This window comes from Chlorocebus sabaeus, chromosome 12 (assembly GCF_047675955.1).
Source record: "Chlorocebus sabaeus isolate Y175 chromosome 12, mChlSab1.0.hap1, whole genome shotgun sequence".
Lineage (NCBI taxonomy): Eukaryota > Metazoa > Chordata > Mammalia > Primates > Cercopithecidae > Chlorocebus > Chlorocebus sabaeus.
The window spans coordinates 72912959-72985047 of NC_132915.1; the positions used below are offsets into that span (position 1 = coordinate 72912959).

Below are 72089 nucleotides of genomic sequence, written 5' to 3' on the forward strand. Positions count from 1 at the left end.
CTGTGCACCTGTTTACTTCTCTACGATCATCTAAGCTTCTTCTCTTTGCATATAAACATTCTTCTAAATTTACTTCTATCAAAATCCCAACATCATCTTCCAACACTTTCCTTTCTTTCAGCTGTTTCACATCAAACTACTTTTGTTTCTTCTTTACCCCTTATACATCCATTGCTTTATAGATGCCAACTACTGTTTCTCATATAGTTCTCATCACTTGAGAAACACATTAAATATTATTTTGTATAAAACAGTATTCTGACTTATCTGTGCAAATGGCAAATTTGATTCTCTGTAATCACATAGACTCTCAAATTTGCTTCTGCAAATTGAAAAATTACAAAGTACTTGTGCAGTGGTTAAGATGACTGATTCTGAATTCAAATCCCTGGGAGGGACTCCTGAATCTGCAATTTAAACTAAGGTTGTCCTGTGTTTCTCTCTGTGTGTGTATATATTTTATATTTATATTATATATTATACATTAATATTATATTAATGTATATTATATATTATGTATTATACATTAATATTATATATTATACACACACACAGAAAGAGAGAGAAACATGGAAGCATGTAATTCCAATCCAATTTAAGGATAATATAATACAAATAAAAATAAAAGTCATCAAATATTTATCTTGAATGTTCTCTATTAATTTACAACATGAAATAGTTCTCACTTTTTTTGCTATTACTGTGCTGATTTCTGAAGGACAACCTTAATTTAAATTTCAGATTATGCTATACATTTATATATCTGTGTGTATATATAAATTTATAGCATAATTATAATGTTTGCAAATCACAAATGGGCCAAGAGACTTTTTAAAAGAAAACATTTGTTATAGATGTGAACAAATGAACTGGGCATCTTTAATGTTCCAACGAATCATCTAGTCCAAAGTGGTTTCTGCAGAAACCCATATTCAGAAATAAAATGATTTGACATTCATAGTGCAAAAGACACTCAGATTTAACAGATATTTGCACTCAAAGAATAAATAAAACAAATAAAACAGATGTATATTAATACCAGAATTGAAAGAAATAGTTGGAAGAGAATTTCAGATACTAGCTAAAATCAATTATCCTTGAAGCAATGTATTTTGTTCTATCATTGCCATTTATATCACAGCTTTCCTGTGCTTGGCATGGCGGAATTTGCACATACGCTATGTTCTTTTATATATTCTAACAGTTCTTTTCACTGAGAGTTTAATTACTATCACTTAAGCAGAAAAACTTTGTAGAGAAAGAGAGTGAAGCTAATTAAATTTGCAGCTAAGCACAAAGGAAGGAAAGCAACCTTCTAGCTATGCAGTTTCAATTATTTTTGTGACCAAAATCATGTAATAAATTATATTATTTATAGATACATGTCATCAAGGGTGAAATGTTTATCCAACCACCTTTACATTCTTTGGATTTTAACAGATATATAAAATGTAGCATTAAATGTATCCAGGATGTAATAGCAACTCCCTATATTTTATTTTCCTAGATTTCACCTTATAAAATAGTACTTCAACACTATGAGTGAATTTTCAATGTGGACGTTTTTTCTGATGCAGAATACGAAAAACACATTATCAGTTTTTTTAGAACAAAAAGTATGATTTTTCATTACTGATAAATGTTTGTATCTAGTGATCATGATTCCTCTACTTTGGCAATCTCTTACAGCATTAAATCATCATTTTTAAATGATTATCGACTTATAACAATATGATTAAAGCTGTAGTTTTCAAAGTGTGATCCCTTCACTGAGCGCATCAGTGGCATCTAGCAAGTTATTAGAAATAAAAATTCTCAAGACTACCCCAGACTCATTAAATCAGAAACTCTGGAGATGGGTTCTATCCATCAGTATTTAACAAATATTCCAAGTGATCCTGATATGTGATCATGAAATATTCCCAAATTAAAAAGATGCATATTATTGTAACAACAATGCAGAGAGCACAGGGCAGGGCAAAGGCTAGTAGAGCTGTGGGACCAAGGATGCTGCAGTGACCCCAGACCCATAAAGCCTTTGGCAACAAACTCCAGCCTGGGAGAGCTGCAGGCAAGCCACTCCAACCCATGAGGGCTGCCATGTGGGCCGTGACCAGCAAAGCCACGAGAGTAAGTCCACCTGCAGGACTGGGGGCCCAATTCCTATCCCAGTGTGTCCAGAAGGTGGGACTTCTAGTTAAAGAAGAATATTGTGGAACCTTAAGATTTAGTATTTTCTGTGCTGGGTTTTGCATTTGGTTGAGGTCTGTTATCCCTTTATTCTATTTCACTTTTCTCTTTTAGCATGGAAATAGCTATCTTGTGACTGCCTTACCATTGTAATTTGGATGTACACAACTTATTTGATGTCACAGGCTCACAGCTGGAAAGCAATTTGCCTTAGGATGAATCAAATAGCCTTGAGTCTCGCCCAAAACTGATTTAGATGATATTTAGAAGAGACTTTGATGCTGGGTCAAGTTAAGACTTTGGGAGCTATAGAAATGGGATGATTGTATTTTATATATGAGAAATATATAATTTGGGGGGTCAATGATGAATGTTATGTTCTGAATGTTGGTGTTCTTCCAAAATTTCTGTTGCACATGAGTCCCCAATGTGATAATATTGAGAGGTGAGGCCTTTAATAGTTGATTAAGTCATGAGGGTGGCACCTTCATGAATGAGATTATTTCCCCATGAATTGAATTAGTATAAGGTTTAAAGCTGATTAAACCTTATACAAGAGGCTTGAGGAAGTCTTTTTGCCCCTTGCACCAGGTGGGGACCCAGTAATAAGTCACCATTTATGTGGAGTGAGCCTGTAGCACATAGGATATGCTGACACCTTGATCTCGGACTTTCCAGTCTGTAGAACTATGGCAAATAAATGTCTGTTGTTTATAAATTATCCAGTCTAAGATATTTTGCTATAGCAGCTGGAATAGACCAACATATACATTAATTTGAATCAGAGATGTTTATGACTAATCCTTCCACATTAAGAAAACATTAAAGTCCTTTACCAGTATGAATAATAAAAATATCAACTTTTTGTGTCTTTCCAGATTCTCTCTGTTCTATTTCTTAGTTCAATACTCTTTTGAGGCTTTCATGTAAACTCTAGTAAATTATGCCATGTAAGTGCTTTTATCTGTAATTATAAAATTACTTTGTATATTATTTTTCCTTCACTCTGCTATTGTAATGTAATTGATGGGTTTATTCATCAGGCAAACCAAGCCCAAAATTAATAGAAGAAAAGAATCAATAAAGATTAGAGCATAAATAAATAAAATTGAAATGAAGAAAACAATACAAACATCAATGACACAAATTTGTTTTTTTGTAAAGTTAAACAAAATTGTTAAATTGTTAGTGACACTAAGAGAGAAAGAGAGAAGATCCAAATAAATAAAATCAGAGATGAAAAAACACATGTTATGTCTGACACCATAGAAATTCCAAAAAGCATCAGTGGCTACTATGATAAACCGCATACCAACTAATTGCAAAATCTGAAATAAATGGACACATTTCCAGAAATATAACCAACCAAGATTGAACCATGAGGAAATTCAAACCTTGAACACACTTATAGCAAGAAACAAGATAATATTCTATATATGATTTTTATATGCTAGAATATACATATATATTTTATAAATATGTTTTATATAAAATTTGTATAGTTTATATAGTTTATCTATATAAGATCACACCATCTACAGAAAGACACAATTTTTCTATTTCCTTCTGATTTGGATGCCTTTTATTTCTCTTTCTGACCAAAATGTTCTCACTAAAACTTCCAGTATAATGTCAAATAAAAGTGAAGAGAGTGGGTGCCCTATCTTGCTTCTGATTTTAGAAGAAAAGCACTCAGCTTTTTACCATTATGTTAGCTGTGAGCTTGTCATATATGGTCTTTATTATGTTTAGGTATATTTATTCTATACCTAAACTGTTGAGAATTTTTATCATGCTAGTATGTTAAGTTTTATGAAATACTTTTTCTCCATCTTTTGAGATGATAGTATTTTAAAAAATTAATTCATGTGAGTACATGATAGGTAAAAAATTTTAATTTATGTGGGTACATGGTAGGTGTATATATTTATGGAGTACATGAGTTGTTTTGATAAAGGCATGAAATGCCTAATAATCACATCATGGAAAATGGGGTATGCATTCCCCTCAAGCATTTATCCTTTCTTTGTGTTATACATAATTCAATTACACTTTTCTAGTTATTTTAAAATGTACAATAAATTATTGTTGACTGTAGTCACCCTGTTGTAGTATCAAATACTAGACTTATTCATTCTAACTATAATTTTGTACCCATTAAACATCCCTTACCATCCCCATTACTCTTCCCAATCTCTGGTAACTATCCTGCTCTCTATCTACATGAATTCAATTGTTTTAACTTTAAGCTCCCACAAAGGAGTGAGAACATGTAAAGTTTATCTTTCTAGGCCTGGCTAAGTTTACTAAACATAATGACCTCCAGTTCTATTCAGGTTGTTGCAAGTGACAGAATCTCATTTGTATGTCTGTGTGTGTGGCTGGATATACTCAACTGTATATATGCACCATATTTTCTTTATCCATTCATCTGTTGATGGACACTTAGGTTGCTTCCAAATCTTAGCTGTTGTGCATAGTGCTGCAATAAACATGAAAGTGTGGATATATCTTTGGTAAACTCATTTCCCTCCTTTAAGGGATATACCTAGCAGTGCGATTACTGAGTCATATTTTAGCTGTATTTTTAGACTTTTAAGGAACCTTCATACTTTTTACCCATGGTGGTTGTAGTAATATACCTTCCCACCAAGATTGTATGAGAGTTCCCTTTTCTCCACATCCTTGCCTGCATTGCCTATTGCCTGTCTTTTAGATAAAAGCCATTTTAACTTGGATGAGATGGTATCTCATTGTAGTTTTCATTAGCATTGCTCTGCTGATTCATGATGTTGAGTATCTTTTCATATACCTGTTTGTCACTTGTATATCGTCTTTTGAAAAATGTCTACTTATAACTATTGCCCATTTTAAAAATAAGATTATTAGATGTTGTATCTATTGACTTGTTTAAGCTCCTTATATACTCTGGTTATTAATCTCTTCTCATATGAATAGTCAGCTGATAGTCTCCCTCACTCTGTGGCTTGTCTCTTCACTTCGTCGATTTTTTTCCCCTGTGCAGAAGCTTTTTAAGTTGATGTGATCGCATTTGTGCATTTTGCTTTATTTTCCTGTGCGTGTAGGGTATTACTCAAGAAATATTTGCCCAGTTGAAGATATTTCTTAAAGTTCTTGTAATAGTTTCATAGTCTGAGGTCTTAGATTTAAGTATTTAATTCATTCTGAATAGATTTTGGTATGTGGTGAGATACAGGCATCTAATTTCATTATTCTGCATATGGATATCCAGTTTTCCCAACACTATTTATTGAAGAGACTGTCATTTTCCCAATACATGTGCTTACAACCTGTGTCAAAAATGAGTTCACTGTAGATATATAAAATTGCTTCTGGGTTCTCTGATCTGTTTCTTTGGTCTATTTGTTCATTTTTATGCCAGTATTACATTGTTTTGGTTACTAGAGCCCAATGAGTTTTGCCTCATTATAAGAGGTCTCAGGGTTGAAAGAAGTACTTTTTTGCCCTTCCATGTATTCCACCACGTGAAGATGTAGCATTTCTCCTCTCCGGAGTATGCAACAACAAGGCACCATCTTGAAAGCAGAGTGAGCAGCTCTCACATTCACCAAACCTGCTGGCACCCTGAGTTTGGACTTGCCAGCCTCCAGAACTGTGAACCAATACATTTCTGTTCTTTATAAATAACCCAGTCCCAAATATTTTGTTATATCAGCATAAATGGTCGAAGAAACGGGTACCAGAGAAGTGAGGTGTTGCTGTAATGAATATGTAAAAATGTGAAAGTGGCTTTGGAACCGGGTAATGGATGGAGGCTGGAACAATATTAAAGTCAATGCCGGAAAATTCTGTATTGCTGTGAACAGAGTGTTAAGGGAGATTCCAATGAAGACTCAGAGAATAAGAGCTGTAGAGAAAGCTTCAGTTTTAGAGGTTATCTAAGTAATTCTGAACAGAATGCTGGTACAGATTATTTAGATGATTGTGAAGAGAATGCTGGTAAAAACATGAACAGAAAAGTATCATACTAACGAGACATTACATGAAATTCAGGAATTTCGTATTGAAAACTGGAGGAAAAGTCATCTCTGTTACAAAGTGGCAATGAATGTAGCCGAATTGTGTTTATGTACTAATGATTTGTTGAAAGTAGAATTAAGGAGTAATGAACTAGGATTCCGGCAGAAGAAATACATGTGTAAGCAAAGCATTTAGAGTGCTGCATGGTTTCTCTTAACTGCTTATAGTAAAGTATGAGGAGAGATAAAGAAACTAAAGATGAAGCTTATAATTAAATAGAAATAGAACTGAAATATTTAAACAATTTTCTGCTTGGTTAAGTTATGAAGAATAAAATGTGATGTTTGGGAGATAGAATCAAGGCTGTGGCCTTTTATTAAAGAGATTAATGACCAGGCATGGCAGCTCTCACCTATAATCCCAGCACTCTGGGAGGCTGAGATGGGTGAATCACGAGGTCAGGAGTTCAAGACCAGCCTGATCAACACAGTGAAACCCCATCTCTAGTGAAAATACAAAAGTTAGCCGGGCGTGGTGGTGCATGCCTGTAATCACGCTACCCAGGAGGATGAGGCAAGAGAATCACTTGAACCCAGGAGGTGGAGGTTAAAGTGAGCTGAGATTGCGCCACTGCTCTCCAGCTTAGGAGACATAGCAAGACTCTCAAAAAAAAAAAAAAAAAAAAAAAAAAAAAGTGATTAATATGGATAGAAAGAGTCTAAGTACCACTACTCAAGAAAATAAAATAACTCTGAAGGCATTTCAGAGATTTTGGAGGCTAACCTTCCTGCTACAGGCCCAGAGTGTCATCACCCTAAGGGCAGAACAATTTCAAGGGAGGAGCCCAGGTGCTAATAGGACCTAAGACCCTGTTGCCAAGGGTTGCCACAGGGATGTGGGCTCAAGTGGGCCAGGTGTGGCTCAGGCTGCTGCTTCTTAAATCTATTTAAAAATTTTTTTTTTCATTATACTTTAAGTTCTAGGGTACATGTGCACAACGTGCAGGTTTGTTACATATGTATACATGTGCCTTGTTGGTGAGCTGCACCCATTAACTCATCATTTACATTAGGTATATCCCCTAATGCTATCCCTCCCACCTTCCCCCACCGCACGACAGGCCCCGGTGTGTGATGTTCCCCTTCCTGTGTCCCAGTGTTCTCATTGCTCAATTCCCATCTATGAGTGAGAACATGCAGTGTCTGGTTTTCTGTTCTTGTGACCGTTTGCTGAGAATGATGGTTTCCAGTTGCATCCATGTCCCTACAAAGGACATGAACTCATCTTTTCTTATGGCTGCATAGTATTCCATGGTGTATACGTGCCACATTTTCTTAGTCCAGTCTGTCATTGATGGACATTTGGGTTGATTCCAAGTCTTTGCCATTGTGAATAGTGCTGCAATAAACATGTGTGTGCATGTGTCTTTGTAGCAGCACGATTTATAATCCTTTGGGTATATACCCAGTAATGAGATGGCTGGGTCAAATGATATTTCTAGTTCTAGATCCTTGAGGAATCGCCACACTGTCTTCCACAATGGTTGAACTAGTTTACAATCCCACTGACAGCGTAAAACTGTTCCTATTTCTCCACATCCTCTCCAGCACCTGTTGTTTCCTGACTTTTTAAATCTTAGCAGCATCTATCTTGTGCTAAGTCTGCTGGCATGCAAAGTGCATGAGCTTTGAAAGCGTGACTACTTCCACCTATATTTCAAAGAATGCCTCAGGGAGCCTTGGAGTCCTGGTAGATAAATGCCATAATGAATGAAAATGTCCAGAGGAACTATAGTATGAGGGATTTAATGTTTGCCTGTTGAGTTTTGTAACTTGTCACTCCTTAATTCCTTCCTGTTGCCTGTCCTACCACTGTATTTTGGAAACACGTTGCTTATTTAATACAGTTTTCTAGCTAAGGGGGAATTTGCCACAGGGGAATCAGACCTTGAGTCTCATCCATATTTGATTTAGATAATATTAGGTGAGACTTTGACTTAGACTTTAAAGTTGATTCTGAAATAAGACATTTTGGGGCTATTCATATGGAGTGAATGTATTTTGTATATGAAAAGAACACAAAGGTTAAGGGGAAAAGGTTGAATGCTATAGTTTGAATGTATGATTCCTCCAAAATTTAGGCTGAAAATTAATCCTCAACGAAATGATGTTAATATTTGAGGCCTATGGAAAATGATTAAGTCATGAAATATTCACCCTCATAAACGGATTAATTATCTTATAAGAGGCTTTAGAGAAAGTTTGCCTGTTCTTTGCTCCTCTGTATGCCACCTTGAAGACCCAGTGCTTGTTTCCACTGGAGGGTGTAGCAACAAGGCCTCATCTTGAAGGCAGAGAGAGCATCTTTCACTGGACCCCAAACTTGTAGGCACCTTGATCTTGGACTTCTCAGCCTTCAGAAATATTATAAATACTTTTCTTTTATTTATACATTAAGCAACCTGTGGAATTTTGTTTTAGAATTATAATAGAACTAAGAGAAAGTAAAAGATATGTACTCTAAAAGTTATGAAACTGTGGTAAATTAAAGATAAGATGAATAAATAAAAATACATAATGTTTTCACAAATTTTAATAATTTATGTTGTTAAAATGGCCATGCCACTCAAAGTGATCCATAATTCTATGCAATCCCTATCAAAATTCTAATGACATTTTTCACATAAATAAAAAAAACATAAATTCAAAATTTACATGGAATCACAAAAGAACCTGAAGAAATCTTGAAAAAAAAAATAATAACAGTGGGACGCATCATACTACCTGATTTCAAAATACACCACCAAGTTATTTTCTGTTCCAAGATGGTAGATTGGTAACAGTGTTAGCATACCTCTCCCACTTGGAAGAACAAAGTACTGTTCAGAGAATCACACTGTGAACTTTTTTTCCAAGAAGCAACAGAGGAACTTAAAAGGAAAACTGAAAGAATCCACAGATCCTTTGAAAGACATGACAGACTACAGCCTACTATGTGAGTCAGGCATGAAACTGTAAGGCCCCGGATTGCAAGAAGGGGAAGAGACTGCCTTCAGGATACACATCCATACCAGGAATCTGAAAAGACAGGTCATGACAGAAGGCCATGGCCCTACACAGAATTGGAACTGATTTAAGGAACAGTGAGAAATAGAAGAGTACAAGCAGCAGCAGGAATTCCTTGCAGGCATTCCCAATCTCCAGCTTGAAACAAGGGAAGTCATTTCTTATTTAGCTCAGAAGGGAGCTCAGAGAAGTCAGCCAACTAGCTTAGACAGGGTTTGAAGGTTGAAAGAAGCACCCAGTTGAATTTCATGTTATAATCTTAACTGGGGATAAACTCCTGTGACCAGAATCTGAAAGGGGAAAAGTGGGAGGGAGCAGGAATTGTGCTGCAGACAAAAGCGCAGAAGTTGAGCACCAAGCACTGCAGTCAGACAAGGAGGTGCATGGCCTGAAAGCCACAGTTGCTATAAGTTTATGGCCTGGGGCAGGTCTCCGTTCTGTGTGCAGGCTGCCTGAATCTTAACCTGGGGCTATTAGTGAAGCACTGCAGGAGTGAGATTTTCTTTGCCAATGCCTGGGAGCTGGGTGAGACTTACTGCTGCCTGCTACCTCTCCACCCCCCTTGCAAACTCTTCTGTGCAGCAGAGAGAGTTATACTCCCCTCTGGAACATTACCTGAGTGGTCTAAGAATGAGACACACACAGGAGCCACAACTTACCTGGCATGTGGAGGGCCAGAGGGCCAGACTGCAGACCTGTCTGACCTAGCAACCACCTGGCCCTACCCTTGCACTGGTAGCTTAAAACAAAGGATATAAAATTGGGGGAGATTTATAGCTCTGCCCATTGCCTGAGGAACCACAATACCCACACTGGGCAAGAAAGGGTATGCTCAAATTCCACTGGTACTACTGCAGCTGGTGCTTTTTGCAGGCATCACCTCCTCTCTGGAAGCCAACCTACACAGTTAATTACAGCATCTCTGGGTAGAATGACACTGTGCCTGAAAGGACAAAAATGAGTGTGCAACTTCAGCTATCACTATTACCTACAACACCCTGGAAAACCAAAGGTTCTGAGTCTGTCTACATAATAAGTTCACTATTATTATAACCAGCATTCAAGAAAGCCAGCACACTAAGCCTTTCTACAACCAAGGAATCTCACGGTGTCTACATCACTCCCCTGTCACCACTATTAGAGTTGGTGTTGCTTCCCACTGCTGAGCATCTTGAGGATAGGTTACACCACCAGATTCCTTGCAGATATTTCCAAGCACCAGCCTAGGATGTGGCAGCCCCACTGGGTGGCTTGACTCAGAATAGTAATAATGATCACTGTAGTCTGGATGTCAGGAACTCCTACTCCCAGGAGAAGGGAGGGTGCACCACATCAAGGGAACTCCCATGGGACCAAAGAATCTGGATGGCAGACCTTGGGTACCAGACCATTTCATTGGTGGGAATTTTCTTTTAGCAGAGACACAGTGGCAGTGCTGGGCTCAGCAAGGGAAGTCTGCGCCTCTACCCCATCAGTCAGGCAGCCTTGGTACCATGAAGGGTCTTAGAGAAGGGTTCTTCTTTCACCCTTTGACCACCACTGCACACACAGGAGAACCCACAGAAGCTCAGTATGGATGCACTTATAGACAGCCTTTCTGGAACACTTCAGAGTGAGTGCTTCTGAGGAGGAGCACTCTCCAGGTTCAGGCTTGTATGACAGGCAGTCACAGTTCCTTTGTTTTTGGAGCATTAACACTTCTATAGATGTAAAGAGGTGCCTATCTGATCTGAATAGCCAGAACACTGCAGCAGAAGTGAGGCCAGGAAGTGAATAGCTTTTCTGCTGGCCTGGCAGAGGAGCTGAAGTAGCTCTCACCTTTCACCCTGATAAGACCTTGGTGTATCTGAGGGCTCTTGCAGCCACCTTCATCAAGGGATCTCTGCCCACCATTGGGTATTGCATCTACCTACCCACTGTAGCTACAATAAACATGAAAAAATGCTCAACATTACTAATCATCAGGGAAATGCAAATGAAAACCATAATGAGATCCCACCTTACCCCTATAAAAATGGTCATAAGTAGAAACTCAAAAAACAATAGATGTTGGTATGGATATGGTGAAAAGGGAATACTGTTACACTGCTGGTAGAAGTTAAAATTAGTATAACCTCTATGAGAAACAGTATTGAGAGTCCTTAAAGAACTAAAAGTAGATCTACCATTTAATCTAGCAAACCCACTAGTAGGTATCTACCCAAAGGAAAAGAAGGCATTATATGAAAAGGACACATACACACACTTGTTTATAGCAGCACAATTCACAATTCACAATTGCAAAGATATGGGACCAACCTAAGTGCCCATCGACCAATGAATGGGTAAAGAAAATGTGATATATATCACATGGTGTGTGTGTGTGTGTGTGTGTGTGTGTGTATACACCCCATGAAATAATACCCAGTCATAAAAATTAATGAATGAAATAATATCTTTATCAACAACTTGGATGGAGCTGGAGGCCATTATTCTAAGTGAAATAATTCAGGAATGGAAAACCAAATATTGCATGTTCTCACTTATAAGTGAGAGCTAAACTATGAAAATACAGAGACATAAAGAGTGATGTAATGAACTTTGGACACTTGGGAGAGAGAGGTTGGGATGGGGTGAGAAATAAAAGCCTACACATTGGGTACAGCATACACTGCTTGACTAGTGGGTGCACTAAAATCTCAGAATTCGCTAATATAGGATCCATTCATGTAACCAAAAACCATTTGTACCCCAAAGGCTATTGAATAAAAAATACGAAATACATTTATGTATACACACACAACCAACTTTTAGTAAATAAAAGCATGGTACTAGCATAAAAAATAGACATATAGACTGATGGGACAGAATAAGGAACACAGAAATAAAGTCACACATATTAATATAAACTCAACCAATCTATGACCTGGGTGCCACAAATATGCAATGGGTAAAACATAGTCTCTTTAATAAATGTTATTTGTTGAACTGAATATGCATAACATTGAAATTGGACATATGTTTCACCCTATATAAAAATATCAGCTTAAAATCAATGAAAGATTGAAATATAATACCGGAAATTGTATATTGACTAGAAGAAAAGTAGAGGAAAAGCTTTTGACATTGTTCTTTATCATTTAATGTGTTTCTCAAGTGATGAGAAACTCATTTAACCTATAAAGACACTCATATATGGAAAGTGAAAGAATGGAAGAAGGTATTCTATGTAAATGAAAATCAAAAGAGTGCAATAGTTGTAATACTACTGCATATCATAATCAGATAAAATAAACTTTAAGTCATAAAATGCTTTAAAAAAGTACAAGTTAAACCATTATATAATGACAAATGGGCCAATACAGCAAGAGGATGTAACACTTCTAAATATATATGTCCCCAACACTGAAGCACGTAAGTATATAAGAAATATTAACAGACTTAAAGGGAGAAATTGACTGCCAAAGATGGCATCAGGGTTAAACTTCACATTAGACCAAATGAACCTAACAGACATTTACAAAACATTCCATCCAATAGCTCCAGAGTACACATTTTTCTCAAAAGCACATGTTACCCAGGACAGATCATGTGTTAGTTCACAAAACAAGTCTTAGCAAATTTAAAAACAGTGAAGTCTTACCAAGTATCTTTTCTGATCACCATGGAGTACTATTAGAAATCAATAAATAAAAGAATTTTGGAAACTACAGAAGTACATGGAAATCAACCAATATGCTTAATGGGTCAACAAGAGTAAAAAAGAAAACAAAGGACTGGGTGCAGTGGCTCATGCCTGTAATCCCAGCACTTTGGGAGGCCAAGGCAGAGGAATCACCTAAGGTCAGGAGTTCAAGACCAGCCTGGACAACGTAGTGAGACCCCGTTTCCACTAAAAATACAAACAAATAGCTGGGCATGGTGTTACGTGCCTGTAATCCCAGCTATGCGGTAGGCTGAGGCAGGAGAATCGCTTGAACCCAGGAGACAGAGGTTGCAGTGAGCTGAGATAGCACCATCGCACTCCAGCTTGGGCAACAAGAGCAAAACTCCATCTCAAAAAAAAAAAAAAAAAAGTGAATCCAATGAAAATGGAAAAACATCATACCAAAATCGATAGGATACTGCAAAAGCAGTTTTATAGTTCTAAGGAAGAAGTTTATAGTAATAAATGACTGCCTCAAAAAAAGTGGAAAGATCTCAAATTAAGAACCTAATATTACACCTCAGGGAACTAAGAAACCCAGAATAACCTAAAAAAAAATAAGTAGAAGAAATAATAAAGACCAGAGCAGACACAAATAAAAGAGACAAAAACAAATCAAAACAAACAAACAAATAAAAAAACCACAAACATCTGCTACAAAAGATCAATAAAAGAAAAAGCTGATATTTCGAGAACATAAACAAAATTGGCAAAGCTTTACATAGATCAACTAAAAAAGAGAGAGAGAGAGAGATGACTCAAGTTAAAACAGATTTTAAAAAGAGACATGATAACTGAAACCACAGAAATAAAAAGGACCATAGCAGACTATTGTAATAAACTATATGCCAAAAATTGGAAAACACAGAAGAAATGAATACATTCCTGAGCACATGCAATTTACCAATATTGAATCATTAAAAATTCCCAAAACCTAAACAGACCAATAATGAGTAACAAGATCAAAACATTAGTAAGGTCTCCCTGCAAAGAAAAGCCCAAGACCTGACAACTTCACTGATGAATTCTGCCAAATATTTAAAGAACTAAAACGAATTCTACTCAAACTATTTCAAAAAATTGATGAGATGAGAATATTTCCAAACTAATTCTACAAGGCCGGCAGGTACACAACACAACAAAATGACTACAGGCCAATATTCATCATAAACATAGATGCAAAAATCTTCAACAAAATACCAGCAAACTAAATTTAATAATACATTAAAAGATCATTTACCATAATCAAGAGGGTTTTATTCCAGGGATATAAGGATGGTTCAACATATTCAAATTAATGTGACACATGACATTAACAGAATCGAGGACAAAACTATGTGATTATTTTAATAGGTGCTGAAAAAGGGTTTGATAAAATTTAACATCCTTTCATGATTAAAAACTCTCAACAAATTAGTTGAGAGTATACCTTAATACAGTAAAACCCATATATGACAAACCCACAGTTCACATCATTCTGAATGGGGAAAACTTAAAAGATTTTTCTCTAAGATCTGAAACAAGATACTGATTTTTACCACTTTTATTTAACATAATACTTGAAGTTCTAGCCAGAGAAATTAGACAAGAGAAAGATATAAAGGTCATTCAAATTAGAAAGGAGAAGTCAAATTTTCCCTCTTTGCAAACAACATGATCATATATACAGAAAACCCTAAAGACTCTATCAAAAACTGTTAGAAGTAACAAATGAAGTTAGTAAAGTGGCAGGATACAAAATCAACAGACAAAAATAAGTATTTGTGTATGCCAATAGTGATCCATCTAAAAAACTAAATCATGAAAGCAATAGCAACAAATAAAATGAAACAAAATACAAAGGGAAAAACTTAAGGAACTGAATGATCTCTACAGTGAAAACAATAAAACATTAATGAAGGAAAATGAAGAAAACACAAATAAATAGAAAGATACCCAGTGTTCATAGATTTAAAGAATTAGTATTCTTAAAATGTTCATATTACCCAAAATAACGTACGTTCAATGTAACATTCATCAAAATACCAACGGCATCTTTCACAGAAATAGAAAAACAATCGTAAGATTTGTATAGAAATACAAAAGACCCTGGATAGCTAAAGAAATCTTGAACAAAAAGAACAAATCTGGAGGCATTATACTATCTGACTTCAAAATACACTACAAAGCTATAGTATCAAAAGTAGTATGCTATTAGCATAAAATAGACACACAGCAATTGAAAAGAAAAAAATGAAATACTGGCATAAAATAGACACATAGCGATTGAAACAAAGAAAAACAAACTTAGAAATAAATGCATATATTTACAGTCAACCTATTTTTGAGAAATGCACTAAGAAAACACATAGGGGAATGGTCAGTCTCTTCAATAAGTGGTGCTGGGAAAACTGGATATTCTACAGGCAGAAGAATGCGACTAGACTCCCTATTTCTCACCATAAAGAAAAATCAACTCTAAATCCATTGAATACTTAAAAAAAGACCCAAAAACTCTGAAACCCAAAACTATGAAACTATTAGAGGAAAACAGAGAAAAAAACGTCACAAACCAGGACTGGGCAATGTTTTTTTTTGTGTAAGACCTCAAAATGACAGCAAGAAAAGCAAAAATAGACAAATGGGATTACATCAAATTAAAAAGTTTCTACAAGATAAATGAAACAATCAATAGAATACAAACAACCTAGAGAAGTTGAAAACTATATATCTTACAAGGGGATAATATCCAAGATATGTAAGAAAGTCAAACAACTTAATAACGTTAAATGAAATAGTTTGATATAAACATGGGCAAAGTACCTAAATAGACCATTTCTCAATACATACAAATGACAAACGGGTATATGAAAAAAATGCTCTTGTACATCAAAGTGACAATGAGCTATCACTTCACCACAGTTATAATGGCTATCATTAAAATGACAAAAACTACCAAATGCTGATGAGGATGTGGATAGAGGGCACATTGTTGGTAGAAACGTAAATAACTACAGCCATTACATACAACAGTATGAAGGTTCCTCAAAAAAGTAAAAATAGAACCATCATACAATATAGAAATTCCATTACTGAGTAAATAGCCAAAGAAAATAAAATAAGTATGTCAAAGACATATCTGCCCTTCCATGTCTATTGCAGTGCTATAATCTTTTTACTGTGTTATCATAGAAAAAGACTCAGTGTACACAAATTATAACCTATAAAACACTTAAATATATTTACATATACTTTTATAAACTAGAATATTTATGCTTGAAGACATAGTTATTAAGCTCAAAACAACCAACCACAAAATACTTCTGTGTTATTACAGTGTTGAAGCTGGATAGACATTGGCAAGATCTTAAGATACAATAAAAATTATATATATGAGGCAGATGTATTTCCATTAATCCTCAAATAGTAATACTATTCGCCATAAAACACAGTGAAATCTCATCTTGTTATAATAACATGGATGAACCTGGATTACATTTTGTTAAGAGAAATAGCCAGGCACGGAAATATAAACTGAATGATGTCACTCATTTGCGGAATCTAACACAAGATGATCTCACAGAGGTGAGGAGTAGAATGGTTACCAGAGGCTGGGGAGAATAGTGAAAGGGAGGTATGGGAGAAGCTGGTCATTAGGTACAAAGTTAGACATGAAAATAAGTTATGGTGTTCTACTACACAGCAGGGTGACTATAGCAAACAATGTATTGTGTATTTCAAGATAGTTAGAAGAAAATATTTGAATGTTGATGTGGTTTGGATCTGTGTCTCCATTAAAGCTCATGTTGAATTATAATCCCCAGTGTTATAGGTGGGGTTTGGTAGGAGGTAACTGGATCACAGGAGTGGATTTCTCATGATCGTTTAGCACCATCCCCTTGGTGCTGGTCTCATGATAGCGAGTGAGTTTTCATGAGATCTGGTTGTTTTAAAGTGTGTAGTGCTCACACCCCCATGACCTGTTGCTCCTGCTCTGGCCATATGACATGACTGCTCCCCCTTTGCCTTCCACCGTGAGTTCAAGTTTTCTGAGGACTACTCGGAATCCAAACAGATTCCAGTATCACGCTTCCAGTACAGCCTGCAGAACTATAAGCCAATTAAACCTCTTTTCTCTATAAATTACCCAGTCTCAGGTATTTCTTTATAGCAATACAAGCATGAACTAATACAAATGTGATCACCACAAATCATAAATGTTAAAAGTGATGAACATGCTAATTACCCCGATTTATTATACAATATATACATGCATTTAAAACCCCCAACGGTACCCCATACATACGTACAATTATTACATGTCAATTATAAATAAAACTTTTGGAAATGATACAAAATATTATACTGTATAAAATGTCTTAGAATGCATTTAACAAGGTGATTTCTACATTTATATACCCTTTTTATTGTCTTAAATATTTTGTGAAACAGAGGGAGATAAATTGATGATACATGAATAGAAAGATAGATGAATAAGTAGATATACAAATCATACATATAGACACATTATATATGCACATGCTACATAAATATGTGAAACATTGAGTCACTGAGATTATTACAAGCTCGAAGAATCTACAATTACATATATTGATTTTAGGGATGAAATTATAAGCCATGTTTCTGAGTTGATAACATACTGCAAACTCTTAGGAAATATATCTTGTTCAAGGGCCACCTCCCCTAACCTTTACATTGTTATTATAGAAAAAATGAGTTAATGCATACAAGTAAGTGTACACTCTATAAAGCACTAAAAATATGTGTATATATACATTTATAAAGTAGAATATTTATGTTTGAAGACACAATTTCTAAGCTTAAAAACCACCACAAAAACATTAATATAGGATTATAGTGCCGATGCTGGATAGACACTAGCAATATCTAAAGATATAATGTGTGTATATATATATATTTATATGGTTGATATATATATAAATATATGATTGATATATTTTGATACATTTCTATTAATCCTCATATTCTAGAATAGACTTTTCGTCTTAACATTGGATATGTTGTATCAAAATTTTAAGAAAGGCTCCCAACAACAATTCCTTCGGAGTGTGAGTAGAATTTGTGAATAACAGGAGATAGCATTCCGCTAATATGCTACATTATGAAGTACAATTGATCGGTAAGATAAAGACAGTATCTAGGTTGCTTGAATCTAACCATTTGAGCCATTTAGGAAACAAAGTTTTTCCTCAACTGATAGTGTGTAGGAAGGCTGAAAAAAGATAAGACTGATTTAACTATAAAGACTCTATGAAATATTTCAGGTTTGAAGATGTAGGCAGCGGTATTTGAGAAGGAATTTAGGCAGTTTCTAAGAGCAGAAAGCAGCTCATAGCTAACAGCAGGAAGAGAACAGAGATATCAGAACTACAGCCACAGAGAATTAAATTCCAGTGGTTGAAATGTGCTTAGACACTGATTCCTTCTTGGAGAATCCAGGTAAGACCCTAAGCAGAGGACCTAGTTAAACCTGTAAGCTTTTGAATTATAAAATTATGAGATTAAAAATGAGTATTGCTTTATTTCACTAAATCTGTAATAATTTGTTATGTAGTAATAGAAGACTGACACATGCTCATTATAAAAATATCATTGGCTCTCTAAGATATTACTAGATCATACACATTTAATTAAGAAAGACAATAAGAGATTAATTAAAGAGATGTTAACGCAGAAGACAAGTATTGCTGGTTGCCCAGTCATGATTTAGATTTTAACGTATGATGATAGAGTAAATGCATTAGATATCAATATTTGTATAAGCCACTACAGACTATAAAATGCTCAACAAAATATTATAGAATTAGAAATTATACTTTGCTTATTAAACCATCACTTTTCAGGAAAACTTCCGTCGATATTCTCCTTAAGTCAGACAGTGAAATAATCAGATCATAGGAATCCAAGTTATGGAAGGCTCCCATCCCAGCTCCAGTGCCTCTATAATTTATCATTGTGTAAGATCGGTTAGAAGCTTTCAGTCAAACTACTAATATTTTTGTAGCTTACCTTTTATAGTAGCTGATATTTAACAAAATTATTTCTTAAGACAAAAAATAGTGAAGACGTTTTAAAAAGAGCTAAACAAGAGCAACATGTTTAAATGCCTCTCTATATAGTACTAGTATTCGTTTACTAATGGGGTAAGATCATGAGTTTAATAAAAATGTACTATCTCAGATATATCAATATGTTTATAAGTTTAAAAAAGCATATAGCTTTGTTTAAAATATTTTGTGTATGAGCAAACAATAAGTTTAAAATGAGAGAAAGACATGTAAAGTTTTGCAAATGATTTAACAAAAGTTACAGGAATGAAACGGAATTCAGGATTGCAGCTGATTCTCACAGATAAATGTTTAGACTTACCTTTTTCCCCTATCAGTCAATAAGTTACAACTACATGAAAAAAAAAACAAATATTTTATTAAAGTGTAAAATCAATTGATTACTTTTAAAACTCCTTGCTAGATTTAGTCAGTAATAATAAGTGAAAGTAAATATTAATCTTAGAATTTTAGAGAACATAAAACACAGGTGTCTCCTTTTGTTTTATCCCTTTAATTCCAAGTGCTCTTGGCTTCTTTATGATGTCACCTTTCAACATCACCAATTTGAACTTACAATACTTAAGTCCTGGCAAGTCATAGGTGGGGAAAATGTCTCTCCCAAGATTGTAAGTCACATTTTCTGTTTTAAAATAACTGAAATACTCGTTAGCTTTACATTTAATTTATTCAGTGTGAAGAGATGTTAATTATATTATTATTGTGCCATTCATAAGCAAAAGATAATGTGTTTAAGCAGACAAAGATTCTCAAGAGACATAATAGATTTTTTTTTTTTATTTAAGATATTGTTAGTGCATGCATTTCAGTAAAATAGATATCTGGCTTTGAATAAGTCTTTTTTGTTTGTTTTTTTACTGTTAGTCTTACTTGATTTTTTTGTCACATTGCATTTTGGGTGATATAAAATAAAATAATTCATGATTTTCAGTCAGGGAACCCCTTGGAAATTTCTGTGAATAATTTTTGTGTATGTAATAGTGACTGAGGAATGTGACTGAATTTTAGAGGAAGCATATATCACAGTATTAACCTTTAGTAAAAATGGGACAGCTCTATCCAAATACGACCAGCTGAATACTAATTGTATCCCTCTTGCAAAATATTGAGTATGTGAAAGTATTCTGTAATGTAAAGTAGATAATCCAGACATGAGAAGTAAGTTATATGACATGAGAAGTAAGTTATATGACAGTAGCTTACTTACGCTTAATTTATTCTGTCAAAATAAAGTAGGTAAAGAACACATTTCAATTCTGTAAACCTTTTTACAGAGGACATGCAACAAAGGTGAAGGAATGGAGTTTTGCAATATAAAGTATGGGTGGGCCTTCATTTAGCAGTATTGTTAAAGGAAAGATAAAACATGAATACTGAAAATAAAATAGGCTTTCCATAGATGCTGGTGCCTAGTTATAAAACAATCATTAAAGTATAATTTTTGGTAAAGGTTTAAATGCATTTGTCATGATTACTTTAGAAGCTGAGTAACTTGATGCCTACTATGCAGTAATCTGTGTTCTGGCACCTAATATGGCAGAATTATACTATATTTTAATTACTTTAAAATATACACTGTATTTTAATTACTTTAAAATATATAAGCACTGTAAAATACCAATGGCATTATTGTTATCATGAGCATCAAATAGTTTTCAGAGAACTTGACCACAATGGTTAAAAACCTCTTTTTGGTCTTATGGTTATTTTTTTTATGGTGTTATTCTAGTGTAATCCCAAAACATTCTTGTTTTTGTAGGAGGAAACTAATAGAATTCATAATCAAATGGCATCACCATTAACCACAAGTACACATAAAAAATCTTAATAACAAATTAGCATGTTTCTTTGGGTTCAAGTGACAGCTCCCAATTCATTTAACACACAAAATTTAAGATGCAGAAAATTAATTTTCAGCTCCATTTGTCTTTTCACTAAATTCTTCTAAGAATGGCAGAGCCTTAGTTTTGGACTTAACATTTCTGTGCCTATGGCTATCAACTTGTATCTGATAAAGAAAATTTTTCTGTTTGAACTCAGTTTTTCCCTTCCCACTTATTCCTTCTCTAATACCTTTGCTCTATCCATACCTGAGCTACACCATTTAATAGTTTCATCTCTTCTAGCCTTGGCCTCAAATTTAGGTTGTGTTAGTCAACTCAGCCCGTTTCTAAAGTTGAATAGAACTAAGATTTCTGAAACAAGTAGGAGAGGATATCACAAATATTTGGTGTGAGATAGGTTATCTACAAATATGAACATTTAAAATTCCAGTATTAGCTTCCTGATCTCATATCTAATGCATATTTTACATTTTTCTCTCTATTGAGTAGCATTACTAAACTCATCTCTTCCTATCCGGGTCTAGAGATTCACCTTGATGTAGAGAAGGGTTTATCAATCTTGGCACTACTCACATTGTAGTATAGAACACTTTTTGTTGGAATAGAGGATTAGAGGGTCCTGGGGGTAGGGGAGATCCAGCATTCTGTCCATAGTAAGATGCATTATAATATGTTTACCAGTATCCTTGATCTCTACCATCTAGATGCCAGTATCATCACACACACATACAGACAACTGTGACAGCCAAAATGTCTTCAGACATTGCAAAATGTTCTCTGGGTGAGGAGTTCAAAACAAACCCATGCTAAGAAACACTGCTTCAGAAAATGCTAGAGAACGATAGAGAATCTTACTACACACAGAGCCATTCCTCAGCAAGACAATAATCCTGGGGCAGTTGACTTTGCCTTTACACAGAGACTCCTCTAGCAAATACAAGAAGAGTGGCTCAGGCTGTAGTCAGTTCCTAGAAAACTTTCTACCATGTCTTTTATGGTCTCATTTTCCCTGCAGCTGATGCAGATTCCAAAAATCTAGTCTACTGGCAAGATATCTGGCAATATGCATACAAACAGGAGGTCTATGAACAACTCACATGTAACTGGGGGAGATATAACATTTAAATACTTTGACTTTGAATCCACTATGCATTTTTAAAACACATCTAAGCAGAGATGCAGTTACAGGCAAGAGTAAAGATGAGTGTATTTTGTATTTAGATTAAAATGTAATTCAGACTAAAAGGAAAAATACTCAGAAAAACAAACTTGGTTAAATGTTTACCCCTTAAAAAAAAACTTTTTTTTATACTGGTAGGATAGAAATAGCTTTTTCTCTTAATAAATAAGGTTCCCCATGTCTCTTGCATCTCTACCTTTTATTTAAGAAAACTTAATCCTAGTTTTCTAAATTGCAAATACATTATATTCGACATGGTTGACAATGGGAAACCTTCTTTACCTCAGAACACGCAGTTACTGAAAATGATTTTGAAGCGATTGAATATATAAGCTTGAAATGAAGGTGGAATTTTAGTTTCTACATTCCATTTAATCTTGGTAAATATGAGGCACTAATTACTATGTTTCCTTGTATACATCCAGACACTTTAATTTAAGCATTAGTCCTATTAAACAACAGCAACAACCATTTGACTTCATAATCACATTTTTCCCTCTTCGTAGGTTAAGTCATTAAATTAGATCTTAGGGATTTAATTTAAAATTGTGAAAATACATTTACATTCATATAAAATATCTCAAAATAAAAAAATAAAATAAGGGATCCACTAACAGTTTATTTTTTAATATGACAGTCTGTTGGGGTTTTTCAATAAGAATGTCAAAAATTGAATGCAAATGCACCCTGACCTACATAATTACTTGACTATACCAGAGACGGAAGGAAAGAGATGCTCTCACCAGCACAGCCAGACTTAAAGAAAGAGTGGGAAAATGCTATCAAATCCAGAAGATCAAATTGCTCTAATTGCTTATCACACACATTTACATAGTGAGTAGGGGCAAGAATATTTGGTTTATTGCTGTTTTGGTTCTTATAAATGAATCTCACTAAAAATGCAAGAGGTTAGAATTTATTGAACTGTCACTAATTCTAAACTCATAAACACTAAGAAATATATAGAAAACGTTGGTCACACAAAAAAGATACATTATGACGGATTCCAGTCAATCCAACTTGCTTTTCTCCAACCAATGGCTGTCCAGTTACCACACAGAGTCTTGCTTATTTTTGAAATGAATAAAATAAAATTGTACTGTGTATGTGCTGGTATTTCTGGACTTTTTCTTTCAATATAATATTTCTTTGTATTCATTAAAGTTTCCATATTGCACATATAAGTAATTGATTCCTTTAGATTGCTGAGAAGTATTCCATTACATTTATATAGCACACTTAGTTTATCCATTCCTTCATTGATGGACACCTTTTAGTTTGAGGGTATTGTGAATAAAATTGCTATGAACATTTTTGTCTGTGTCTTTCTGTGGACTTTTACTTTTGTTTTCCTCCTTTTCTTTATTTCCTAGAGGAAAAGTTTTAGTTCACTTATGCAGCTTTTATATGTATTTTAATAACTTGTTTCTGTATAATTTGCTTTTGTGTTATTTCAAGTTTTAATTAATTTTCCTGAATTTTATCTAATTTTCCTGGTATATAGAAATATACTTCATTTAAACTATTTATCATATAATCATTAAACAAGTATAATTCATTAAACTCTGTATCACATAAACGTATTACATTTGATTGGCAGCTTTAACAATGATTATTATAGATGCCACTGGATATCATATTTACCCAATTGTGTCCCCTACAATTAAAGACAATTTCACTTCTTCCTTTTCAATTTTAGTGCTTTCATTGTTTTATGAAACAAAATACAATCTGGATTTAAATGAATATATATAGTAGCTTTATCTTTGCCTTATTTTTGATTTTTAAGGAAAGACAGTCAATATTCCTCCATTAAGTTTGATTTTAAAAATAGGCATTATCTAGATGTATTCTATCCATCTGTGGACTATGTTCTCTACTGCTAGTTTTCTCAGAATTTTAAATTATGAATGCATATAACTACTTTCTTTCAAAAATTATTCTGCACATACTGAAATGATCAGGTGATTTTTTTTACTTATTTTGTCAATTGGAATGATTGCATTGGTTGATTTTAGGTTAAACCGACCTCATATTCTGGAAAGTAAACCAGATGATCATGATGTATTAGCAATTTTATATGTTTGTCAGTATGATTTTTTAAATTTTAAGAAATTATGTGCCCATATTAATGAGGGATATTCATCTGTAATATGCATTTTTAGTATTGACCTCAACAGGATTTGGGTTATTTATATTAGCCTCAAAAATGAGTTGGAACATATAGTCCTCCTCTACTTCTTTTCTTATACTATTTTCCTAGTTTCAATGGAGAGATTTAAAACATTGATTTTAAACATTTTTTATAATATAAAATATTAAAACTGTAAGTTATTCTCTATGAACTTTTAAGCAGTATTCTATAATTTTCATATATTATCTTATTGTTAAGTTGCTTCTTTTTAAATAGGTTTTCATTGTGGTCCTTTTGGGCCACTGATTCTTTAAAAGGAGCTGTTTATTTTTCAAATGTTTATATATTTTCTAGATAATTTTATTATTGATTTCAAATTCAATTGCTGGGTGATTAAAGAATATGTCCTAGAAATTAAAGAAGAAATTAACAGATCATTCTAATGTACTGTTTTGAAAATCTCAGTTTTAGAAATGTTTCATGAACTTGAAATCTTTCCTCTTTGAGAGCTTTTGGAATAATGCAGTTAGTTCATAATCATCGTTGGACATCAACCTTTCTTCAGTAGTATATAAATGTACTTTGACTGGATCTGAATTTAGAGATTCAGATATGGTGGGGCAAGTAATTTAGTTGCATGTACTCAGTTTAAGATGATAGGCTAGATAACTTATTGGTGAAAACATATTAAATATTATTCAGCTAATACAAAATTTTATAGCATGGAAAAATGTGCCACGTTTTATGCTGCTAGCTTCATTCTTTAGTCAAGGTATCAAAACACTGCTTTTCTATGTGTAAACCTTAGGTTTTACACACTGTCAAATAAACACCACGTGTGTGTTTGTGTATGAGCACATAAGCCTCAAACTCACTCATGAACAACCATGGCTCTGTATCCAAAATATAATGAAACAATGTAAAGTAATATTTCTCTAATAGATCTTAGGATTTGTCTTCATCACCAATAAATAAAAATTGGATTGTAAAACACTCCTTCATGGGAACAACCATGTTTAGATAGTAGTAAAACAAATGGGAACCTATAAATGGAAAACAATTTGCAATATGTTTTTTTTCAGATTTTCTTTTAAAAGTAATAAAATTCCTTATGCACACTGACATATACACATGCACACACAAATTCATGGGTGCACACATATGCCATTTAATAATTTGGATTTGGTGAAGTTTTGAGAATATTTTGAGGATATGCTTTTACATAAGCATGGGGTTTACAAAGTGATACCTTTTTTCAAATTCAATTGCAAGAGAATTTGGAGCATGAACTGGGAAAAATAATTCAACTGTGTTTTTGTAATTTTTTTAAATGTATATTTTCAGATGTGCAATTTGTTTACACACACACATATATAAACAAAGTGTACATCTGAAAATATACACACATATATTTGTGATCCATATATGTATATTTAGTTTGTTTGACCAACCATTATTTAGTACTGTTGTAGTTTGAAAACACATTTGCTTATCTCTATTATCCTGAAGATGAAGTCATCTTATATAACAAAAGATATCTGAGATTGTAAAATAGTTCTCTAGTTGTTGGTTGCAAGTACTGAAGTATATTAATGACAATTTAAAACAGTGATTTTATATAAATTAACTAAAACCTTCTTTTTTTATTTTAATAGCCAAAGAGTAAACTTTGGGCCATATGATAATTACATTCCAGGTAAGAAAGCATTCAATATGTATTGCAAAACATGTGTGCTTAATTTCATGGTATTATCCTCCATTCAAAGTGATGAAGCAAACATTGCCATGAAATAAAATTGATAATTACCTTTCTTACAGGCATAGTGAACATCTTTTGCATATATTTTGCTTTGTTTTGAATCCAAAGAAGTTTAAGTAAATATTTTCAGTATATGAAAGCCGGAAATAGTTACATGTTAGAATTCATACAATCAGATAATCTTACAGTTGAAAAGCAATGTAGAAATTGGATAAATAACTTCTTGTTATTTAGAAATTTCCTATAAGTCAGGAATTTCTTCTACAACATTCCTGATAGATTATATCCAGCTTATAAGTGGCCCCAAATTTCTTTACTAGACAAGGCAAAGGCATTTGATTTTGAATAACTTCAAATATCAAGTACTTTCCCCTCAGATACTGAGTTTAAATATAATTTTCTTCTGTACATTTTTCCCATTGATCCGATTTTCTTTAGAAAACTCATAGAAATGTCTATTATTTCCACACATTAATGCTGCATGTATCTAAATACAATGATGAAATCTCTCCTTGGTCTCATTGGTAAATTAAATATCTTAATCATTTCTATTATAGTTTACAGATTACTTCACCCACCCAGTCACCATTCTGTAGACTTTTTGTCAATTTCCATTACAAAATATGTTACCTATAAAATGTCATTCTTGGGTGTATAGAATTTACTTTTTTTTTTTTTTTTCCTGGACTCGGAGTCTCGCTCTGTCGCCCAGGCTGGAGCGCAGTGGCGTGATCTCGGGTCACTGCAAGCTCCGCCTCCCAGGTTCATGCCATTCTCCTGCCTCAGCCTCCCGAGTAGTTTGGGACTACAGGCGCCCGCCACCACTCAGCTAATTTTTTGTATTTTTAGTAGAGACAGGGTTTCACCGTGTTAGCCAGAATGGTCTCTATCTCCTGACCTCGTGATCCGCCCGCCTCAACCTCCCAAAGTGCTGGGATTACAGGCGTGAGCCACCATGCCCGGCCCATGCCCCTCCTGTATTTTGGAAAGTTATTACTAATAAAGGAGCTCTTAAGCCTTAGCACTTAGATTAAATCATATATTTACTGAATATTTATGCCGCCACTGTGCTAAGTACTGTGGGAGCTACAGAAGCAGTTAACTTATTTTCTGTTATTAATAAAATTGTATGCTAACGAAAAGCATAAAGCAAATACCTGGACTGGAAGAGACAGATTTAAAAGGAAGCAGTAAAACTGAATCTTTCCATTTATATTATAACTATGTTAGTTTTGCAATGACTACTTAACACAGTTATCTGTGAAACTGCTCAAAATAGAAAAATCAATGTTTATTTCCTCATATTGATAACAGAAAATTGCAAACATTACCAAACAAATGAAGTCATAATTTGAATCACTTCTTTATTCATTTACATGATATATGTTGCACGTAATGCCATTTCAGCTCTGATGAAATTCTATTCACTCCAAAATGTGTGTTTTGTCTTCCTTATTTTAGTCAGTGAATTAAGCAAAAAATCATGGAATCAGCAACACTTTGCCCTGTTATTTCCCAAACCACAACGGCCAGGAACCAAAAGGAGATCAAAACCTTCTCAAATACGGGACAATACGGTTCCTGTAAGCATTGGAAAGATTATATAATTATCAGTAATAAGTAATAACTTAGTAATAATTATAACCACAGTAATTATAATTAGTCTTAAGTAATCACTGAGTAGTAAGCTTGTGAAATCGTGTATAGTTGTATGTGTTATAGATCAAAGCTGACCAACAAGTTTCTGCAATGATGTGAATATTTATCTCTGAGTCCAATGAGGCTGTTAAATACTTGAAATGAGGCTAGTGCAACTGAGGAATTGAATTTTACATTTAAATCACATTGAATTAAAGTAAATTCACATGTGGCTATGAAATGTCCTATTGAACAGCACAGTTAGAGATGATTCAACATCTACCACTTCAAGAAAGTAGATATGTTTTATTTGCATTTTACTGTATACAGTTGCCCCCTTTATTTCACATTAACTATTTTTTCAGCAACCCCATATTATAAAAATTGTTTCCAAGAAACACAAAAATATGGAGTTCCTGATATTAGAGTTAGTATGAACATTCAGGAAATGTTCTACAGCTGGAGAAACCCCTCATTTGAGTCATGGGATTATATTATACCTTTAATGCTTCCTCAGTTATGTAATATGGAATTCAGGATTCAGAGTATTGGAAAATAAATATTTCCCAATGTTTCTGGAGTCAACATGGGATTTGCATACATTCAAAGAAAAGTTTTCACAAAATAAATGTATCATTAACTTGTTTATTTTTAAAAACGTAACCCATTAATTGTGAACAAAGTTCTTGTTCATTTTTTCCTTACTGAGTTTATTTTTTTCCCATTTTTGTTAATATGTGTACAAAGATTAGCTATTTTTGCCATTGAGTTTTGTACATATTTAATTCGAAGCTGAAAACAAAATGCACAATTTCTCTCAAATTAACATTCCCTGTTATAGAGTTCATCATTTCAGTTACCAATCTGATGATACTCAATTTGTGTCTGCCAAGCAATAGGAGTTTTAGGCTTTTATCTTTATCCATGAGTAGCATTCTAAATTCCAGAGACTCTGAAAATAAAAACAGACTAACATATGTTTCAACCTGAAACTATTAGATATTAGAGAATAGTTTCTGATATACCTAGAAATAGAAGGTGGGCAAGATATTCCAAGAATTCTCAAGAACATAGAGTTTAAAAAGCCTCCTATGATTGTGAAGATACACCATGAATCTACCAATTAGAACCTAAAATCCTGAGGGAACTATGAAGATCCTATAATCTGAAAGTAAGCTCCAAATGAGGCATGATTATTCACTAGTTTAAAAAAGGGATGAAATTTAAATAAATAAATAAATAAAGGATGAAATCTCAAACTTCCCCATTTTTTAAGAAAAGCTAAAATCTTTTTACAGTTGAAGTTAAAATATATTTGGGATATGCTAATAAAAACTGTGTTATTCACCCACAAGTTGTTCATCATTATTGTAACCAATCTTTCAGATAATTGATGAAGAACAATTTAGAGGAGGTCATAGACAACCATTATGGATGTACCGTTCTTTAATGAGAATTTCTGAGAGACCATCCGTTTATTTAGCTGCCAGGAGGCAGCCTCTCAAACCAACTCATGCTGCCAAGGTGGATTCTAAAGCCACAGGTGGAGAGAACTTACTGTTTGTGTATTATCTCTGTAATTTTCTGATTAGGTTTCTATTAGAATTTTATCAAGTTTGGATTTTCTCATTTTAAGAAATATTTAAATATTTATCCCCAGAGATTGGTAAAAAAGGTGAAGACAAGACAACACAGAAGGGCACAACAGATTCAGAATCAGAATTAAAACAAGGAAAAAAAGATTCAAAGGAAGGCAAGGATGAAGAGAAAGGAAAAGATGAAAAGCTAGTTGCAAAGAAAGATAGCAAAAAGGGTAAAAAGGCTGCAGAGAAGGGCAAAGACTCAGCTACAGAATCTGAAGATGAAAAAGGAGGTGCAAAGAAAGATGACAAAAAAGATAAAAAGGATTCAAAGAAAGGCAAAGACTCAGCAACAGAATCTGAAGATGAAAAAGGAGGTGCAAAGAAAGATAGCACAAAAGATAAAAAGGATTCAAAGAAAGGCAAAGACTCAGCAACAGAATCTGAAGATGAAAAAGGAGGTACAAAGAAAGATAGCAAAAAAGGCAAAAAGGATTCAAAGAAGGTCAAGGATTCAGGCACAGAATTAGAAGCTGTAAAAGCAGATGAAAAAAAGGATGAGGATGGAAAAAAAGATGCAAACAAAGGTGATGAATCGAAGGAGGCCAAGAAGGATTCCAAGAAAGATGCAAAGGAGAGTAAAAAAGGTAAGAAAGATAAGAAGCCCAGTAGTACGGACAGTGACTCAAAGGATGATGTCAAGAAAGAGTCTAAGAAGGATGCCAAGAAAGATGCCAAGAAAGTTACTGACAAAGAATCTGCTGAGTCAAAGAAGGATGAAAAGAAAGATGCAAAGAAGGATGCAAAGAAAGAAGAAAAGAAGGATGCAAAGAAGGATGCAAAGAAGAAGGGCAAGTAGGTCTTGGATTAGAATTCGCACTGCAAGAATAATTCAAAAGCATATCTGATGAAACAATAGTGGTAGTCTGCAACTGAATTTGTGAGAAAACAAGAGGGTTCAAAGAATTAAATAATTTTTAAAAGGTAATAAAGAAGGATACAAAGGAGAACTCAGAAGAGATTTATAAAAATGTATAAGAAAGATGTCAAGAAAAATTAAGGTGGGATCCATTGAAAGACTTGAAGAATATATATATACTTAAATTTGGGGATATGAAGGATTCAATGAATGATCTCTAGAAAGATTTAAAGAATATTCAGATAAGGATGTTGAAGATAATGACATTAAATCTATGGAGACACACACACAGTTCAATGAAGGCTTAAAAAATCCAAGGAGACAGATGTTGTATCTATAAATTTAAAATAATCTCGAGCTGCATCCACAGATTTAAATAAATATAGGAGCCATGAAATGAAGTTAAACAGCTTGTAGAAAGTTTCCTCTCAAGTAAATGTAGCATTCCTTTGAAAAAAAAAAAAGAAGTAAAAGAAAAGAAAAAAAATGTATTACCGCCTGATGAGCCTACATCTTTCTTCCTGAAGTTTAAACAACCACAATCATGTTTATGGTTGTTGGATGTCCCACTTCCAACCCAAAAGAAACACACTTGGTAAGTCGGTTTTCTTTTCTTTTAAGCCAGATTGAATTAATTCTTGTCTTTTTCATTTTTGTGCATACATAGGAGACGTAATAATAATTGAACCATATTATAACTAGATAAGAGGAATAAGTTCAAAAGATTTATTGTACAGCGTGGTGACTATAGTTAATGACAATATATCATATTCTTGAAAAATGCTAAGAGAATGAACGTCGTGCTTTCATTGCATAAATGATAACCATGTGAGATGATGCTTATGTCAATTAGCAAGATTTCAGGATTCCACAATGTATACACATTTCATGACATCATTTTGTACGTGATAAATATGCTTTTACTGATCAAATTAAAATAAATAAATTTGAAATAATAAAAATCAAACCAATGTAAAGGTTCAAATTGACACTATTCTTATATTATCTCTGTAGTTTTCTGATTACATTTCTTTTAGAATTTTATGAAGTTTGGACTTTCTCATTTTAAGAAATATTCGAAGAACATGGAGAGACAACCAAATAAATAAAGCTTTAAAAAGTGTCCATGGAAAGGTTAAGGAAGTCTCTCATTAGAGAGAGGTTACTAGCTTATGATAGATTATATTATTACCAATTAAGCATCCAAAGTTTAAAAACAGAAAATAGCAACCAATTTATTTTGACTGAAAGAAGGATGAAAATCAAAATTGTCTATTACTGACAAGAACAAATTTAAATGAGGCATATGAAAGAGCTACTTGATAAATGGCTAAATACTTCACAAAACTAAATTAACCAGAATTTAACAGAGTGTAACAGAGTAAGAATATATACATAATATTTATTTAGATGTAGAAACAATTAACTTGCTGTCTTTAAAACTATATTATTAAACTCTGTTGTGACCCGTAAGTCCTATTGATTTGAGGAAAAATAAAAAGCAATGTTAAGCAAAATACAATATCCTTGAACTTCTCAATTAATGACAATTCATTTATTCTGATTTAACATTTTCTTAAATACACTCAATGTTGTTGCAGAACTTGCTAAATGATTTTCTCTTCTCTTTATTCTTCCTGACATAAACTATGGATGCAACATAAAGCTTCTCTTGGACATTAAAGAAAGGGTCTCCTATTCTGTATGTTCTCAAGAGCTAGCTTCCAAGGAACAATAAGGAATAATTGCTTTTCTTTAACATTCAGCATTAGGTCCTGTCCCTCTTGCATCAACTACTAAGAGTCAGTGGTTATTGTAACTCATGGTCTGCCAAGTGATCACGCCTTGTAAGTCTGGGTCAGCTATAATGGCAGAGAGCTTCAAATCCTGGCCCTTTGTTCCCTCCCCCTCCCTCAAGGAACCTGCTCATCATCTTCCTCTGCTTATAGTAAAATTATGTGTTCAGATTGCTGAACTTTTCTGGAAATGTTACCATCTCTCTGAGGATTTAGGAAATCATTTCAAATCCTCTTTTTCCTCTATAAAAAAAGCCCTTAAGATTATTTTCACCAATAGGATTCAAAAGTCAGGTTTTAGAATGAAATGTAATGTAAAATGACAGAAAAATTGAGCTTCTACTTTTAATATCCTACTGAGGTACACCATCACCGAGAACTTTCATGTAGTTAAATTTAATAGCAGTGTCCTTTTATTCTAGTACCTCTTCATTTACATCTACATTGTTTTCTCAGTTATTCCAATAAAAAACAAAAATGAAAAAAATGACTTTATATACCATTCTTATGCTGTTGAATCTTATATTTAAACCTAGTATTTACTTATTTACTCAGCTCCATATTCCCATATCCAAAAACTTAATTAAGGCATCTAATTGACCAGCTTCCAGGTATCTCAAAATCAACAAATCCCAAAGAGAACAGTTGACATCCCTCCACCAATACCTCTTTCTCCCCAAGTTCTAGCCAATCCATTAAATGACACTGGTATCCGGTCTGTAGCTTAATCCAAAATCAGTGAGTCATCCCTAATTACTCTTTTTTCTTCACCCTGCCTACTAGTAGTAAGTCCTATTCTGTCTACCTACAAAATACTTGAATTGGTATAATTCATTACATTTCTACCACCTCTGCACACTAAAAGTCCAATCAACCGTTATCTCTTACTTGAAAACTCCAAAGCCCTCTACGTGAAGGGGAAGCCCCTGCTTCATATCTCTCCACAACGTCATATCCCATTATCCATATAGAAACCATCATGTTTCTCCCTTGGTCAAAGCTTTCTAGTGTGCTGATGCCGCACTTACCATCAATTTTTCTTTTGCTCTGGCTTATAAATCCATTAATGATCAATCTGCTGACTATTTGTCTGCCCTCATGTGACAACACTATTCCTTTTGTCTTCCAGGCACTTGTTGCACTGGATTTTTAAAAATATTTTACTACATGTAACCTTACAATATAAAGCCTTTACACTTATTCCTTCTCCGTAAAATGCAATTCTCCTAGAACATCGCATTGACTCCTTGAAAATAGTAATTCTCAGCTTACATTTTATATTTCCAGATATTTTTAATAGACTAATTTATTTTTTGATACAGTGTCTCTCTCTGTTGCCCAGGCTGAGGTACATTGGTGTGATCATGGCTCATTGCAGCCTCAACCTCCCTAGGTTCAGGTGATTCTCTCACCTCAGCCTCCCCAGTAACTGGGACTACAAGAGCTCTTCACCATATCCAGATAATTTTTGTATTTTGTAGAGATGGGTTTTTTCCATGTTGCCCAGGCTGGTCTCCAATTCCTGGGCGGCTCAAGCAATCCACCTGCCTCAGCCTCCCCAAGTGCTTGGATTAGAGGGGTGGTACTATCGAAGACTGGGTGTTAATAATTACATCATGGAGAATGGGGTAATCACCTCTTCAAACATTTATCCTTTGTGTTAAAAACAATACAAATATACTCTTGTAGTTATTTTTAAATGTACAATTAAGTTATTGTTGACTATAGTCACTCCAATGTGCTATCAAATAGTAGGTCTTATTCATTGTTTTCTAATTTTTGTGCATTAACTATCCTAATCTCTCCTTCAATTTCCCACTACCTTTTCCAGACTCTGATAACCATCCTTCTACCCTCTACCTCCATGAGTTTGTTTAATTTTTAGATACAACAAATGAGAGAGACATGAAATGTTTCTCCACATCTTTGCTAACACTTTTATCTTTGTAGTAATAGCCAATTTATATATATATATATCTCTCTCTCTCACTTATATATACATACATATATGTACACACATACATATAGGTATATATACACACACATACATATATGTATATATTCAATTTATTACATTATACATGTATATGTATATATACACACGTCAATATAGCAAAATAGAAGATAACATTTAAAATAACCTATATCATTTTCAGTGGCATCAAAAATATGCAATAATTTTATTATCACTAATTGATGTCTACTTATTCCAACTTATTTTCATGAGAAATCAATGCAATTAATCTTAAACAAATAAGAATTACTGAAAAAGGGCACAGAAGTTATAAGTCATATATGAAGTTGGTTATGTACCAAGTGAAAAGTCTTATACAAGATTACTTTATAATCAAGAAAATGCTTATAAAAGCAGTGGCAAAATTCAAAATTATTGCATAATTATAATCATATTCAAGTTATCTCACAAATGCTTAATCCACAAAATATTTTTTAAGTTAAAATCACAGCAGCAGCAAAAATGACTACTATTTATTTACTACTATTTGCTAAACACTTTCCTCATATTATCACTTAATTCTCACAACAATCCTAATACATCTCCATTTAACTGAAACTCAGAAAGTTTAAGTAACAATAAATTTGCACAGATCGTGCAAAATTAGAATTTGAAGCTGAATGAATCTCATATGATATCAACATTTAGACTATGGTTATGTAGTGTAATTGTGGATTCGGGAGAATTTTTCTTTAGCACCACAGGTTCCGTTTCTTTATATCCTATGTATCTTTATTTGCAAAAATGTATAGTTACATTAAAATTACATAAAATTATATTATTTTTTAAAGATCTACTACAGAATTTGAGAAGGCAGTTGTTCTATTCACAATTGCTCACCATCAGCCTCTCCTGCTACTACTGTTTCTACTCTTTATACACTTTGTGTCTGCTCACTAAGTATTGCACATTGCTTAGTAATTTACATTAGTTGTATTTGCAGGAATGTGCTGCATTGAACAAATATGTAAATTAAAAATGTGCATTAGAATTCTAGATCAAGCATTATGTAATAATAAAAAGGGACTAAGAAGGATGTAAAACATTAAACTCAAAGAAAAATGGAAGAATACTAGTGTACACGTAAGAATATTGATTCCAGAAACCATTAGAAAAAATAATAACTAGATATAAGATTATCTGCTAATGATTAGTAATGTTCTCTAACCCCTCCAACATAAGGACTTCCTTGGTATATATGCATTGAGAGTGACAGTTAACACTGAAACATATGTATGTATGAATACATACATGCATGTACACACATACAAATAAAAGACTGCATTTGTGTTATTTTATTTATTATTTTTGCATGAAGAGGACAATATGCATTGTTCTCCATTATTCTCTTTTGTGAATTAAGCTGAGGATTTCTTCCCCCTTCTGTTTGCTTAACTTTTAGAATAACTTTAAAACATAGGTTTTTCAAGTACTAGGGGACATGAAATCGTTATATTTCATAAAAAATGTTTTATATCTAACATTGTCACATAGCTTTGATGGCTAAGTAACTTATTGAATTTTGGTACTTTAGGTTGAGGAACTTAAGCTATTTCTATAGAAAAGGTAATAGTCATTCTGTAATGGTACTTGAAACCTGATGAAACCACATGAGTGACAAAAATGGGGTCCAAGTGAAGCCAAACGATTTTGAAAAATCGGGGAGGGAGGGATGGCTAAGAGGATAAGGCACTATTAATACAATTTCAAAATGGCTCAATTTTGCAAGAGATGGCAAAATCCAAAACCATTGCTCTGTGGGTTTATATAGTAAAGTTTTCTAAAGTTTATTTATGAAATAAACAGAAAAATTTGCCTCCAGAGAAAAAGGTATTAGTCTAAGGGTCATAAACATCCTAAACTTAGATGCAAGTGTTATAGTGATTTGCATTATTTTTTATACAAAGTTTGGCCTATTTAAAAAGTGAGAGACCAGGAAAAATATGAAAGGAATTTTTTAAATGGCATTATTCCATTCTCTTTGCAATATATATATTTGTCAAATCACAAAGTAATAACTTACTAATACTTAGATCATAGATCATCCCCCCCGCCCCCCGGGTCCCTTTTTTTTTTTTTTTTTTTTTTTTTTCCTCTAGTCTCACTCTGTTGCCCTGACTGGAATGCAGTGGCATGATCTCAGGCTTACTGCAACCTCCATCTTCAGGTTCAAGTGATTCTCCTGCCTCAGCCTCTCTGGTAGCTGGGATTACAGGTATGCATCACCACATCCAGCTAATTTGTTATTTGTTTCATTTTTGTTCTGTTTTTTAGAGATGTGGTTTCACCATGTTGGCCAGGCTGTTCTGAAACCTCTGCCCTCAAGTGATCTGCCCACCTCAGCCTCCCAAAGTGCTGGGATTACAGGCATGAGCCACTGTGCCCTGCCGCTAATGCAGGCAAATATATGAGGCAAATATATACAGCCCCTGGCCTCCTTTCAGTCATTTAGTATTTTTATATGATGTTCCTTCAGTTCTATTTTTTAACCATTGGATCAATACCTCATTAGTAGATATACCAGATGAAATAATTCTGGTGTTTTGAACGTACTGAATATGGTCTCTGAAGACACCCAATAATTTCTAAGGGAGCATAGTTCCATTTTAAGCCTCGTATATAGTTTATGACAGTTTTTATAGTTTTTCTTTTTTAAATGATTCCAATGTAAGTTCTTCCCTTAGCATAATCTGAGCCCTAATCCATAATAAAATAAAATTGCTTGTGTAAATAAAGTAAAATATGAATAAAAGTATTGTGGAAAGTATCCAGTGATAATATCTAAATAATGATTGAGTTTTGTTATCAGGCTGAACTATTTGGCAAACATAGAAACCTACTCCAGGCATTAAATATATTCAATAATCAATTTTATAGTTATTAACGTTATTATACATGCTAATTTTTTATAGTTTCTCAATTATTGGATACAAAATAAAATAGCTGCCATAGTCATCACATTTGCAGTTTTATGGTAGGCAAAATCAAATATTTTCAGGGTATGTACAGAGAGGATATGTGAGTAACAAATCACTGTATGGTTCAGTTTGGCATTGGGATAAAAAAAGTTAAATTTATATAAAAACCACAAACTTTGAAAGTACATTTCTGTTGATTGGAAAAAAAAAAGGTAAGGGTATGATTCTATTGATAGCAAGATTGAGAACCACAAATACACTTAAAAACTAATTACATATATAAATATGTAAAATATATATAATACCTAATATATAAATATGTAAAATATATAAATACATAAATATAAATATAAATATATAGTTAACATAATATATATTAAATTTAATGTATAGTTAATATAATTTAATATATTTAATACATATGTTTAATATATATATTTAATTACATATTAAAATATATAGTGTATATTATATAATATAAAAAAATATATTATGTATATAAAATAGATATTATATTTAAAAAAAGACTCCTTCAATCAATTTTAACATAAATCACCTTTAAAGAATTTCTCTTGAGTGTTCCTTGGAATCTCTACTTGACCAGCACTCCACCTTTCAGAGTAGCTCATTTTTGTCTATGACTAATATTGCCTTTTAGAAAGTATCTTTGAGGAAATTTTGCCTTTTAGAAAATGTCTTTCTTACATCTAGTTATAAACTCTGCCAATGTATCATCTAACCTACTAGTTTCATATCTTATTTTGTCACCAGAATACAAATATCTATTCCACTATTCCACTCTAAATACCTCTGTAACCAGATAAGATGGAAAGACAGAAACTAATCTCATCTGCTAATTCCCATTAAGGCTCAGATCTGGAAATTATATAAATACCTAATTATATATATATAATATATAATTATATATACATACATATATGTGAATATATGGATCAATTATCTATCTATATGGATTTTGATAGATAATTGGTAATTCATAGTATAAATTACATATAATATAAAAATAGATAATTATCTATATAGATTTAGATAGATAGTTGATATTACCCCTATCTCTACATATACACATATATGTGTCAGATATAAGTATAGACGGAATTTTTCTATCTGGTATATTTAAAAATGAGTTATTTTCTAATTGTTAAAAAACAGTCCTGATGGAGCATAATATACATCAGATATGGATACCTAATTGTGAACAACTTAAATAAAAGGTGATAAATTATTGGGTAAACAGAGTGGCCTAAATAAGATTCAGGGAAAGCAGCAGTCACTGTCCACAGAAGTTCAGCGCAATGGTCAAGGAATAAGCTGTGGGGCAGTTTTTCTCTCTATCACATTGCCATGGAAGATCTATGCCTGCTACTCTTTCTAGACAGAAGAATAAGATATGATTTTAATAAATTATAATTTCAGTAGTTGTCATATGTATATGTGTGTGCACAAGTCATTTATCCCATCATTGTTCTGTTTTCTGCTATTTACTACCACTAAAGCATTTTATATTCTAGTATAGGATTTTTTTGTGAGGGGAGCCACTATTTTTTAATCTCTATAAGTTACCTGTTAATTTCAGGTTGTTGTTGTACCTGGTCATTAATCATTGTTTATAAAGAGAGACAAGAAAGGAAAGTTAAAATTTCATATGCATTCAGGTAATTTAGAAGGAAAGACAACTTCCTCAGGAAAAGATATTTTGTCTTAGGTAAAACAACTTAATGGCATAAGGGATGGCTGAACATGAAAGATAAGGTCCCAGTGCATAGCACATATGGAAGTTTACATTAGAAAAACATAATTCACCTACATAAAACATAAGCTTTTTGTTTTTGAAAGGGAAGGAAAATAGCTAGCATTTATTGCTGGAGAAAGTTATCACAAGTGGAAAGGTTACCCTAGAAATAAAAGATATAAGAAAACCAGAAATTTACCTTTATGTGTAATAGATATCTAATTTTAGAACAATGATGTTTAGCATGTAATTTAAAGGGTTTTTTTTTTCCATGTTGTTTTCATCTGCTGTCCCATACCTGCAATCAATAAAAGTCATTTGAGTGAGTGGCTTTGCTTTGATGATACTTAAGGGGAAGAAATGGGGAGTTAATTGGGCTAAGCATGATAATAAAGAGGAGAATGGAATTTCAAAAGAGGGTTTAAGGTGGGTGGCATTGGTGAAAAAAGCTTAAGAATGAAAATTATTAGAATATATCCTAGTAACATCCAATTTTCCCTAAATTCAAAAAAAATTTACAAAGTTGGAAAATATTAAAGTTCATTCAATTATGGTTTAAATTTCCCTATTTAAACAAAATAAAGGGAATCTACAGAATGTTGAAAGTTTGAAACTTCATAGACTTATTTATTTCATAAAGGGCTCTTTAACTTGCACACAAATTAGAGTTTTAATCAATTGATCCTCATTTGGTTTACTGAGTAAATTGATCTGAAATAAAGTATGGTTTTCAATTATGTTTAGTAAGTCTCACTCATCTCTTCAGAAACTTCTGTTTCATTTCCTCCATTTATACAAACCTACATGTTGATATATTCACAATATATATATTTTCCTAAACCCAGAACAAATGAATATCAGTTGGACCCTCTGTAACTTTTCCTAGATATAGTTGATAACTTTTTCTTAGAATGTATGCATTAGGGGTAGATTGGTTTGCTACCACGGCCATAATAACAAACCAAAGATGGGGAAGTTTAAATAATAAGCTATTTTCTCACTGTTCTGGAAGGCTAAAAGTCCGAAATCAAGATATTTGCAGGGCTGATTTCTTCTCAAGCCTCTCTCCTTGGCCTCTGTATGGCTATGTTTTCCCTTTGTCTTCACATGGTCTTTCCTCTGTGTGGATCTGTGTCCTAATCTCTTGTAAGATCAGTCATGTTGCATTAGGGCCCATCTTAATGACCTCATTTAACCTTAATTACTTCTTTAAAGGCCTTGTCTACCCAGTCACATTCTGTGGTGCTGGAAGTTAAGAGTTCAACATGTAAATTTCAGGGGAGACAGTTTATCCCATAACAAAGGTTTATGAGATCAGTTTTTTAGTTTCAATCACGCAGAAACCTAAGGTTCTGAAGTAATATCTTCAGTTGAGGAAGTTGTACTCATGTTTTGGTAGAAACTCTTAACTTGCTTAAACAATGAAGAGAACTTTATGACATAATTGAAGTCCATGTAGTTTCAAAACTTCCATATCTGGTAGATGCCCTTTACTTTATCACTGCCTCTGGGAGAAGCTTTAGCATCTCATTTGACTCTGTGTTGATTGTGTTCCAGGACTACCATGAAGATGGATTGGACATTATATCACACTGGAAAAGTGAAACATCTCCTTCAGTTGGTGATCTTCCTGTCATGAAAGTTGCTTGACAGATCTAATTATGAATTAAACACATTGAACACCTGGTGAAACTATCAATTAAAAACATCTACTCACCATAGTTATTTGTGTCTAAGTTTCTGTGAGTTATGACCTAAGTCACAGTCTCTACACATGGTTATCAAAGGCATTGGTTTTGCTTAATTATTAAAAGAGTCTTTGTTATAATTATTTAATTTTCCTATGGTTCTACCTGGACCTGGTCTTCAGTTCAATATGGAAGGTATGGAAGGAATCTGTTCTCCTTTACCACACAATTTCTTTGTCAGAACTAGTAGGCTTTGTCATTATAAAGCTGGGTTAAAGAGCATACCACACGCAGCCTTGCTCAAAGTTTGCAGTCATGTATATGACATTATTCCCTGGTTTCAACACTTTTCATTTTATGTTTTCCTATTTTTTGTAATTTGGGTTGGTTCTTATATAGATTTGAAATTTATCACTTACTGTAAGCTACCATTCCCAGAATTCCCTCTTTACAAGACTGATTTCTGCTTGGATTATCTAAAGATTCTACAAACACTAGAATTCAGGCCCCTAGTTCCTACTTTTTCCCACTATATCATATCTCCCCTTGACAGTTTGTAGTTTAGCAAGTCAGTTTTATGAACATGTAGCCCTTTTGAGCTAACACAAAACCATCATCAGGCAACACAATTCTTGTTAAGAAAGAAAACTAAAACCCATATTAATTTATTAATATCAAGTCATTAAAATTTCTTCTTAAAGGATCACTTTTGAGTTTTAAATATTCTTCAAAGCGAAATTATACCATTACAATTTGGTCCTAACTTATTGTTCAATCTTATTCCCATCTTTCTTCATCTTTCTACTTCACTTTCTTTCCATCTTACTACTCCATTTTTCTCCCTTAATCCAACAAAACATGCCAACATTCCTTTTTTATTTTTTGTAAACAGATTTATTGACATAAAATTGACATTATGAAGCTGAACATATTTAATGTACATTAATTTATGAGTTTGGCATGTGAACACATCCTGAAGCCATCACTATAATCAAGGAATAGACATATTCATCTCCAAAAACTTCTGGGTTTTTTTGTTGTTTTCTTTTGTTTTGTGGTAAACCCAACATGAGACCTGTCCTCTTAACAAAGTGTTAACTATGTAACACAATATTGTTGACTGTAGGTACTACTATACTGTTGAGCATATCCATAGAAGTAATTCAGCTTAAATAACTGTAACTTTATACCACATCCCCACATTCTCCTTCCCCTGGTCCCTAATAACTGCCTTTGTACCTTTGTATTTTCTAATTCCATGAGTTTGATTATTTTTGGTACATCATATATGTACAATTATGCAGAATTTGTCCTTTTGTGACTGACTGACTTAGCATAATGTCATTAAGGTTTATCCATCTTGCCACATATGGCAAATTTTCCTCTTTTTAAGAACTGTGAATAATAGTCTGTTGTATGTCTGTATGACATGTTCTTTATTCATTCATCTGTCCATGGATATTTGAGCTGTTTCCATAGCTTGACTATTGTGAGTAGTGCCACAATGATCATGGAGTACAGATCTCATAGAGATTCTGATTTCAATTAGTTTAGGTAGATACCCAGCAATGAGATTGCTGGATCATACAGCCTTCTATTCTTAATTTGTGGAAAACTTTTCATACAATTTCCCATAGCAGCTTCACCATTTTTGAATTGTCACCAAGAGTGAGATAGGTTTCAAATTTTTCCATATCTTCACTAACATTTGTTATCTTTTGTTGATAATAGCCACCCTAACTGATGCAAAGTGATATCTCATTATGATTTTGTATTGTAATTCTCTGATATTGATGTTGAGCATTTTTTCATATACCCATTGACCATCTGTATGTCATTTTATTTTGATAAATGTCTATTAAGATTTTTACCCATTTTTAAATGAAATTATTATTATGCTATTGAGTTGTATTATTTCATTATATATTCTGTATATTTCTTATTATATACATGGTTTGCAAATACTTCTTTCATCTCATATGTTACATTTTCACTGTACTGATTTTTTCTTTGCTGTACAGAATCTTTCTTAGTTTGCTGTATTTTTTTGTCCAATTTTTATTTTGATGGCATATCTAAGAAATTATTGCCTAGCCCAATGTCAATAAGATTTTCTCCTATATGTCCTTACAGCAGCAGTTTTACAGTTTTAGGTCTTACATTTAAATCTTTAATCTATTTTAATTTGATATTTGAGTATGGTATAAGGGTCCAATTTAACAATTCTTTTTTTTTTTTTTTCCAAAATATATTTTAAACTTCCCTTCTTTGGTGTTTTTACCAAACGTTTACTTGACCTGGAATACCACTTTCTTTTATTGAATTTGTCAAACATTCGTGTATTTTCCAATGTCCCTATTTAGACAGTAGCTTCACAGGAAATTTCCAGATCATCTTCTATAATCTGTGTCTAGTTCTCCAGATGGGTATCTGCTTGGGAAATATGGCAATCTCCTTATCTTTATAAGCAGGAATCAGCAAAAATATTTAAAATATTTTAATTCTTAGGAACAGTATTTAAATTCTCCATCAATTTATCTAAACAGGGTTGACTTCATTGCAATATGATCAGTGAAGCAGTGTCAGAACCAGTGCTCAAAATGCCCTGCACCTGGAGTTAATATTCTGCAGTCATCATTTTGAAAATCTTAATATTTTAATTTTTTAGCATCTGTGTCGCAAATGAAATCCCACCAGACAATGTGGGCTGGGAGGAGTTAGGGTCAGATCCAAGTGAGGGCCCTGAAGTATCCGGAGATGGGAAAAGTAGCAGCCATCTCTGACTCAAGTAGCCATCCAACGAGATTTGCTAGCACCTCTCATTCACTCCCATTCCCATACTGAGCACATCCTCTCATGGCATCTGCAATCCTTTGGTGGTTTTCTAGCTGCCATGGTTTGGAGTGGTAAGCTTTGCAGGAAAAGGAGATTGACTTCCTGTCACTGGCCAGGTTTTTGCATTTTCATTTTGCATTGAGCCTCTCAAATTATGTAGTTGACCAAGCCTCTAATAAATCTCCCAGCAACAATCTAGTCAATGATTAATTCTATACTAATTATTATAAGTTAATTGAAGTTCTCTTTTCCCCAGATACTCACATAGTTTTGTTGTGTTTTGTTTTGAGACAGTCTCTCTGTGTTGCCCAGGCTGGAGCGCAGTGGCAGGATCATGACCTCCTGGGCTCAAGCAATCCTCCCACCTCAGCCTCATGAGTAAATGGAAACACAGGTGAGTGCCACCATGCTTGGCTATTTTTCTTTTTTTAAGACATGGGGTCTCCCTATGTTTCCCAGGCTTGTTTTGAATGCTTGGGTTCAAGCTATCCTCCTGTCTTGGTCTCCCAAAGTGTTGGGATTACAGGTGTGAGCCACCATGCTAGCCTCACATGGCTTAATACCAAATTAGACAATAGCAACACAGAAGGTTAAAGACATTCCACAGCCATTGATTATATTTCTTTTTCTCTTAAATGGTTTCAAGAAATACTGTTATTGTATTAAATTGAACTAATATTATTCTGAAGACAATATTTGTATGTGCCTGAATCATTAGAAAGCATATCATAAATGTAATCTGAGAAAAACATATTCTATATTTCAAAGTTGTAAAGAGACATTTCAATATAATGTGATAGATAGAACACGTGTCTAGATTCTAGACCTATTTTCTACCTGTGTATTATTGAAATGTTTTTGGTTCCAAATCTTAACTATTTTTATTTTTTATTTATTTAAACCTAAAAACATGCATGAAAATTTACTTGCTCAATAAATCTTAGTCACTTTGTCTCTCTAAAATAATTACCCTCTATTTTAACTTGGAAAGCTTATTGAGCTGCTAATTAGCTCCTAAAATATGTCCCATAGGGCATGGCTATAAATCAGAACATTGAAACAAAAAGAATAAAATTAATCCTCACAATTAAGTGCAAAATTTAGACTTTCCAAAGGACCTGAGGAAAGAGGAGATGGGGCCTTAGAGAAGAGAAGAGGCAAAAACAAAATATGATATAATTGGAATGCTGTACATATTGATGGTTAGGAAGAATTGCAGAAAGACTTTATAGGAAAATGGGTGAACTTTTACTTATATGGTAATGGTATACAGTACCCCTCATTAAAATATCCACCACACTCTTAAAAGTAACAAGTAGGCAAAGCTTTAAGCAGTAAGTTTGTACAGAATGACTGATGTGTGCCGTGGTGCAGTTCCATGATAACCAATGAGTGTGGCATAGTTTATCAACTGGATTAATTCATCAGGAGTAGGAACTCAGTACAAACTTGTAAGCTCCCTGTATTTCTTTGCTGGAGAAAATGAAGTAATAAAGAACTAGCACTAAAATTAGGAAATGCCTAGATCATATTAAATATATAACAGATACTATTATATACGACACAAAAACTACACTGAAACAGATTCTATCAACATATAAATAGAGAACCTGAGGCACAGAGAGGTGATTTTCCCCCTATCCCACAGATTATAAGGAGTAAAAGCAAGATTTGAATCATGACTCTTCATCTCCAGACTCCATGCTCTTAATCACTACATCGTAGAACCTCTCTGCACTGATTCTTAGTTTGTGATATGGTTTGGCTCTGTGTCCCCAACCAAATCTCATCTTGTGGCTCCCATCAATTCCAAATGTTGTGGTTTCAGATGGAGATGAGGAACTTGTTGAGAAGTGGAGCAAATGTGACACTTATTATGTTTTAGTAAAGAGACTGGTGCATTTTGTCCCTGCCCTAGAGATTTGTGGAACTTTGACCTTGAGAGAGATGATTTAGGGTGCCTGGTGGAAGAAATTTCTAAGCAGCAAAACATTCAAGATGTGACTTGGGTGCTGTTAAAGGCATTCAGTTTTATAAGAAAAGTAGAGCATAAAAGTTTGGAAAGTCTGCAGCCTGACATTGCCATAGAAAAGTAAATCCTGTTTTCTGCAGAGAAATTCAAGCTGACTGCAAGAATTTGCACAAGTAACAAGGATCCGAATGTTAATCCCCAAGACAATGGAGAAAATGTCTTCAGGGCCTTTCAGTAGTCTTCACAGCAGCCCCTCTCATCACAGGCCTGGAGACCTTCAAGAAAATAGTGGTTCCATGTCCCAGGCCCAGGGTCCTCATGCTGTGTGCAGCCTGGGGACTTGGTGCCCTGTGTCCCAGCCATTCAAGCCATGGATGAAAGATGCCAACGTAGAGCTTGAGTTGTGGCTCAGAGGGTGCAAGCCTCAATCCTTGACAGCTTCCATGTGGTGTTGGGCCTGCAAGTTCAGAGAAGTCAAGAATTGGGGCTTGGGAACCTCCGCCTAGATTTCAGAAGATGTATGGAAATGCCTGGATGCCCAGGCAGATGTTTGTTGTAGGGGCAGGGCCCACGTGGAAAACCTCTGCTATAGTAGTGCAGAAGGGAAATATGGAGTCAGAGTCCCTACAAAGAGTCCCTACTGGGGCACTGCCTACTGGAGCTGTGAGAGGAAGGCCATAGTTCTCCACACCCCAGAATGGTAGAACCACTGACAGCTTGCACCATGCATCTGCAAAAGCCACAGACACACAATGCCAGCCCATAAAAGCAGCCAGGAGGGAGGCTGTACCCTGAAAAGCCACAGGGGAGGAGCTGCCCAAGACCATGGGGACCTATCTCTTACATCAACATGACTGGGATATGAGACATGGAGTCAAAGGAGATTATTTTGGAGCTTTAAGGTTTGACTGCCCTGCTGGACTATGGACTTGCATGGGGCCTGTAGCCCCTTCATTTTGACCAATTTCTCCCATTTGAAATGGCTGTATTTACCCAATGCCTGTATCCCCATTGTATCCAGGAAGTAACTAACTTGCTTTTGATTTTACAGGCTACTAGGCAGAATGGAATTGCTTTGTCTTAGATGAGACTTTGGACTGTGGATTTTTGAGTTAATGGTGAAATGAGATTTTGGGGGACTGTTGAGAAGGCGTAACTGGTTTTGAAACATGAAGATACAAGATTTGGGAGGGGCAACAGAGGAACGATATGGTTTCGCTTTGTATGCCCACCCAAATCTCATCTTGTAGCTCCCATAATTTCCACGTATTGTGGGAGGGACCTGGTGGGAGATGATTGAATCATGGGGTGGGGGTCTTTCCTGTGCTGTTCTCATGAGAGTGAATGAGTCTCAGGAGATCTGATGATTTTAAAAACGGGAGTTTCTCTGCACAAGCTCTTGGTTTTATTTTTTTGTTTTGTTTTTGTTTTTGTTTTTGTTTGTTTTATTGCCTGGTGCCATCCACATAAGATGTGAATTGCTCCTCCTTGCCTTTGACCATGATTGTGAGGCCTCCTCAGCCATGTGGCACGATGAGTCCAATTAAACCTCTTTTTTTTTGTAAATTTCCCAGTCTGGGGTATGTCTTTATCAGCAGGATGAAAACGGACTAATGAAGTTTGCTAACATGTAAAAGTAATTTCAATCTTATTTCAATTTTCCACAAATAACATGTGAATTACACTAACTGGGATCCCTTTCACTTTCTCAAATACCATGACAAAATAAACAAAAGTTTAAAACCACTGCAATGCAATGTTTTTGCAATAAAGAGTCATACCTCACACATTTTTTTTTCTTTTTTCCCAACTGCTTGGTACAGTATAGTATATTTCTCATGGTCCAGCAGCAATAAAGATGGTATACTTTTACATAATTTATACTTCCCTATTTTATAGTAATCTCAGCCCAATATATTTGCTTTTTGAGGTGGTGTGGAAGTGATTTTGTTCATTCAGGATCGTTGAATATAATATTTTCTAGTTAAGTAATTGTTTTATCTTCTATAGATTCTTTACCATTTTAAAAAGTCTATTGTCTAAAAAAGAGTAATACTATCTATATCAGATTTTGAAATCATTATTGCACTGCTGAGCCTTCTACAGTGGATTGTCAGGCTAACTCCACAACATACATTTTGACAGGTCATGTTTATTTGATAGATGGCTTAGACAAGACAAAAAATACAGAGGCAGATACAGACATGGAAAACATGTTTGGATGGTGTTTCACTCTGAATTTAAGTTAATTTTCAGTGACTTCAGCAGTTTAAGTAACAGAAGGCTATTGTCATTGCTGGATGGTTTATTCAGAAATGTATTATATTTACCTTGGAGCTAATGCGTCAGTGTGTTCTTAGCCAAAACAAGCAACAACGGGATCACATAAAGTATAGGAAACTGTATATAATGTACATTAATTAACTATATATGTATCCTTGAATAAGAGGTACACATTTTTATATGTACATTCTGGCACTGCACTGGTAGCTTTAGACAACAGTAGCATCTTTGCAGTGCACGATCTTGACATTTAGTTGTACACTTGTAACTTTACCAGACATGGTAGAAAATTCTGAAGCAGAATGAGATCTTTATGCATTGTTGGATCAAACATTTCCTATATTTTAATAGCAGAACTGCTGATTTGCATGAATAACACAGAATAATTATGTCTGCAATTCTAGCTTAAACTTGTTAGTGCCCTTAGGTAGGCAACACTAGATAGACAGCCCCAAATTACATTTGGGATTAGGAGCAAAAAGGAAAGCAGAAAATATTCACCTGGTTGTCCTCAAATGCAGGAATCAGCATCATATATAATTTCAAGTTGATTCCAGGATTGAATGATGTCTGAGATGTAAACACAAGTTTGGCCATGAAAAGGTATTAAGTTATATTAAAACACAAATAAAAAGAAATGGTGGCTCTTATGGGCAATGTTTGACAAATTCTTAAATCAAGACAGTTAAGGTATTTATGAAGTTATTGCAAAGCCAAAAGATAAGAAAGCAATTTAAAGGGTCTAGGATTGCAACAGTGCCTCCGGAAATACTGAATACTATTCGATGTGTCTATGTACTACATTTTACTTATTCATTCATCTGTTGAGAGACACTTAGCTTAATTCCATGTCTTCGTTATTGTGAGCAGTGGTGCAATAAGCATGGGGGTACAGATATCTCCTTGACATATTTATTTCATTTTTTGTATATATACCCAATAGTGGAATTTCTGAATCATATAGTAGTTTTGTTTGAATTTTCTAAGGAAGCCCCACACTGTTTTGTATAATAGCTATACAAATTTACATTCCCCAAAACAACGTGCAAGTGTTCAAAAATGATACTCAAAAAAGACAGTGTTGAATTTTAGAATTTATATCTTACACAACTTGCTAAAACTCCGTAGGGGAATAATTAAGACAGAAGCTGCTGTTTGAACCATAGCTCTATCTAGTCTCTTCTCTAAATTAATCCATACGAAGAAAAACAAGCTAGATTTTTCCCTGTTAGGCTAAAGCTATCAGTTGAGTCTACCAGCCATGTACATTTTTGGTGGAAATGAAGACACTTCATGTCAATTCCAGTGATGCTCAGTTAAGCTGACACCAAGTGCTTACACAGAAATTGTGAGATGGTAAGTGCCCATTGTTGTTTAAACCGATTAAGAGCTAGTATAATTTGATATTTAACAGTGGATAGGTGATGTATATACAAAATAATTTAAAGAAAAAGTTTGCCTTGTTCAAATATTCTGTTTGGTAAGCCAGCCTAAACCATGCTGCAAATCCGTTTACCTACTCTTGAAATCAGTTCTGCAACAATACAGCCAGGTGATATCCGAAGATGGCAGAATAAGAGGTTCATCCACTCATATCCCCCCATAACCACAATAATTTGGCAGCCATCCATGTAAAAGGGTGGCTTTATGAGACTTAAAGGATTCAGGTAGGATCTCGCAAAATAATAATGGAGCCCATATTAAGGCAGGTGTTTTGAGAAGACAACCCATGCTTAAGTGTCAAGGTCATCAACGATCTTCCTGGATACAGACCAAGAAACGGCCTAACATGGCCTTTGTCATGACACCAGAACTATCTGCTAAGGGACCATAGAGGAGCCATGCCTTCCCATGACTCGAGTAACAGACCTGTTGACCTTAATCTTGGGTGTAGACCCTGAAGCCAACTGTGACCTGGTTCTAGCTCCTCCTCGCAGCAGTATAGGATCAGTCTTTTCCACCCAACAAGTGAGTGGAAGACATGCCTGTTGGTGGCCCCAAAAGCAGGACTGTAGACCTTAGTCTGACAGAAGATCTAGGAGCACCCCTGTGATTCAGCTTCAGCCCTGCTCAGTCATTATCCATGAGAAATTCTGCCCACCCTGAAAAGTAGCAGGAGGTATATTTGTACTTCTGGAAGTAGGCCTGTAGACGCCAGTTTGATCACGGCCCCAGAAGTGACGCTGTGATTCAGTTTCAGCTCCTCTCAGCTGTAGCCTGGGGCTAGCTGTAGTCTCTGGGACTACCCACCCAGAGACCCACCCAATGACTCATAAGATGCATTCCCAAGGATGATGTTGCACATCTGTTTGGATGGAACATTTTTCTGGATATATCATATGATAAGATACAAATAAATCTTAACAAATTTAAGGAGATTAATAATCATATCACTCATATTGATATGAAACTAGAAAACAATAATAGGAGAAAAATTGGAAAATTCACAAATATGTGGAAAATAAACAGCACAGTCCTGAACAATAAATGGGTCAGTCAATAAGGAAATCAAAGTAATATCAAAAGGTACCTTGAGACAAAAGTAAACAAAAATCTCCACAACATGCCAAAATGTATGGTATGCAGCAAAAAGCAGTTGTAAGAGGGAAGTTTACAGCAATAATTGTCTACATTAAGCAAAAAGGAAGATCTCAAATAAATCCTAATATTATATCTCAAGGAAATAGGAAAAGAATGAACAAACTAAAGTCAAAGTTATCATAGGAAGGAAATAATAAAGACCACAGCAAAAATAAATGAAATAGACACTAGTAAGACAATGGAAAAGCTCAATGATACCAAGGGTTGGTTTTCTGAATGGTAAACAAATTTGACAAGTTTTTATCTAGGTTAACCAGTGGAAAAAATAATGAGGAAGACTCAGTATTATCAATGGATGAAAAGAGATTACAACTGATGACACTAAAATACAAAAGATTATAACACGATAAAAGACTACTATGAAAATTTATATGCCAATTAATTGGATAACTTCGAAGAAATTATTAAATTCCTAGAAACATATGATATACCAAGACTAAATCATGAAGAAATAGAAAACCTAAATAGATCAATAAAGAGTAAGGAGATAAAGCAGTAATCAAATCCTCCTAACAAGGAAAACCCCAAGACCAGATGGTTTGACAGTGAATTCTACTAAACATTTAAATAATGAACATAAATTCTCAAACTCTTTCAAACAATAAAGAGGACGAACCCTTTCAAATTTATTTTGTAAGTTTAGCAATAACTTCATACTAAACCCAGATAATGACACCAAAAGAACAGAAAATGATAGGGCATCATCTCTTATGAATATATATAAATGCAAAAAATTGTCAGCAAAACACTGGCAAATCAAATTGAACAGCATATTACAAAAATCATATACTATGCTCAAATAGTATTTTTTTCTGAGGTACAAAAATGATTCAACATATTTAAGTCAATAAATGTGATACATAATATTCACAGAATAAAGGATAAAATTGTATGATCATCTCAATAGATGAAGAAAAAGTATTTGACAGAATTGAACATGTTTTCATGATGAAAGCTCGCAAAAAATTAGGTATAGAAGGAATACACCTAAACATAATAAAGACCATATATTACAGGATCAAATAACATTATACTCAATGGTGAAATGCTGAAAGTTTTTTCTCTAAGATCAGGAACAGGACAAGGTACTGACTCCCACTACTTCTGTTCAGTATAATACTGGAATTCCTAGCCAGAGCAATTAGGCAAAAAAGAGAAATAAAAGGCATCCAAATGAGAAAGGAAGAAGTAATAGTGTCTCTGCAGATGACATGATCTTATGTATAAGAAGCACAAAACACTGTATCAAAAAAACTGTAAGAAGTAATAGGTGAATTCATTAAACTTGCAAGATATGAAGTAACATAAAAAATCAATGGTGTTTCTATACTTACAAGTTATCTGAAGAAAATTAAGAAAAAAATTAATTTACGATAGAATTAAAAAAAAAATACTAAGAAATGAATTTAACCCAGGAGGTAAAAGATCTTTATACTAAAAAGTATAAAATATTGATGAAATTGAAGAAGACAAAAATATATGGAAAGACATCACATGTTCATGGGTTTGAGGAATTAATATTGTTAAGTGCCCATGCTACCCAAGTAACCTAATGATTCATTGCAATTCCTATCACAATGTTAATGGCATTTTCACGGAAACAGAAAAAAAATCCAAGATTTGTATGAAACCACAAAAGTGAGGACATCACACTTTCATATTTTAAACTGTATTGCAATGCTATAATAAAACATTATGGTACTAGCACAAAAACAGACACACAGACTGATGGAACAGAATTGACAGCCTATAAATAAACCCAACCATGACTGGGTAAAGTGGTAAATGTCTGTAATCCCAGCATTTTGGAAGGCTGGGACAGGAGGATCATTTGAGGCCAGGAGTCTGAAACCAGCCTGGGCAATGTAGTGAGACCCTGTCTCCATGAAAGACGAAAAAGAAAAAAGAATAAACCCCTTGTACGTGGTCAATTAATTTTTTACCAAAGCACCAAGAACACACAATGAAAAAATAAAGGCATTTTTTAATGAATACTATTGGGAAAAGTATATCCACATCCACAAAGAGTGAAAATGGACCTTTGTCTTACACCATATATTAACATTAACTCAAAGGTGATAAAAGACTTACATGTAAAATTTGAAACCTTAAAACTTCAATAACACAATATAGAAAAAACTTCGGAACTATTCACAATAGCAAAGACTTGGAATCAACCCAAATGTCCATCAGTGACAGACTGGATTAAGAAAATGTGGCACATATACATCACGGAATACTATGCAGCCATAAAAAAGGATGAGTTTGTGTCCTTTGTAGGGACATGGATGCTGCTGGAGACCATCATTCTTAGCAAACTATCACAAGAACAGAAAACCAAACACCACATGTTCTCACTCATAGGTGGGAACTGAACAATGAGATCACTTGGACTCGGGAAGGGGGACATCACACACCGGGGCCTATCATGGGGAGGGAGGAGGGGGGAGGGATTGCATTGGGAGTAATACCTGATGTAAATGACGAGTTGATGGGTGCTGATGAGTTGATGGGTGCAGCACACCAACATGGCACAAGTATACATATGTAACAAACCTGTACATTATGCACATGTACCCTAGAGCTTAAAGTATAATATTAATAAAAAATAAATAAATAAATAAATAAATAAAAAGAAAAAACTTCCTTGCCATTAGTCTTGACAGTAATTTGTTTTGGATATGACACTAAATGCACAAGCAAAGAAAGCAAAAATCATCAAATGTGATTACATCAAACTAAAAAGCTTCTGTACATCAAGTGAACCAACAGAGTGAAAAGCAACCTATGACACTGCAGAAACTATTTGCAAACCATATATCGGATAAGGAATAATATCCAAAATTTACAAAGGACTCACTCAATTTAATAGCAAGAAATAAATAACTCAATTAAAAATGGACAAAGAAAATCAATTTTTAGAAATAAGATATATAGATACCCAACAGATGCAAATGCAAATTAAAGGTACAATAAAATATTACCTTACCTGTATTAGAATGGCTATCACCAAGAAGACAAAAGATAACAAATATTGGCAAGAATATGGAGAAAAGAAAATCCTTGCACACTGTTTTGGGGAATATAAATTGGTACAGCCATTATAGAAAACAATATAGAGGTTCATAAAATATTAAAAATAGAACTATCACATTATTGAGCAACCCCACTTCTGGTTATCTATTCAACAGAATTGAAATCAGGATCTCAAAGAGATTTCTGCACTCCCATGTTCACTGTAATATTATTCACAATAGCCTGGATGTGGAAACAACCTAAATGTCCATCAATGGATGAATATATAAAGAAATAATAAATAGAAGATATAGATACACAAACACACACACACACATACACATACACGGAAAGAGAAAAAAAAAATCCAAGATTTGTATGAAACCACAAAAATGAGGGCATCACATTTTCATATTTTAAACTGTATTGCAATGCTATAATAAAACATAGTGAATACAGTGGTTTATTATTTAGCTTTGAAAAAGAAGACAATCCTGCCATTTGTGACAACATGGGTGAACATGGATGACAATTATGCTAAGAGAAATAATCAGACACAGTAGGACAAAAACTGTATTTCCTCAACTTATTGTGAAATTTAAAAATGTCAAACTCATGCCCAAGGTAATTTATAGATTCAATGCCATCCCCATCAAGCTACCAATGAGTTTCTTCACAGAATTGGAAAAAACTGCTTTAAAGTTCATATGGAACCAAAAAAGAACCCGCATCTCCAAGACAATCCTAAGTCAAAAGAACAAAGCTGGAGGCATCACGCTACCTGACTTCAAACTATACTACAAAGCTACAGTAACCAAAACAGCATGGTACTGGTACCAAAACAGAGATATAGACCAATGGAACAGAACAGAGTCCTCAGAAATAATACTACACATCTACAGCCATCTGATCTTTGACAAACCTGAGAAAAACAAGAAATGGGGAAAGGATTCCCTATTTAATAAATGGTGCTGAGAAAATTGGCTAGCCATAACTAGAAAGCTGAAACTGGATCCTTTCCTTACTCCTTATATGAAAATTAATTCAAGATGGATTAGAGACTTGAATGTTAGACCAAATACAATAAAAACTCTAGAAGAAAACCTAGGTAATACCATTCAGGACATAGGCATGGGCAAGGACTTCATGTCTAAAACACCAAAAGCAATGGCAACAAAAGCCAAAATTGACAAATGGGATCTAATTAAACTAAAGAACTTCTGCACAGCAAAAGAAACTATCATCAGAGTGAACAGGCAACCTACAGAATGGGAGAACATTTTCGCAATCTACTCATCAAAGGGCTAATATCCAGAATCTACAAAGAACTCAAACAAATTTACAAGAAAAAAACAACCCCATCAAAAAGTGGGCAAAGGATATGAACAGACAGTTCTCAAAAGAAGACATTCATACAGTCAACAGACACATGAAAAAATGCTCATCATCATTGGCCATCAGAGAAATGCAAATCAAAACCACAATGAGATACCATCTCACACCAGTTAGAATGGCAGTCATTAAAAAGTCAGGAAACAACAGGTGCTGGAGAGGATGTGGAGAAATAGGAACACTTTTACACTGTTGGTGGGACTGTAAACTCGTTCAACCATTATGGAAAACAGAAAGGCGATTCCTCAAGGATCTAGAACTAGAAGTACCATATGACCCAGCCATCCCATTACTGGCTATATACCCAAAGGATTATAAATCATGCTGCTATAAAGACACATGCACACATACATTCATTGTGGCACTATTCACAATAGCAAAGACTTGGAATCAACCCAAATGTCCACCAGTGACAGACTGGATTAAGAAAATGTGGCACATATATACCATGGAATACTGTGTAGCCATAAAAATGGATGAGTTTCTGTCCTTTGTAGGGACATGGATGCAGCTGGAAACCATCATTCTCAGCAAACTGTCACAAGAACAGAAAACTAAACACTGCATGTTCTCACTCATAGGTGGGAACTGAACAATGAGATCACTTGGACTCGGGAAGGGGGACATCACACACCGGGGCCTATCATGGGGAGGGAGGAGGGGGGAGGGATTGCATTGGGAGTTATATCTGATGTAAATGACGAGTTGATGGGTGCTGATGATTTGATGGGTGCAGCACGCCAACATGGCACAAGTATACACATGTAACAAACCTGCACATTATGCACATATACCCTAGAACTTAAAATATAATAATAAAATAATAATAATAATAATAAATTAAATTTTAAAAAAAGAAAGAAATAGAGTGTAGAATGGAGGGTGCCATAGGCCTGGTGTTGGAGAAGGAAAATATTGGTCAAATTGTACAAAGATTCAGTTATGAGGTTGGTAACTTCTGAGGATCTAATGTACAGCAAGATGACTACAGTGATAATAACTCTGTTTTATTCATAAAATTAGCTAGAAGTGTGAATCTCTAGTGTTCTCACCACAATGAAAAAAAATGTGGAAACCATATGAGGTGATTGATGTGTTAATTAGCTTGATTATATTAAGCGTTTAACAGTGTATGCATATATCAAATTATCACATTGTACACTTTCAATATATACAATTTTATTTCCAATTACATCTCAATAAAGTTGGCAGAAATGAAACACTGCAGTCAAAGGCTTGCTATGATTCTAATTCCTCACGTGATTCTTAGATTTTAAAATTTGTGTAAATGTGGAAAAAGACAAATACAAATCAGAACAAACCATTCTACCCATCCATGGAAGACTCTCAGTGCCTCAAACTTTGTCCTGTATGTGGCAAGGCTCCTTTCCCCTGTTTATTAGAAGTCAGTGTTTTCTGATCAGTACAACAATCTATGGCTTCCTTTCTGGGGGTCAGAGACTTGAGAAGTGAAATGTAATGAAAATGAATCTAATATTTATCTTGAAATAAAGGCTAATTATTATTATAGTCAATATTATTATGTATTATTATTTTAACAAAAAGCCAAAGCTAAGAAATTTACAAATGGATCAATGATTTCCAGAAGATGATGGATGGTGAGGGGTCAACTTTAAAGAGCATACATTGGAAGAGCATTTATGGTGACAAAACTGCACTGAATGTTAGTGGGTTGGAAGAGCATTTATGGTGACAAAACTGCACTGAATGTTAGTGGGATGGAAGATACGTGACTCTAAGGATGTGTTAAAATTCGTGGAACTGCAATACTAATAATGAGCTTGAAGGCATGAAAACTAAAAATAAAGATAAAAGACACATAAAGCATGGTGAGAGATCCTAGGATGGCATACAACCTTGACAAGTGAATGTTTTATAGACATATGACTTAACTGTGTTATTAATCAAAGGGTTAGAGGAACAATATAAGGGCATATCTAACTTTGAAAAATGGTGTTTTGACTGGAAACTGTACAACTAAAGACAAATAGAACTTTTTATATAAACTGCACTCAAAATTTAGTTGGTAAATTTGAATTTCATGAAGACACAGATTACCAATTCTGCTTTAATATGGACTGGGTTGAACGAATAATTAAGTGGATGGCAAATGTTGGGAGTCAGGTTTCCCACTCTCTGGGAAAGAAGCTACGGATAGGCAAGAAGGAAAGGCTAGACTGTACCTCGTGTTCCTCAATCAGAGTCAGATGTATTAGTACAAACTCATGTTTAGCTAGATGAAAATGGATAACTAGATAAATGGTAGACATAAACAGATAGATTAAACATATAGATATGTGAATATTCATGAGTTAGTATATACAAATAAATTAAATGGCTTTGTACTCTAAGAGGGCTTAGACACAGTGATACCCCAGCAGCAACGGGCATACCCAGCATTCAGATACTTACTCAAAGATACCACGCACCAATAAAAAGAACCAGAATTATTGGTAAAGTGATTGATTCTAGGACTGGGACATGGAAAATATAAGACAAGATGAGAGCATCCCATAGTACTGGAAGTAAAAATGTACTCAAAAACAAAAAAGAGAACATTTCAAAGAAACACAGGAAGTCACCCTAAGGATTCTGCAGGAAAGGTTCCCCACTGGAACGTTTCTACAACAAAAAACCAATATAGTATTGGATTTCATAGCCAAGTTTAAAATATATGAGTCCCTACTAATATAAATTATTAAGTAATTAAATATGTGGGGGAGAAGAGGCAAATCCTCCATGCAGAAAAAATCTCAAATACTATATGTATGTATACATGACTTTCCTCTCAAGGCAATGGAATTTAAACCCTTCATGAATGTGAGCAGAACTTGGTGAATAATGTCCAAATAATAAAATATTGAAAGGTGAAAACAGTAACTTTATAGTGATGAAGGCTTTCAGATACTAAACCAAATGACAAAAGTGAATACTACCAATCATGTTGTGTGGATATACCATAGCCCCTGGTAGAATATAACGCAAAAAGGACTTTGCCTGTGTGATAATCTTCTCCAAAAGCCATCACCCAAGTCTAATCATTAGAAAAACTTCAGACCAACCTAAATGGAGAGACGTTCTACAACATATTAACCAATTCGTCCTCAAAATTTTCAAGGACATGAAAAACAAAGAATGACTGTCAAACTGTCACAAAATAGAAGAGAATGACAGAGAGACATGACAACTTAATCAATATTGTATCCTGAAATAGAAAAAGATGATGAGTAAAAAAACTAGTGAAGTATGAGTACATGATGGAATTTAGTTAACAGTATTATACCACTGTTACTTTCTTTTTTTTTTTTTTTTTTTTTTTTTGAGACGGAGTCTTGCTCTGTAGCCCGGGCTGGAGTGCAGTGGCCGGATCTCAGCTCACTGCAAGCTCCGCCTCCCGGGTTTACGCCATTCTCCTGCCTCAGCCTCCGGAGTAGCTGGGACTACAGGCGCCCGCCACCTCGCCCGGCTAGTTTTTTGTATTTTTAGTAGAGACGGGGTTTCACCGTGTTAGCCAGGATGGTCTCGATCTCCTGACCTCGTGATCCGCCCGTCTCGGCCTCCCAAAGTGCTGGGATTACAGACTTGAGCCACCGCGCCCGGCCTACTTTCTTAATTTTGACAAATGTGTGAAGGGAATGTAAAATTGTAACAAGAGAAACTTAAACTGAATAAGAAATATATAAGAACTCTGCAATATGTTTGCAGTTATTCTATATATTTATAATTATTCCATAATTTTAAGTTTAAAAAGAAGTAAATTTTCTGTATTGTACATTAATAAAATTCATAGTTAAAATCGTATCATTATTGTAATTGTTTTATTGTTAATTATTATGAATAAATGATAGTTGTACATATTTATGGGGTACATGTGATCTTTTGATACAGATATACAATCTGTAGTGATCAAATCATGGTAACTGAAGTACCTGTTACCTCAAGTATTTATCATTTCTTTGTGATAGAAACATTACAATTCCACTAGTTTAGTTATTTAAAATAAAAATAAATATGTTAACTATTATCAGCCTATTGGGCTACTGAATATTAGATTTTATCAACCTACATTAAATTTTATTTACTGTACTTTTACTGTCTATGGAATGAGACATAATGACAGATTAATACCATCTAATTGAAAAATAGAGAAAAATACTTTCTCTGCACATCTGAGTTCAGTTTGCATAAATATTTAATCTCTCTACAAATAAACTCATTTGCCATAGTTCACTGCACAGTTTCGTGAAATGTTCACATTGGTTTTAGGCCAGTACTTACAATCACCACTTATAAAGGTATTTTACAAGAAAACATCCATAGGAAAAAAAAAATATTTTTAGACATTGTTTGTAACCTATTTTAACCTTATGTTAGGAAATCTGAACATTGTGGTTTCAAAATATATTTTGATGTCTAAAGGGCAAATTTTCTCATTACCTTTCCATTTGAAATTGTCTTGAGCAATTTTGCAAGCATATTATTCCAGAAGTATCATAGAATCATTTTATTAAATTGTATGTAAATGTCATTGGGTTATGTAATAGGAAGACATGCATTAAATTTAATTTAATAGATTTGATTGTTTTAAAAATATATAATCTCCTAGAGCCAAATGTATGTCATTTTTTTTTAATTTTATAGTTTTAAACAGCATAATTCCTGTCTTGTCCTTTTTAAGTCCCTTTTTTTAGAATAACCATTTTGTGCACTCTTCTCACTGTTGTGGGTGAGGTTTTATTTCACATCACTTTGCTTTCTATCACTCTAGTACAAAAAAACCTACAAGTTTTGTTTGTTTGTCTCACAACAAAACATCTAGCTGAACCCCTTATTATTTCTGTGCTTATTCAGCTGATTATCATATGATATTTTTATGTAGATAATCCTATCACCTGCAGGGTGGGGAATTAAAACAAAAAACACTTCTTTGCTAATATTTACACCCAAAGTCATTTTCTTGGATAATTGCATTTCCTATTGTTCCCAAAATAGAGTAATAATAATAATAATTATGATCATAATGCCACCTGGCAATAGTTTCTGAACTTTATTAGAACACCTCTAAGGTTCCATGGTTTCAAAGCACTGCTTGCTTACTTGATTTGTCTATTTTGCTTATGCCATGTATGATACATTTTTGTAGATTATACCAATATCTCAACTCTTATAATTTTATCAGTGGACTTTTCAAGGTTTCGGTTTTGCCTAATTATGCCTTTACCTACTAGTAAGTGTTGAGGGTAAAATAATATAATGCATGGAGTATCAATAGTGTCGCTGTATTAAGTCCATTTTCCCACTACAATTTAAAAAACTGCCTATGACTGGGTAATTTATAAAGGAAAACTGTTTGATTGACTCACAATTCCAAATAGCCTGGGAGACTTCAGGAAACTTACAATAATGGCAGAAGGCAAAGGAGAAGCAAGTACCTTCTTCACTTGGTGGCAGGAGAGAGAGTGCACGCGTGCAGGGGAGACTACCACTTTCAAACCATCATTTCCTGAGAACTCCCTCACTATCATGAGAACAGTATAGGGAAGCTGCCCCCATTATCCAATCACCTCCCACCAGGTTGCTTCCTTGACACGTGAGGATTACAATTCGAGATGAGATTTGGGTGGGGACACAGGGCCAAACCCTATCAGTCTGCATTGTAAAGGAAGTCCAGCTGTGTTTCTGACTCTTCTTCCTTTTCTGTTCCTGTGTTGGTCTAATACTAATTTTCCCCTGCCAACACACAGTCATCAGTTGTGACATAATTGCATTAGCTTTGAGTTTGTTCTAAGTATATTAGAAGCAAAACAAATTACAGGAAGCATGGAACATGATGAATTTTTTATTGCTAACCTCTTCATTGATATTTTAATAGGGAATTGATAAAAATTTAAGTAGAATATAAAAGTAGGAACACCGCAGGAAGACAATTGCATGCACTCCCAATTTGCATCGTAGATTGAGGGAAGCCATTCCTTTCCTGTACTTACAGGGCACCCTGTAGAGGACAGCCAAGAAGAGTTCAGGCAGTGGTCACAGGTTGAAAGAAGTGCCCAACTAGGTTTAATGATATAACCTCAGGTGGGGATGCACTCCCTTGGCCAGGACTGAAATGGGGGAGTGAAAAGTGGGCTGCAGCTGCAAGTGCAGGAGTCACAAGTACAGGAGCCACAAGCCTGGAAATCAGGCACTCAGCTTTGCAGCAGATAAGGAGGGACAAGGCCTGCAAGCTGCATATGCTATCTCAGTGGGAAAGCTTATTACTCAGGGCAGTTGCCAGTTCTGAGTGCAGGCTGACTGGAATTTAGCCTGCTGCTAAGTGGAACACTGCCAGAGTGGATATGCCTCATTGTGTGTGTTGGATCTGTGTGGGGCTTCCCACAGCCTGCTATTCCCCACTCCCTGTGTGAGCTCTTCTGTGCATCAGAGGCAGCAACTCTCCCCTCTGGAACATCAAGCCAATGGCCTGAGAACTGCTCCTGTCCCCCGACACCCCCAGGGGCTGCAGTTTGCCCGCAGGAAGAGACTCAGAGTGCAAACCCACCAGACCCGGCCCCTACCCAGCGTTGTCCTGCCATTCACCCTGGTAGCTTACCACAAAGGAGTGAAATTCTTGGGAGCATATGGCCCTGCTCATTACCTGAAAAACCAGAGTGCCCCTCCTGGGCAACATAAGGCAAGCAAAAATCCCACTGCTACTGCTGCAGCTGGTGTTCTATTTCAAATACCACCTCCTGTCTGGAGGCTAACCAAAACAGTCCACTACAGCATCTACTGGTAGAGTAACGTTTCACCCAGGAAGGAGAAGATGGCTGTGCGATCTTAGCTATAATCACTGCCTGCACCACTCTGGCTTAACTAAGACTTCCTGAGTTGGTCCACTTGACCAGTTCATTACTACTACAACCAGTTTTCCAGAAAGCCAACACACTAAGCTTATCAATAACCAAGGAATCTTACAGATTCTATGTCACTCCCCTATCATCCATATTAAAGCTAGTGCTGCTTGCCACTGCTGGGAGTCTTGCGGCCAGGTCACATCATCACATCCCTTGGAGACATTCCCCAGCATCAGCCTGGAATGTCACAACTTCACTGGGAAGCCAGATCCAGAGGAGTAACAATGCTCACTGTAGTCTGACTGACCCCCAGGAACGCTTACTCTTAGGGAAAGTGAAAGTGCACTACATCAAGGGAACACCCTGTGGGACAAAAGAGACTGTACAGCAGACCTTGAGCACCAGATATTTCCATAGGTGAGAAGTTTCTTTCAGCAGAGCCAAAGTTATAGTGCTGGGTTCAGCAGGGAAGGTCTTCAGCTCTAACCCAACAGTCACCTCCCTGGTGCACACCGCAGGCACAATTGGGGGCCTCTCCCATGGGAACCTGGCATAAGTGCAACTTTATACGCCTTTCTGGAACATGTCAGAGTGACTGCATCTCTGCAGGAGGAGCATTCTCCAGGGTTGCAGAAGAGAGAGTCATAATTCCTCTCTACTTGGAACATCAACATTCCTACACCTGACAAGAGCTGCCTATTTGATCTGAGTAGCTGGAGCACTGGGACAGGAGTGTGTCTGAGAGATGACTAATGTTCCAACTGACATGGCAGGGGAGCTGAGGTGGCTCCAACCATTTCCCCTGATAAGACCTCAATGTAACTCACTGAGAGCTCCTCCAGTCACGTCTATCAAGGCTGTGACCTCTGCCCATCATTGGGTATTGCATTTATCCATCTGCTTCAGCCACAGCTGCTTCTTACTGAGGGACACCTTCCCTACTGGCTGGAAGTCCAAACCATCAAAACAGTAAATAAAATACTGGGGAAAAATCAATAAATAAAAAGTATATAAGTAGAATGAGATAAGCTTCAAGAGACCTCTATCATTCCAACCCCATAGGAGACAATGAAATTGTTCACACACCAAGCATATTACTACTACAACCAACACATGAGAAAGCCATCATAAAAAGACATTGTATTACCACAGAATTCTTACAGAGTCTTCATGCCTGAAGGCACCAAAAATAGAATTAGACTATAATTAACTAAAAGCATTAAAGTCACATCCTTAAGGGGTAAAAATAAATTAACAAACATATAAACAAAAAAGAAACAGTCAAATCAAACATAAATTCAAGAATAATTAGAAAAAATAGTCCGCCCAAATGAAAAGGAAGCAGAAAAATAACTCTGGTAACATGACAAAACAGGGTTTTATAACACCCCCTGAAAGATCACACTAACTCACCAGCAATAGACCCAAACCAAGATGAAATCTTTGAAATATCATATAAAAAATTCAGAAGGTCGATGATTAAGCTACTCAAGGAGATATCAGAGAAAGGTGAAAGCCATCATAAAGAAATTTTAAAAGTTCAGGATATAAATGAAAATTTTTCTAGAGAGATGGGTATCATAAAGAAAAAACAACTGGAACTTCTGGAAATGAAAGACAAACCTAGGGAATTACAAAATGCAGTGAAAAGTTTTAACAATAGGCTAGAACAAACAGAAAAATGAATTTCAGAGCTTGAAGACAAGACTTCTGAATTAACCCAATCAGTTAATTCAGAAATAAAGAAATTCAAAATAAAAGAAAAAAATCAAAAGAAATAAAGTCTCCAAGAAGTATGGGAGTATGTGAAACAAACAAACCTAAAAATAATTTGTGTTCTTGAGGGAAAAGAGAAAACAATAATTCTGAAAAACTTATTTGAGGAAATAATTGGGGCAAACATCCCTTGCTGAGCTAGGTACATATATTCACATCCAAGAAGCTCAAAGAACTCCTGGGAAATCCACTGCAAAAAGGTCTTCTCCAAGGCATATAGTCATTAGGCTATCTAAAGTCAACATGAAGAAGCAAATTCTAAGAGTAGTTAAGATAAAAGCTTCAGGTAACTTACAAAGAAAAACCTATCAGACTAACAGCAGGCTTATCAGCAGAAACCTTACAGGCCAGAAAGGATTGGGGTCCTATCTTCAACTTCCTTAAATAGAATAACTATTAGTCAAAAATTTTGTATCCAGCAAAACTAAGTTTCATAAATGAAAGAGAAATAATGTCATACTTAGAAAAATGCTGAGAGAATTTGTCACTACCAAACCAGCACTACAAGAAATGCTAAAAGGAGTTCTAAACTCTGAAACAGAAGCCCAATATGCATCAAGATAGAAACTCTTGAAAGCTTAAAACTCACAGAGCCCATAAATAAATAAAAAAAAGAAAGAAAACCTATCTAGCTAACACTTAATATGATGAAGAGAATAGTATCTCACATCTCAATATTAACATTGAATGTAAATGGCCTAAACTTTTCACTTAAAATATACAGAATGGCAGAATGGATGAAAAATTATAAACCAAAAAAGTACTGTCTTCAAGAGACTCACCTAACATGGAAGGATTCATATAAAATCAAGGTAAAAAGGTAGAAATATGTATTCCATGCAAATGAAAAACAAAAACAAGCAGTAGTAACTATTCTTATATTAGACAAAACAGACTTCAAAGCAATACCAGGGGAAAAAAAAGGATCATGCCAACAATTCTACATTTATATTCACCTAACACTGGAATTCCAAGATTCATAAAACTATCACTACTAGATCTGAGAAATCAGATAGATAGCAACACAGCAGTAACATGAGACTTCAATGCACCACTGACAGCACAAGACAGATCATCAAGACAGAAAGTCAACAAAGAAATAATGGACCGAAATGATATGCTGGAACATATGAACTTAATGAATATTTACAGGATATCCTACCCAAGAACTGCAGAATATATTCTTCTTATCAGCACATGGAACATTCTCCAAGATAGACCATATGCGAGGATAGGAGATATATTAAAAAAAAAAAAAATCAAAATAATATCCAGTGTCTTCTCAGACCAGAGGAATAAAACTAGAAATCAATTCCAAAAAGAACCCTCAAAACTATACAAATACAGGACAACTAAATAATCGGCTCCTAATGATACCTGGATTAACAAAGAAATCAAGATCCAAATTTAAAAAAGTATTTGAATTGAATGACACTAGTTATCAAAACCTCTGGAATACACCAAAAGCAGTGCTAAGAGGAAAGTTTATTGACTGAATGCCTAGATTAAAAAGTCTTAAAGAGGGTCGGACATGGTGGCTCAGACCTGCAATCCCAGCACAATGGAGGTCGAAGCAGGTGGATTGCTTGAGGCAAGGAATTTGAGACCAGCCTGGGCAACATGACAAAATCTTGTCTCTATGGAAACAAAATAAAACATAGCCAGGCAAGGTGGCATGCTCTGTGGTTCTAGCAACTCCTGAATCTGAGGTGAGAAGATCACTTGAACCCAAGAGGCAGAGGTTGCAGTGAGTGAGATCAGATCACTGCACTTCAGCTGGGGAGTGACAGAGTGAGACTCTGTCTTGAAAAAGAAAAGAAAAAAGTCTATAAGAGCACAAATTGATAACCTAATGTCATACTTCAGAGAAAAAAGAACAAACTAAACCCAAAGCTAGAAGAAGAAAGTAAGTAACAAAGGTCAGAGTAGAACTAAATGAAATTCAAACAAAAAGAAAGGATACAAAAGATCACTGAAATAAAAAGCCACTTCTTTAAAAAAAGTAAACAAAATAGAGAGACCATTAACTAGGTTAACCAAGAAGAGTGAAGAACCAATAAGTCAAATTATAAATGAAACTGGAGACATTACAACTGACACCACAGAAATACAAATGATCATTTGAGACTACTATGAACAACTTAATGTACACAAATTAGAAAATCTAGAGAAAATAAATTTCTGGAAACATACAACCCTCCTATATTATATCAGAAAGAAATAGAAGCCCTGAATAGATCAATAACAAGCAGTGAGATTGAATCATTATTTTAAAAGATTGCTGCAAAAGAAAATTCAGAACCAGATGGATTCATAATTGAAATCTACCAGACCCTCAAAGAAGGATTGGTAGCAATCCTACTGAAACTATCACAAAAGACTGAGAAAGAGGGAATCCTCCCCAACTTACTATATGAAGCCACTATCACCCTACTACCAAAACCAGGAAAGGACACAACAACAACAAAAATTACAGATAGATTTTTATTGTAAACATAGATGCAAAAATTCTCAACAAAATACTAACTGACCAAATCCAACAGCACATCAAGGGATTGTTTTAACACACACAAGAAAATAAATGTGATATACCATAAACAGAATTAAAAACAAAAACCATATGAACACCTCAATAGATGCAGAAAAATCATTTCATAAAATGCAATACCCCTTTATGATAAAAACTGTCAACAAACTAGGCATAGAAGGAACTTGCCTTAAAATAATAAAAGCCATATGACAAACATAGAGCAAACATCACAATAAATGGGAAAAAGTTGAAAGCATTCTCTGTGAGAAGAGGCACAAGACAAGGATGCCTGCTTTCACAACTCCTATTCAACATAGTTCTGGAAGTCCTAGCTACAGCTATTAGGCCAGAGAAATAAATAAAGAACACATAAATTGGAAAATAGGAAGTCAAATTGTCACTGTTTGCAGATAATATGATAGTATATCTAGAAAAGTCCTAAAGGCTCCTCCAAAAGACTCCTAGATTTGATAAATAAATTCAGTAAAGTCTCAGGTTAAAAAATCAATGTATATAAATCAGTAGCTCTTTTATATACTAACAACAACCAAGCTAAGAATTAAATAATAACTCAATACTTTTTACAACAGTTGCAATAAAATAAATAAAATACCTAAGTATTGGTGTAACCCCCACCCCGTATACTCAATGTGGGTTCTTTTCTATTTCCCTAAGCATCAGCTGGTCTGAGAAATAAAGGGAAAGAGTACAAACGAGAGAAATTTTAAAGCTGGGTGTCCGGGGGAGACATCACATGTTGGCAGGTTCCTTGATGATCCCTGAGCCATAAAACCAGAAAGGTTTTATTAGTGATTTTCAAAAGGGGAGGCAGTGCACGAATAGGGTGTGGGTCACAGAGATCACGTGCTCCACAAGGTAATAAAATATCACAAAGTACATAGAGGCAGGGCGAGATCACAGGACCACAGGACGGGGCGAAATTAAAATTGCTAATGAAGTTTTGGGCACACATTGTCATTGATAACATCTTATTAGGAGACAGGGTTTGAAAGCAGACAACTTATCTGACCAAAATTTATTAGGCAGGAATTTCCTCATCCTATTAAACCTGGGAACGCTACAGGAGACCGGGGCTTATTTCATCCCTTCGTCTTTGACTGTAAAAGGCAGCCACCCGCAAAGGGGTCATTTCAGAGGCCTACCCTTAGGGGCCATTCTCTTTCTCAGGGATGTTCCTTGCTGAGAAAAAGAATTCAACGATATTTCTCCTATTTGCTTTTGAAAGAAGAGAAATATGGTTCTGTTCCGCCCAGCTCACCAGCAGTCAGAGTTTAAGGTTATCTTCCCTTGTTCCCTGAACATTGCAGTTATCCTGTTCTTTTTCCAGGGTGCCCAGATTTCATACTGTTCAAACACACATGCTCTACAAATAATTTGTGCAGTTAATGCAATCATCACAGGGTCCTGAGGGGACATACATCTTCCTCTGTTTGCAAAGATGATGGGATTAAGAGATTAAAGTAAAGACAGGCATAGGAAATCACAAGGGCATTGACTGCGGAAGTGATAAGTGTCCATGAAATCTTCTCAATTTATGTTCAGAGATTGCAGTAAAGACAGGCATAAGAAATTATAAAAGTATTAATTTGGGGAACTAATAAATGTCCATGAAACCCTCACGATTTATGTTCTTCTGCCATGGCTTCAGCCGGTCCCTCCATTCGGGGTCCCTGACTTCCCTCAACACCTAAGCATATAGTAAAGGAGGTGAATTATCTCCAAAAGGGGAAATACAAACACTGCTGAAAAAATTAAAGATGACACAAACATATGGAAATGCATCCCATGCTCATGGATTGGAGAATCAATATTGTGAAAATGACCATATGGCCCAAAGCAATTTACAGTATCAATGCAATTCCTAACAAAATACTGACATAATTTTTCACAGAATTAGAAAAAATCCTAAAATTAACACGGAACCAAAAAAGAGCCAAAATACTCAAAGTAATAATAACCAGAAAGAACAAATCTGAAGAGATCATATTACTGGACTTCAAATTATACTACAAGGCTGTAAGTTACCAAAACAACATGATACTGTAATAAAGGTAGGCATATGGACCAGTGGAACAGAATAGAGAACTCATAAATGAAGCCAAATACGTACACCCAGTTTACCTTTGACAAAGCATACAAAAACATAAATTCGGGCATGAATACCCTATTTAATAAATGGTGCTGGTAAAACTGGCAAGCTGCATATAGAAGAATGAAACTGGATACCTGTTTCTCACTTTATACAAAAATCAACTCAAGATTGATCAAAAACTTAAATATAAGACCTGAAACCATACAAATTCTAGAAGACAAGTTGGAAAAACTCTTCTAGACATTGGTCTGAGCAAAGAAGTCATGACTAAGACTTCAAAAGCAAATGCAACAAGAACAAAAATAAATGGGACCTAATTAAACTACATAGCTTGTGCACAACAACAGAAATATTTAATAATTAGAGTAAACAGATACCCACAGAATTGGAGAAGTTATTTGCAAACTACACATCCAACAAAGGACTAGTATATAGAATCTACAAGGAATTAAAAACAATCAGCAAGAAAAACACAAATAATCCCATCAAAAACAGGGCAAAGTAAAGGAATAGACATTTCTTAAAAAGAAGGTATACAAATGGCTAAGAAACATAAAAATGCTCAACATAACTAATTATCAGGGAAATGCAAATTTAAACCACAATGAGATACCACCTTACTCCTGCAAGAATGGCCATAATTTTCACTACTATCAAAAAGTCAAAAAAAAAAAGAAGAAAAAAAAACAGTAGATGTTGATATGGATGTGGGGAAAAGGGAATGCCTATACACTGCTAGTAGAAATGTAAATAAGTACAATTCTATGGAAAACAGTATGAAGACTCCTTAAAGAGCTAAAAGTAGATCTATCATTTGATCCAGCAATTCCACTACTGGATATATACCCAAAGGAAAAGAAGTCATTTTATGAAAAAGATGCTTGCACATGCATGCTTATAGCAGCACAATTCACAATTGCTAAGATGTGAAATGTACGAAAGTGCCCATCAACAAATGAGTGGATAAAAATAAATGTGGTATACACACATCATGGAATACTACTCAGTCATTAAAAGGAACAAAATAATGTCTTTTGCAGCAACTTGGATGGAGCTGGAGACCATTATTCTAAGTGAAGTTAACACAGGAGTAGAAAACCAAAAACCATATGTTCTCACCATAAGTGGGAGCTAAGCTATGAGTATGGAAAGGCACACAGTGCGATATATGGAATTTAGAGAATCAGAAGGGGGAGGGTAGGAGGAGGGCTAGGGATTAAAAAAAAAAAAAAATGACACATTAGATACAATGTACACTACTCTACTGAAGGGTGTACTAAAATCTCAGAAGTTATCACTATATAATTCTTCCACGTAACAGAGAACCACTTGTAACCCAAAAGCTATTGAAATAAATACTTTTTTAAGTTACATATTGGCTTTCAATTTTGTGCACTGAAAAAATAATCTTACAAGCCCTCTCAAACTCTTGCACCTACATCTCACTCACATCTGTCTGTAAATGCATTACAGATTCATTGTAATTCGACTATGATGTAACTCAACTTTTTGCTTTCTGAAAGCAGCATGTTTCTCCTCAAAGTTAAAATATTTCTTCAGTGTACCCTCTCATGCTGTTTTTTGCTCACACAGCTTCTTTTATCTGTATCTTTATAACAATTGTTATACTTTACTTGGCCTTTTAATGTCTTTCTTTGCTACCAATTAGATTTTATTTCACTAAAGTTTTAAGTATTTTGTAATTATTACACACACACAGAGACACACTCACTCCTGTACATTTTCATGGACATCCCCAGATTAAGGTTTTATTATAGTTGTTTCTTACTGCTTATTCCAGTTTTCACAATAACCTAGGTCAAAATTAATAGTTAGGTTCTACCCATTATAAATAAAATGATTCCTTGCCAAAATGCAAACTGCTTGGCTGCTATGTTTAATGAGATCAGCTCACAATTATCTGTTAACTCTTTTGCCTGAGGGAACTGGTAAACATTCTGATGTTATTTTTCATTATTATTGCTTCTGTTCATTCTCCTTTTTTCGTTTGTAAGGTATATTTTTGTCTATGTTCTTGTCTTTAGACTCATTTTTGTTGGAAGATATATGTAATTTACCTACTGATAATTAGAGTAGGCATTTGCTATGCATATTAAAATTTGGATAGTCCCAGAATTTTAGACATTATTTGCTACTGAAGTCTCCAAATATATGGGAATTAGATGCATCCATCTAAAGGGAACTGTTGATGTGCCAGATATCTTACATTTCAAAAAGCATGAACAGGTTTTTAGAAATTTTAGTGCTCTAAATACATTCTATATTCTGCACCAAATTTTTGTAAATTAGCCACTCTGTCCTTCAGGATATACAAACACTGGGACAAAAGTAGGGCTCTTCCATTTCACAGATACTTTTTCCAAAATAGTTATTTCAGTATCGTGTCTTTTTTTTTTTTTTTTTTTAAATTTTGGGTGTATGTGGGTTAATGTGATTTGTTACAACCTCTATCTTAATTAATTGACAAAAAACACCTACAGAGACTTAAGACTCAATATTAGTGTGAGGAACTTAGGGAAACCTCTTCCTTGATATGGCAACTATTAAGCTGTTCAAAATTTGCAAATACAGTCATTAAAAACGTCTGGAGTTTATTTCACGAGGTTACAACAAATTGACAAAATTGATAAAATTTTGTAACAATCTAAAGAGCTCAATAGGGGAGCTTGAGGCTGTTCCTATCTGCTTGCTGCTTTTCCTTGAGGAAGAATGGTTGTATTAGATTCAGCAGCCAAGTGGCGGTCCATCTCCTCCAACACCATAAGTGGAGGGCTCTTCTGGGTGTATTAGGCTGACCAACACTGGTAGATTCCAGTTACCACAAATCCTAATGCACACAACTTCTATGAAGTGTGCGGTGGCAGTGGGGCAATGATGCCATTCTTCTACCCCCAGCTACCAATTTCTAATGAGGACCCTAGTGGGGCAGCTGATGAAGAGTGGAGTTCTTATCTCCTACAGAGCTCTGTGTTGCAGGACAGTTGTCCCAGTGAGATAAAGAGTCACATGTCAGCTCTAATTTCTTCTAGCTTCCTATGGCAGAAGTATCATTCCTAGTAAATTTGGCAGTCAGTAAACAAGATATATCTCTCATTCCCAGTTATGATCTAGGAATGGTCTATAATGAACAGTTCCCACTGTCTCTCCACCCATACACATAGCTATTTTCCATATGTGAGATATCTGTGAGGCAGTGGGGGCAGATCAAGCTCTCACAAAATGTTCTCAACCCACAGCTTCTCCTATGTGGCTCAGAGTGTGTTTTCAGAGGAGGGTTTGAACAAACCTCAAATACTAACAACATCCTCAGCTCTTGCCAAGACACCCAACTTTAATTGAATTAGGTTGTGAAGCAACTTATACCCCATGGTATGGTTCCCAACAATAAAATAATAAGCTATAACTTAATTAAGGCTAACAGCTAGATTTTATGCCAATACAGGCAGATTACACAGAAGTTAAATGGCAGATCAAGAAAAGAGACAGATCTCAGCTGAAGCCAGAAACAAAATTTTTAAAAAATAATAATAATATACAATATTTTAAGTGTATTTTTATTATTATGGATAAATATTAATTATACATATTTATGGGTTACATGTGGTATTTTGATACAAGCACATAATGTATGATGATCAAGTTAGGGTAAGTGGAGTATCCATATCCTCAACATTTATCCTTTATTTATATTAGGAACATTCCAATTCTATTCTTATAGTTAATTTAAAATATAAAATTATTATTAACTATAGTCACCCTATAGTTCTACAGAGCACTTATCCTTTTAAATGGTTAGAAATAATTGAACACATATAAACCAGCAATTTTATTACAAGATAAACAAAAACATCCAGCCATAGAAAGAAGTATATTTGTATGTTAATAGCAGTATTGTTAGTAAAAGAAAAAAGTAAAAACAACTCAACTCAACTGAAGAATGGATAAACAAAATATGTATCTACATAATGTAATTGTATTTGACAATAAAAAATGAAAGAGTGATAAGCACTACAACATAAGTGATTCTTGAAAACATGCTAAGTGGAAGCAACAAGTTACAAGGACAACATATTGTATAATACCATTCATTTAAAATATATAGTATTGGTAAATCTACAGAAACAGAAAGTAGATCAGTGGTTGCCTAGGGCTTACATGGAAATTGGGGATGGGGGAAATCAGAAGTGACTGCTAATGAGTACGGGCTTTTTGGGGACTTACTAAAACATTACAATTGATTTTGGTAATGGTTACACAAACTCAGAATATATTTACAAATTTGAATTATATACTTAAATAAGTAAATTGCAAGGTATGTAAATTATGCTCAATAAACTTAAAGTAGAAACACTACTACTGTATTTTGCTTTATGGCTTATCTTAGCTCAAATTTGCCATAATTAGAATATATTTTAAAATTTTAGATCCATTTTATAGTAC

General features: G+C 34.6%; 1 protein-coding gene across 1 annotated transcript; it reads left to right on the forward strand.

Annotated features, from left to right (window-relative positions):
* Positions 1-19622: 19622 nt before the first annotated feature.
* On the forward strand, positions 19623-30197 carry CYLC2 (cylicin 2). Its single transcript, XM_073022201.1, has 6 exons — positions 19623-19639; positions 25845-25885; positions 27410-27531; positions 28973-29129; positions 29247-29543; positions 29628-30197. Exons 1-6 carry the CDS (start codon positions 19623-19625, stop codon positions 30023-30025), a joined length of 1032 nt encoding a protein of 343 aa, XP_072878302.1. The 3' UTR covers positions 30026-30197.
* Positions 30198-72089: the final 41892 nt, after the last annotated feature.

Excerpts from the sequence above, each read along its gene's own strand:
- CYLC2 (XM_073022201.1), top strand. Across the intron at positions 25,886-27,409 it reads ATATGATAATTACATTCCAG|TCAGTGAATTAAGCAAAAAA; the intron begins GTAAGAAAGCAT and ends TCCTTATTTTAG. Across the intron at positions 29,544-29,627 it reads ATCTGAAGATGAAAAAGGAG|GTACAAAGAAAGATAGCAAA; the intron begins GTGCAAAGAAAG and ends ATGAAAAAGGAG.